General features: G+C 44.4%; 1 long non-coding RNA gene across 1 annotated transcript; it reads left to right on the top strand.

Moving 5' to 3' along the window:
* Positions 1 to 19,696: 19,696 nt before the first annotated feature.
* LOC141052624 (uncharacterized) lies at positions 19,697 to 66,417 on the top strand. Its single transcript, XR_012220863.1, has 2 exons — positions 19,697 to 19,904; positions 60,310 to 66,417. It is a non-coding gene; the product is annotated as an uncharacterized lncRNA (long non-coding RNA).
* The last annotated feature ends 5,672 nt before the right edge of the window (positions 66,418 to 72,089 follow it).

Below are 72,089 nucleotides of genomic sequence, written 5' to 3'. Positions count from 1 at the left end.
AATGGCATTTTTCTTCCTGTCATCAGTTCAAAAGGAGTAAACTGAGTTGTGGCAGAGGTTGTTCCTCTTACACTCAACAGTACAAAAGGTACTGCATCAACCCAAGTATTACCTTTGTCCAATAACATCTTGGCAATTCTGGATTTTATTGTTCTATTCATCCTTTCCACAATACCAGCAGACTGTGGATGGTAGGGTACATGAAACTGTTGTCGTACCCCTAGAATAGCACAAACGGCTTGCATGATTTTTCCTGTAAAGTGACTTCCTCGATCAGAGGTGATCATTCTTGGGATCCCCCAAGTACAAAAGACATGATTAACTAATGCTCTAGCTGTAGACAAAGCATCATCTTTCCTGACAGGTAAAATTTCAACCCACTTAGAAAAAACATCTACCACAACCAATGCATACCTGAGACCATTTTTACCTGATGGTAACGGTCCAATGTAGTCGATTTGTAACGTAGACCATGGACCATCTGCAGGTGCGATTCGGAGTAGTGGCGGTTTCTGTCCTTTTGGTCTTGGATTAATTTGGGCACAAATGAGACATGATTGAACAACACTTTGCACTGTCTCTTCCATCTTTTCCCAGTAAAATTTCTCTCTGAGAATACCTAACAATTTTTGTTGGCCCAAATGACACAAACTTTCATGATTGTATTTTGTGAACTCAACCTGTAGATGTCTTGGGACAACAGGACGCAACTCCCCGTTTAAGTCATGACACAAAACCCCGTTTTCACAAACAAAGGGAGGTTTTGGATCAACCCGGGAAGCAACAAGAGATGAGTCTTTTCCTTGTTCTTCCGCAAAAGAAGGGATATGCGTGTCTGTTCTTTGAACTGCTGAAACCTCGAGAGGTTCAGGTTCAAACACCTCTTCTCCTGTCAGGGCTGCCTCTTTGGCTAGCATATCTGCGGTTGCATTTCCAACAGATAATTCATCATCAGATTTTTTATGGGCCGGAACCTTGACAATAGCAAAACCATTAGGGTTTTTTGATGCTATCCTGAAAATTGTCTTCAGTGTGTCACTGTGAACAAGAGTCTTATTAGATGAATCTAGATAGCCTCTTTTTTCCCAAACTGACAAGTAATCTGTCAGTGATCTTACAACATAAGAGCTATCGCTGTAGATCACAATGGGACACTGATCATCTGCTTCATTCAGCTGTAGTACCATTTTTACTGCTTCTAGCTCTGCTCTTTGAGCTGAAAAATGACTTGGTAATTTGTGCTTCACAACCTGTCCTCTTTTGGGATAAAAAATGGCATATCCTGAATAATAGTGCCCATCTGAATAGAATCTGGAACCATCTACAAAAATTGGTTCGTCTGTTACCTCTGCTTTCCGTCTGAAAAGTGATGGACTTGGATCCTGAAAAGACTGTAAACAATCATGAGTTTGTCCTTCATATTGCATCAGCTGAGGAAGAACATATTTGGCCTTGTAATCTACCTCAATTTGGTTGGGAGACAATGACAATAACCAATGAGCAAATCTCTGATGTGACACACCTGGGATATTATTCTCAAAGAGAAGTTTTAGTATAGAATGAGGAGTTTGCAAAATGATTTTGTTGAACCCGACAATATGTTCGGTTGCTTTGACTGCAAAGTACACACCTACCAAGTGTCTTGCACAGGTCTCAAAACCTTTTTCAACAGGTGAGAGAAGTTTTGAAAAATAGCCCAAAATTCTCCACTCTTCCCCATGTAATTGCAGTAATACAGCAGAAACAGAAATCTCTGATGTATGCACTTGCAAAGCAAATGGAGCCGAAGGATCTACTGTGGACAAAGCAGGTGCATTTTGTAAATTCATTTTCAATTGTTCAAATGAGGTTTGCTGTTCATCACCCCAAGGACCAAAGTAATCACTGTTTTCACCTTTCAAAAGATCATATAAAGGTCTGGCCTTATCTGCAAAATTCTCAATGAAATCCCTTGAATAATTCATAAGACCTAAAAAATGTCTCAATGCCTTGTGTGATGTCGGAATTGGTAGGGAAGCAATTGCCTCAATTCTTTCCTGCAGTGGCTGCCTTTTTCCTGGACTCAACAGCACCCCTAAAAATCTGACCTCAGTCTGCATTAATTTGACCTTTTTGGTGTTCAATTTCAACCCTGCATCATGCAGCAACTCAAACAATTCTGTCAGAAGAGAAACATGTGTCTCTTTATCCTCTGTAGACAATAAAATATCATCCACATATTGCAGAATGCAATCAGGCCTCGAAAATCTGGATAATACCTTTGCCAATGCCTGATGAAAAACACTAGGTGACAAATGTGCTCCTTGAGGTAACCTGCAAAACAGATATTGCTCGTCCAAGAAAGTAAATGCAAACTTATACAGACAACTCTTTTCAAGAGGTATACTGAAAAAACCATTGCTAATGTCCAGTACAGAGAAGTATTTGGCCTTTGCATTTAACCTTGCCATCATGTCATGAGTATCTGCCACAATTGGTGCGACATTGGGTGTATGCTTATTGAACATCCGTAAATCCAATATCATTCGATAAGAACCATCAGATTTCAAAACACACCACAAAGGATTGTTACTTACAGAATTAGCCTTTCGGATAACACCTTGATCTAACAATTCCTGTATGATCTTTGACATAGAGTCAATTGATTCTGGAGGCAATTTATACTGACGCTGTGGCGGGGGATCACGTCACTCCACATTCACAATAACATCCTTCATTGTACCAACCTCATTCCTGAACTGAGCCCAAAGAGAAGGAAAAAGCTGTACAATTTCTGTCAATACCTCGTCATCATTAGTGTCAGCCACAAATGGTCAGATGACACCACATCATTCAAGCAAATACTTCCAACATGGCTATAATCATTAGGGTCAATGACTACCGGTTTACAACCATTGGAATCTTTCCAGATCACTTGATTTCCTAGGTCAACTACCCATCCGAATTTCTGCATAAAATCTGTGCCAAGTATATTTTCAGAATCACGACAATACCAGATGTCAATTTCTGTTTTGAAAGAACTAGGTATTTCCAAAATCACATTGGGAACTAAGGTTGCTTTAGTTCCACCTTTTCCACTGAAACCGACAATTGTACAAACTGGTGAATCTGGGTTTAGCTTCAAATCAAGGTTTGTAACACTTAACTGAGCTCCTGTGTCAATAAGAAATACAACATTCTGGCCTGCTAAACTTACTTTGATAAATGGTCTTCCACAGTCATCCAATGTAACTCGAGTCACAAATTCCAATGGATGTGGTACAGGAATAGTCTGTGATTGTCAGAAAGATGAAGGAGATGGGAGAAGACCTGTGTCCTTTTTAAAAGACCTTGGAATTCTATCCCTTGACTCTGTTTCCTTCACTATCATTTCTCTGATCTGTCTGATTAATGGTGCATATGGTGACTGTGTTTGTCTGTTGGCAGTATGAGCAGGTGCAGATGATTGTAATGCAGGTGCGGAAGGTGTGGTGTATGATTTTGGCATGAGTCCGTTTTCCCTTCCAAGCTTACCTGTTCCTTGTGTACCCATCTCTGATTCTGCTCTCAAAAATTTCCTGCACTGCCACTTCAAGTGTCCAGGTATACCACAAAAATAACAATGGATATTGTTCCTTTGTGTAGTATTTTTACCTCTATGCTCAATGTAATCCCTGCTCTTGGAGAATACTGTGGCTCTAGGTTTCAGCTGACTGTCTTCCTTCTCATGAACTACCGCTATTTTAGCCTTGACCTGATTTTGTTTCATGGATCTCCTTATTCTGTCAATAAAAACTGTTGCTTCTTGCAATGATGGCTGAGTGTTAGCCAATTGCACTGAGGCAGGATCTAAGTACTTGAACTTCTTTACAAAAAATTTGATCATGGATGCTGGCTCTTCGTGAGGCCCGAGATCCATTACCATCCTATAGGCCTGTTCAAACTTTACCAAAAAAGAGAATGGGTCTTCAGAAATATTTGTTTGTAAACTCCCTAAAATATCAACTGTAGGCATGTCTTCTCCAGTTGTAAACAATACTAATTGTCTAAGTCTGTCTTCTTTTGTACTATGTGTCATTTCATTCTCATCATTTAATCTGGGTGTGGTCTGTAATCTTTTTCCCATATGTGAAGGTAACCAAACTTTGAATATTTTATTCTTTTGCTCATCATTCAGATTGTATTTGTCTGTGTTTGATTCAAAAATGTCCGCATTATAAAAGGCATCCATCTTATCATTGTAATTTGGAATGTCTTTTACAATTTTCATTAACTGATCGTGTATTTTCAGATTAATGCGTGCTGCTCTGTCATGTAATTTCTTCCGTTGTAATTCTACTGCCTCTAATTCCTCTACTGAAGCATCTGGATCCTGCATATTTGGTACAAATGATGATGCAGCAGCACTCTCCTCCTGTTTACCTGTTGATCTTGTGTTAGCAGAAACCCTTTTTATATATTGTCGTAATTTAGACAATAACTCTGTCCTGGTATCTATTTGATCTTCCAATTGTTCAATATGCTCTGACAAAATCAAACAATTTGGACAATCAAAGTAATCCCCGTCAGACTCTTGTGTGTCACCTGGTGTGTCAGTGTGATTAATGTCTTGTGTGACAATGCATGTTTTATAGGTGTTAGGTTCAGTTTTCTCAAAGACTAGGCTATTATACATATGAACTAGCTGCATAACATTCTGAAGTTTCCTTTGTAATTTTCTTACTGAGAAAAACCTTTTGTCAATTTTAACATTTTCTGCCTCACATTGATTATACAAACTAGACCATAATTGGGCATCCGTATGATTATGAATAGAGTTGAGCGATACCGTCCGATACTTCAAAGTATCGTATCGGATGGTATCGGCCGATCTTTAAAAAAAGTATCGGTATCGCCGATTCCGATACCGGAAGTCCCATTCAAGTCTATGGGACTTCCGGTATCGGAATAAGAAAAACCCTTTCCTGCCCTTGTACAGCCTCTCTGGGGTCTGTACGGGCCTTTCGGGGGGCTGTGCCGGCCTGCCAGGGGGTCTGTGCAGGCTCCGGTGGTCTGTGCCGGCCTGCCGGTGGTCTGTGCAGGCTCCGGGGGGCTGTGCCGGCCTGCCGGGGGGCTGTGCCGGCCTGCCGGGGGGCTGTGCAGGCTCCGGGGGGCTGTGCCGGCCTGCCGGGGGGCTGTGCCGGCCTGCCGGTGGTCTGTGCAGGCTCCGGGGGTCTGTGCAGGCATCGTCCGATGGGACTACAAGTCCCATCGGGCGATGCCTGCTACCATGACAGTGATTGACACATTAGCCAATGATGGGACAGTAGTAGTCCCATCATCCGGCTAATGTGGTAAATGTAAAAAAAAAAAAAAAAAAAAAAAAAATTACATGCTACATACATACAACATGCATACTACATACATGCTACATTCATACTACATACTACATACATGCTACATTCATACTACATAAATACTACATGCAACATACACTCACTGGCCACTTTATTAGGTACACCTGTCCAACTGTGTGTTAAGACTTAATTTCTAATCAGCCAATCACATGGCGGCAACTCAGTGCATTTAGGCATGTAGACATGGTCAAGACAATCTCCTGCAGTTCAAACCGAGCATCAGTATGGGGAAGAAAGGTGATTTGAGTGCCTTTGAACGTGGCATGATTGTTGGTGCCAGAAGGGCTGGTCTGAGTATTTCAGAAACTGCTGATCTACTGGGATTTTCACGCACAACCATCTCTAGGGTTTACAGAGAATGGTCCGAAAAAGAAAAAAAATCCAGTGAGCGGCAGTTCTGTAGCCGGAAATGCCTTGTTGATGCCAGAGGTCAGAGGAGAATGGGCATACTGGTTCGAGCTGATAGAAAGGCAACAGTGACTCAAATTGCCACCCGTTACAACCAAGGTAGGCAGAAGAGCATCTCTGAACGCACAGTGCGTCGAACTTTGAGGCAGATGGGCTACAGCAGCAGAAGACCACACTGGGTACCACTCCTCTCAGCTAAGAACAGGCATCTGATGGCTACTTTCAGCAGGATAATGCGCCATGTCATAAAGCTCGAATCATCTCAGATTGGTTTCTTGAACATGACAATGAGTTCACTGTACTCAAATGGCCTCCTCAGTCACCAGATCTCAATCCAATAGAGCATCTTTGGGATGTGGTGGAACGGGAGATTCGCATCAGGGATGTGCAGCCGACAAATCTGCGCCAACTGTGTGATGCCATCATGTCAATATGGTCCAAAATCTCTGAGGAATGCTTCCAGCACCTTGTTGAATCTCTGCCACGAAGAATTGAGGCAGTTCTGAAGGCAAAAGGGGGTCCAACCCGTTACTAGCATGGTGTACCTAATAAAGTGGCCAGTGAGTGTACATACTACATATATACTACATGCATGCTACATACATACTGCATGCTACATACATACCACATATATACTACATATATACTACATGCATGCTACATGCATGCTACATGCTACATACATAACACATATATACTACATGCATGCTACATACATACTACATGCTACATACTACATATATACTACATGCATGCTACATACTACATGCTACATACATACTACATATATACTACATGCATGCTACATACATACTACATGCTACATACATACTACATATATACTACATGCATGCTACATACTACATGCTACATACATACTACATACATACTACATGCTACATACATACCACATATATACTACATACATACAATACATTCATACAATACATACATAGACATACAGTACATATAACATAGAGTAACATACTTACCAATACTTGTCACATTGTTCCCCGAAGCCATTGTCTTTTCCGGGATAAATATTAACATAACAAACCACAAAAATACTCACCCACGATCCGAAGCAGTCCACGAGTGTGTCCCACGACGATCTTGGGTAGAGAACTGCAGCATCAGCTGTTGCTGCCGTTCTCTACGGGCTGCAGGAATCCAATGACAGAAGGTAGGTATCCTTCCGCACTGTATTCCTCCGCCACTTAAAAAAAAAAAAGTCCCTAGTCTCACTTTATGCCATTGCTGTGTGGGAAATTCCCACGCAGCAATGGCATAAAGTGAGACTAGGGACTTTTTTTTTTTTAAGTGGCGGAGGAATACAGTGCGGAAGGATACCTACCTTCCGTCATTGGATTCCTGCAGCCCGTAGAGAACGGCAGCATCATCTGATGCTGCAGTTCTCTACCCAAGATCGTCGTGGGACACACTCGTGGACTGCTTCGGATCGTGGGTGAGTATTTTTGTGGTTTGTTATGTTAATATTTATCCCGGAAAAGACAATGGCTTCGGGGAACAATGTGACAAGTATTGGTAAGTATGTTACTCTATGTTATATGTACTGTATGTCTATGTATGTATTGTATGAATGTATTGTATGTATGTAGTATATATGTGGTATGTATGTAGCATGTAGTATGTATGTAGTATGTATGTAGCATGCATGTAGCATGTAGTATGTATGTAGCATGCATGTAGTATATATGTAGTATGTATGTAGCATGCATGTAGTATATATGTAGCATGCATTTAGTATGTATGTAGCATGTATGTAGTATGTATGTAGCATGCAGTATGTATGTAGCATGTATGTAGTATGTATGTAGTATATATGTAGTATGTATGTAGCATGTAGTATGTATGTAGCATGCATGTAGTATATATGTAGTATGTATGTAGCATGCATGTAGTATGTATGTAGCATGCATGTAGTATGTATGTAGTATGTATGTAGTATGTATGTAGCATGCAGTATGTATGTAGCATGTATGTAGCATGTAGTATGTATGTAGTATGTATGTAGTATGTATGTAGCATGCAGTATGTATGTAGTATGTATGTAGTATGTATGTAGTATGTATGTAGCATGCAGTATGTATGTAGCATGCATGTAGTATATATGTAGTATGTATGTAGCATGCATGTAGTATGTATGTAGCATGCATGTAGTATGTATGTAGCATGCATGTAGTATGTATGTAGTATGTATGTAGTATGTATGTAGCATGCAGTATGTATGTAGCATGTATGTAGTATGTATGTAGTATATATGTAGTATGTATGTAGCATGTAGTATGTATGTAGCATGCATGTAGTATATATGTAGTATGTATGTAGCATGCATGTAGTATGTATGTAGTATGTATGTAGTATGTATGTAGTATGTATGTAGCATGCAGTATGTATGTAGCATGTATGTAGTATGTATGTAGCATGTAGTATGTATGTAGCATGCATGTAGCATGTATGTAGTATGTATGTAGTATGTATGTAGCATGTAGTATGTATGTAGCATGCATGTAGTATATATGTAGTATGTATGTAGTATGTATGTAGCATGTAGTATGTATGTAGCATGCATGTAGTATGTATGTAGTATTTTTTTTTTTTTTTTAACATTTAACACATTAGCCGGATGATGGGACTACTACTGTCCCATCATTGGCTAATGTGTCAATCACTGTCATGGTAGCAGGCATCGCCCGATGGGACTTGTAGTCCCATCGGACGATGCTTGCACAGACCCCCGGACATCAGCACAGCCCCCCGGCAGGCCGGCACAGCCCCCCGGCAGGCCGGTACAGACCCCCACAGGGTGCACAGACCACCGGCAGGCCGGCACAGCCCCCCGGCAGGCCGGTACAGACCCCGGGCAGTCCACACAGCCCCCCGGCAGGCCGGCACAGCCCCCCGGCAGGCCGGCAGAGACCCCCGGAAGGCCCGAAATGACGGCGCATCATGATGCGCACACACCGCGCATCATGATGACGTCAGGCCGTCAATCAACTGAACTTCCAATTCCGATGCCGAATTCCGATATTGAAAAAATATCGGAAGTCGGTATCGGAATTCCGATACAGCAAGTATCGGCCGATACCCGATACTTGCGGTATCGGAATGCTCAACACTAATTATGAACAAACTTGAAATCTATGTTACTTTTCTTAGCATAATCATGTATAAAATCCATTATATTTTTTTCTCACCTATTGAGAGTCTTTCCCGTCAATGGATGGTCCTCTGTGTCCTTATGCAATCCTCAGATCTCCGTCTGGATGAGACGCATGCAGCTCTTTACGATCCTCACCCGTCGTCTCCAGGTTCAGTCTGATCCTTGTGCCGTGAAATAGTGGAATTCCTGAGGAGGCTTGTACAACAGGTGGTTTTTAGCAGATTTTCTCGTGCCCCCCTTGTACAATCGAGGAAGGAATGCCAGCCAAAATTAGCACAAAAGAGCAGTCTGGCTAAGGCTCGCCAAAATGAAGGAAAAATATATATCTTCTTGCACGGTTGAGAATCAAAAGTAAAGGCAATGTTGAATTGAGGATAAAATAAATCTTGTTTTTAATTGTTCATTTCAAAAAGTGATTACAAAAATGAAGAAAAGTAAGTTCATGACATGCAATAATTATTTGAAGAGAAAACGAGCATTGTTCTTACATATAGTCTTGAGCAGCTGTGTTGTCCGGGTGTTCGAGAGTCTCAAGGGATATGAGATCTACTGAACAAGAGTTAGGCTGGCTTTATATACTATTCTGACCTATAAACTACAACCACATATGGTGGCTTGCCACTATGTTCATAACTTCTTCCATATTAAGTGAACCCTAGTTATTTTAACAATATGCATACAGTTATTTATGCATTACCTTAGTCTGAGATATTTAAGCCTAAAGTCTGAGATCTTTAGAACCATTCATTATCTCTAAATAGTCACATTTTGACAGCTTTGACAAGTGACCTATAGACATTTGACAAGAGAGACAGCTGTATGAACCAAGGAATCCAGAATAGCTCAGTCACACTCTAACCAGAGCCTCTGCTAGCTGGACTAGACTCTGTATGTGAGAATTAATCTATATATTTTTTTATTATAGAAATACTGATATTTTACATATCTTATCTGTGTTTTGGTCACGTGTGTGCATCCATTGAATTGACTTGGTTTCAATTCTTATGCTTGCTCAATAAGCCCTGCCCCCTTTTTTAACACACTTATTCATTTATCTCTGGAGCCTGCGCACTAACTATTATAGTTGGGATTTCATGGTCATGCGCTCCTGATACATGTTATTCTTCTTTAGCGCAGTTTCAGCTGGCAAATCATTGACTTCCGGTGTTTTCATTCCAACTACTGGAAGTTGGGTAATCCCTGGTCACATGTTCCTGCTTGAGGCCTTGTCTATGTTGACCAGCAGTAAGACATCACAGCCTACAGGTGTTGTGAACACTTTTGACCTGGCTTCTGAGTTTTGGCTCCCTCTGGTGGTTGCTGCTGGTAATGGAGCTGGTCTGGCTGACAGAAGTTAATCATCTGAGGAGGATGATTGGAGGTTAGGTGTTACAGGCTGGAGATTTAAGTGAGCGACCTTCCCTCAGTTGTTGCCGGTGATTTGTTTTTTTCCTGAGCATTTTTGAAATCTGCTTCCCTCCTGCTTTGTCCAGCATCTTTCAGATAAGTTATTTGTCTGCTTTAATCTTTTTGCATTTGATTGATTTTTTACTTTTCTTTGACTTCTGCTTTGCTGGTGTGAGTTCAGCCTTGTTCCCTGCTTGGACCTGTGCTGGGCTCTGTTCCATAAGCTCATGTCAGTCTTTCTAATCCTGTTATATCAGTATCTTTTGTTTTGCGTCCAGTTCATACCAGAGTTCTGATTTAACCTAATGTTACTGATCAAGCTGAGAAAACTTTATTGGCATTGAACCAGGGTCAGGAAGCGGCAGAGTTATATGGTCAGAAATTCCAAAAAGTGGGCGGTCCTTACTAAATGGAACGATGATGCCCTAGCGGCTCTATTTCGGAAAAGTCTGGCAGAGACTAAAAGATGTTATGGTGGGATTTCCTGTCCCCTCTGGTCTCAACGACTCTATGTCATTAGCCATTCAAATTGACAGACGTTTACGCGAACGTAAAACTATGCTAGAGGCGATGTTGCCTTTCGAACAAACTTCTGAGCCCATGCAGTGTGATAGGGTTTTTTCTAGGGCTCAACGTCAAGAATTTAGAAGGCATAATAAGCTGTGCTTCTTTTGTGGGGACACCTCTCATATTATTTCCGTCTGCCCTAAGCGGGAAAAATGTTTTGCTCACTCATTTGTTTTGTGCAATGTACAGCCTAAATTTCTTTTGTTGGTTTCCTTGATCTGCTCCTTTTCTTCATTTTCTGCTAAGGCTTTTGCTGATTCAGGAGCAGCCCTGAACCTGATGGATTTTGACTTTGCCAAGCGTTGTGGTTTTCCCATGGTACCCCTGCGAACTCCTATTCCTTTCATGGGTATTGATGCTACCCCTTTGGCGGAGAATAAACCCCAGTTTTGGACCCAGGTGATAATGCAGGTAGCCTCGGACCACCAAGAAAATTGTAAATTTTTGGTGTTGCATAATTTACATGACATTATTGTACTGGGTTTTCCTTGGTTGCAGACCCATAATCCTTTTCTGGATTGCAAAATCTGTGTCTGTGGTTAGTTGGGGTTGTCAATGTGTTCTCAGTGACACTCCTGTTTTCTCTACCTCTCCCCAGTCTCATGATGTTCCTGACTACTTGGCTGATTTCTCTGATGTATTTAGTGAGAGTAAGTCTGCGTCTTTGCCTCCTCATAGGAGTTAGGATTGCGCGATCGAGTTAGTGCCTGGTTGTAAATTTCTCAAGGGTCGGCTCTTCAATTTATCTGTACCTGAAAATGATGCTATGTGATCTTATATCAAAGAGTCATTGGAGAAGGGTCATATCAGACCATCCTCTACACTTTTAGGTGCTGGCTTTTTCTTTGTGGCCAAGAAAGATGGCTCATTGAGGCCATGTATTAACTATCATCTCCTTAATAAAATGACTGCTAAATATCAGTATCTGTTACCCCTGATTTCCGATTTATTCTCCAGAGCAAAAGGTGCTAGTTGGTTTACCAAGCTTGACCTTAGGGGGTGTATAATCTTTTCGCATCAAGCAGGGTGATGAATGGAAGACGGCGTGTAATACTCCTGAGGGGCATTTTGACTACCTAGTGATGCCTTTTGGGCTCACTAATGCCCCTTCCATCTTCCAATCTTTCATGAACAATATTTTCCGGTATTTTGTGGACAAGTTTTTCATCATTTATTTGGACAATATTTTGATTTTTTTCCAATGATTGGGATTCTCATGTGGAACATGTTCGGATTGTATTCCGGATTTTGAGAGAAAATGCTCTGTATGTTAGGGATCGAAATGTCTCTTTGGCGTACAAAAAATGTTGTTTTTGGGATTTATTTTGTCCCCGTCCGCTATTGAAATGGACCCGGTAAAGGTCCAGGCAATTTATGATTGGGTTCAGCCCACTTCCTTGAAGGCTCTCCAGAAATGTTTGGGTTTTGCTAATTTCTACCGTAAATTCATAAGTGATTTTTCTGGTATTGTTAAACCACTGACGGATTTGACCAAAAAGGGCACTGATGTGGTGAATTGGTCTCCGGAGGCAGTCTCGGCGTTTCAGGAACTTAAGCGGAGATTCACTTCTGCTCCTGTTCTACGGCAACCTGATGTTTCACTCCCATTTCAAGTGGAGATTGATGCTTCTGAGATTGGTGCAGGAGCCACTTTGTCTCAAAGAGATCCGGTAACCTCTAAGATGAATCCTTGTGCTTTCTTTTCTCGAAAATTTTCCCCATGTGAACGTAATTATGATGTGGGGAATCGGGAATTGTTGGCTATGAAGTGGGCGTTTGAAAAGTGGAGACACTGGTTGGAGGAGGCCAGGCATCAAGTTGTGGTCCTCACCGACCACAAGAACTTGATCTATCTCGAAGTGGGCCTTGTTTTTCATGCATTTTAATTTTGTGGTCTTCTTTCTTCCGGGCACTAAGAATATTAAGGTGGATGCCCTCTCCAGGAGTTTCTTTGCGGATTCTCTTGATGTGACTGAGCCTACTACCATTCTAAATGAGGGTGTGGTTCTTTCTGCTATTTCACCTAATTTGAGACTTGCCCTGGAGGAATTTCAGGAGGGCAAACCTGAACGATGCCCTATGGGGAATTTGTATGTCCCTGACCAGTGGAGGAGAAGATTAATGTCTGAAATTCATTGCTCTGCGTTGGCTGGTCATGCAGGTATTTTTGGTACCAGAGACTTGGTGAGTCGGTCTTTTTGGTGGCCTGCTTTATCTCATGATGTCAGGAATTTTGTGCAGTCCTGTGGGACTTGTTCTCGGACCAAACCCTGTACTCGTTCTAGTGGATTTTTAGTGGCACTGCCGGTGCACAGGAGGCCATGGACCCATATCTCAATGGATTTTATTTCAGACCTCCCTATCTCTCAGAGAATGACTGTTATCTGGTTGATCTGTGATAGATTTTCCAAGATGATCCATGTTGTATCACTGCCGAAGTTGCCATCCTCTTCTGAGTTGGTGCCTTGTTTTTACAGCATGTGGTTCGTTTCCACGGTATTCCGGATAACATTGTTTCTGACAGAGGAGTCCAGTATGTTTCCAGATTTTGATGCACAATACAAAATAATATTTGTGGTGCCGTGTTAGCCAGAAAAATAGATGTAAATATTTATGTCCCCCCAAAAATTGAGAAAAGTATTAAAGGAGTGATACCTTTATTGGCTAACCAGAGAAATTATATTTGCAAGCAAGCTTTCAGGGCTTGGCTAGATTACAAGTGAATTACTGAGAAGAGACTGCAACATTTAAAAAGGAATTACAACAGGACATGAGGTGATACAGGCCAAGGAAATCAAATTAAGGTTTTTGTTACACATGCAAATGAGGTCCAAGTGTTTTATTAGAGATTTGAAAACCTTCTTGTGGAGGTGTGAACTGTGTCCATTGTAATGAGTCATGAATCCAGGTCAAATTCAGTCCCATTGTTAGAGATTAAAACATATTTATAACATTGAACTCCCAAATTTTTCCAGGTCTAGAGAAGTGTATTCCTACAGATGTGTCCAGCTCATTTTTTATCGTATGTCTATGAGATTCATCTTTGTTTGAGGTTTTTGTTTAGTTTCTCCTATGTTTGTCCCTGCATTGCACCTTGTACATTGTATCATGTACCCGACATTGGAGGATGTACATGAAAAATAGTCAATGATCTTATAGTCTTGATTTGTGTTGGGTATGGGGACTTTATCTGTTGGTGATATGTGGGTGCAGGTCTTGCATTTCTTACTTTTACAGGGGACTGTGCCTGTCTCTGATGGTGATGCGAGGGCACTTCTGACAAGGATATTCCTTAGGTTGGGAGGCTGTTTGTAGGAGAGCAGTGGCAGTTCTGGGAATATTGCTTTCAGTCTGTGGTCTCTGTGGAATATGGGTTGGAGGTCAGCGCCAATTTTCCTTAAAATGTTCATGTGAGGGTTTTACATGACCACAAGCGGCATCCTGTTGTTATCCTCCTTGTGTTTGTAATCCAGGAGGCGGCTTCTTGGGATCCTTGGAGCTCTGTGGATCTGTTCATTAATAACAAGTGAATGATATCCTTGGTGTAGAAATGTTTTCCTAAGTTACAGTAGTTGTAGTTGTCTATCCTCGGTCCTGCAGCTGCACAGCGGGAATCCAGAGCCTTGCAGACTGTGGAGACCTGTGTGTCGTAACCAGTGCCCTCCCCCTCCCTCCAATCCCGTAATGAAACACAGACAATCCTAAGTGGGTTGAACAGGTCGGTCACAGTTTATTAATTACATAATCAGAGAAGGGCAATTACACTTTGTAACGGGCGGCTCGCGCCGAGATCCTGTCCGCATTCGACAGGCAAGTTGGCCCAATGAGCGGTTACGAACCTTTGCCCTCCTCTGATTTTCCCGCCACGGAGGATCCTGTGTATACCCTACATGGAACTCCGACCCCCACCCATCAGCGTTAGGGCCTGTTCAACCCCCTCCTGTAAACCAGTCAGAAAAATATCGAGGCCAATATCCGTCTGGTGAACTCCGTCCGGTCTTAATAGTCTTGTGTTATCCCCTTGCAGCTGGTAGTGACGAATTACGATACTGCCTTTACCTCTCACAAATTTTCCCATCCGGGCGTTGAATTTCCTCCTTGTGCGCTCTATGGCTTTTTTATCTCTTGCACCTCACCAGACAGCCCTTGGTATCATCTCTGACCACAGCAGTATCATATTTGTGAATAAACAGGGGAGCCGTTCTATATCCGTTGTCATCCATTTATACAGATCCGCCACCTTTTGCTTGCCAAGATCATTGCCACCCGCGTGTACCACCATTATCACCGGGCGCTTTGCCCTACTTGATAGGTCAACCATCTCTTTGAACATCTGTTTCCACTGGAGGCCTCTGATACCCCTCCAGTTAACCTCTAGGCCCAGGAGGTAAAGATTCCTTCCTCCCGGACGCAGTTTGGCCCTTTTTTCCGCCCAATAGACATAGGAATGTCCCACAACCCAAACTTCAGCTCCTGCAAGAGATAACATATGTTAATTCAGCAAATCAGGTCTTATGTATCTGCCGAAGCATGCGGATTTCCAACGCCCCATTCTCTGCACCTCGGCCTCTGACACTCCTGCCCTAGCTGCTTCTGTGGCTGCCCCGATACGGAACGAATGTGTCCCGTACTCTTTTGGATTTGCGCCGGTTTTTTCCAAGCATAGCTTAAAAATTGCTTGGAATTGGTACTTTGTCTGTATGATTGAGGAAAAATTTACTTGCGTGCTTTATTGTGGCGTATCTTTCGACGATCTTTAGCGGGCAAACAGGGCCATTTGATGCTTTAACCAGAACCCATGAGCCCCTACCAGTGGGATCGCACTTGGATTTCATAACCCGAATGCGCATAACGTCGCTGCATATAACTATGTCCTCATTAATTAGGCCACCTTCTGATGCGTTTTTTGACCGTGGTAGTAATTAGCTGATGTGCAGCGCTCCGAAAAAAGCAATTGCAAAGGCTGCAGATGTGAGGACCGCCTCGTATTGTGATGTGCAGACTGATGGGGATATGGAAATAATGTCATGCAATAGTCTCAGTGATATGGGGCGGCGGCATTCTTGGCTTGGTTGAAGCCTTTTCCATCCTTTGATGGCTTGCTTAATGAAAAAATACTTTGTTACATCTGCCCATCCCATTAATTGAAAGAAAAAGGCTAACCCCGATAATTTCCGTTGCGCCGATGTCCCCGACGACCCACTTTCCTTCAGCTGTACTAGAAACTCCGCCGTCACTGAGCCTCGTGTACGGTCGCATCTATCGACTGGCCAACCCTGAATTAATGAGCACCACTCCTGCCAAGCCTTACCATAGACCTGCCAGGTATCCGGCGACACGGAGGCATGGATTAGGGGCATCAGTGATTGGCCACTATGTCCCACAGGGATAGTGGACACTGAATACCCCGTGTTTGCGCGTTGGGATGCTGGATTCTAAAAGCCTGCCAATTGGAAAATAACAATGCATTAATCATATTGTCGTCTACTTACGCCACAACGGTGGCTCTACACCAAATATTGTTTTGTAGGTATAGCAGCGCTAACCGACGTAGTAGAGCAAGTATGGGTAGAGATGAAGATGACATGTGGTTTAGACACCTTGCTGTTTTCGTATTTTTTGTTTGGAAATGAATGTTGCTATTTTTCAACTGATTAGCCCATATCTCAATGGCCGCCACTATTGCAAATATTTCCCATAGGGCTGGATCACGACCCCAGCTTGATGTGGTCCATAGCTCCGGCCAGTCGTTTTTGCACCATTGGTTTTTGTAGATTGCCGCAAAACCCTCTTTTTTGCTCCAACCTATTGCCAACCCCAGGTCCTTGCTTGCAGTCTCTCTCGCAATGACACATATGTGACCGTTGTACGATTGCAGGAACGTCTGCCATACTAGTAAATCTGCTTTTAGCGCACGATTGAGCCTAATTTTATGGCCGGGTTGAGAAGCGCCCTTAGTTGCCAATGATAATCTGCGTGAGAAAACCCTGCCGACCGGCATTACGCGGCAGGCGAACGTCAGTAGACCCAATAATGCCTGCATTTGCTGAAGTGTTACCTTATTAATTTTGCAGAAGCCTTCAAGCATCTGCTGCGTTTTTTGTATTTTATCCACCGGTAAGCGGAAAACCATCAGATCGGTATCTATCTCGATGCCTAAAAAGGGCAATATATTGCATGGTCCTTCTGTTTTTTCGGGCGACAATGGTACCCAAATTGCCGTGAGATAGTTTTTCTCTAGTAGGTAGGAGCAGAGTTTAGAATTTCTGGGGCCGACGAACAAAAAATCGTCGAGGTAATGAATTAGGGATTTGCTGCCTGTTTCATACCGAACCGCCCAATCCAAAAGGGTACTAAATAACTCGAAATAGTGACAAGAGATGGAACATCCCATTGGTAAGCACATATCAAAATAATAGTGCTGGTCCACTTTGCATCCCAGTAGGTGGTAACATTCGGGGTGCACCGGTAGTAACCGGAATACCGATTCTATGTCGGATTTAGCCAGCAGGGCGCCGGGTCCGGCTGCCCGGACAAGGTCTACTGCCTTATCGAAGGACGCGTATGTGACAGACGCTTCTTCTGGGGAGATGGCGTCGTTAACAGATTCACCCTTTGGATGAGACAAATGATGGATCAGGCGGTATTTACCGGGTTCCTTTTTTGGGATAATACCTAATGGCGATATTCTGATATTTTTGAAGGGCAGTGACTGAAAGGGGCCTGCTATTCTACCTAATTCCACCTCTTTTTGTATTTTTTGTCTTAGGATTTCAGGGAATTCACGAGCAGATTTTAAGTTCTCGGATACGGTTGGCGTTCTTGTAAACTTGAAAGGGATAAAAAAGCCGTCCATAAAATCTGATAGTAGTTGCTGTGCCGCTTTTTTATTGGGGTAGCGATCTAGCCAGGGGGCCATCGCGTTTACGCTCACTGGGGTTCTGCCTTGCAGGCGCTTTGTATGGCTGTCGAGTGCACCTTGATGCTGGATGTCCCCCCCCGCAAGCTGAGCAATCATGTCTGAATTTGCATAGCGCGTGGAAACGGCAGTTTCCCTCGTTAAACAGCCAGCAGGCCCTGGGTTTTCGTACGACCACTGAGTTTTGACCTGTGGCTGCGGAGTAATTAGTGGCCGTAGCTGAAAAGGGGGGCTGCTTCTGCGACAGCATGAGACGCAGCCACACGTCTGTCGCTTTAACTCCCCAGCCTAGATCGGGCTGTAGGGCCAGCCGCCTGCGGAACTCCTCGTCATACCGACGACAGGCTGAACCACCATGCGATTTGTATGAACTATATATCGTGTCTTGATATATAAATAATTCGGAGCAGCGTTCCGTATGCTTCTGGCCCATAATACAGCCCAATACTGCGAAGGCCTGAAGCCAATTGTTCAAAGTAAATGCTATTTTTGGTCTATTCCTATCATATCCCCGTTCGTTAGTTTTATCCACCGTTTGTTGGTCAGCTGATAACAGCGACCATATGTCAACATAATCATTGTTCCAGATTTTTTGCCTAGTCTCCTGATCTATGTGAGCGCCTAGCGGGCTGATCCCGCAGAAGAAGGCGTCTTTGTGTAAACTCGCTGATTGTGTAGTTGTAGTGTTCGCCACTGAGTCGCTTGGATGCGATAGGTGTAGAATTAGGTCCTTTATCGCTGAGGTTAGCTCCTTCTCTTTTACGTTACCCCCATGGTGTAACAGTTCACCGCCAGTTTTTGAACACTCACCGCTGTGTGATTCTGGAGGAGTGAACACCGATCCTGGAGGAACCCCGGCTCCCGCTGATGTTGACAGGGTGATGTCACAGGATGGGGAAACTCTGGCACCCGCTATGACGGTGGACTGGCCGATGTGTTGTCTGGAAACCAGGGAAGCTTGAGAAGCGCATTCCTGGCTGTTAGCCAATGGTGGAGCGCATGACGGACTGTCGTGCGCTTGAGCCAGATTACAACCATGTGATGGTGGAATTACGTCTCTTTCTCGTGCGACTGCATGGCAGCTGGTGTAGCTGGAAGCCGAGGGGGATGGTTCTCCCCGGCTGATATCCCTGGAGGGTGCGTGCGACTTAGTGCGTTTGCCGCGTACCCGATGTCGGCCCTCTGGACTCTGGGACTGGGATGCGTCGGACACCTCAGATGTGGCTGATGAAAGCCATCCTAAGGCCCGCTATCTGCGGCTGCTCCTATGGGAGCTGCGTCTGCGATGGTAACGGGAAGGGCGTTTAGAGGGGTAGCGGGAATGGTGACAGGTGCTGCTGGAGGTGGATTGGGAGGACGTGTGGCGTCTACGCCTGTGTCCGCCGTTACTATGTAGTGACTCAGAGAGGGCTATATCATTTGCAGGCGGGGGAATAGTGGCCGTAGAGGGTCCCGTCCTGCTGCTTAGTAAGGAGGTGGTGAAGTGGTTAATGGATTCAGTACTGGGATATGGTGGGGCATGGGTTAATGGGACATCTTTATTAGGTACTTGGGCTGTGGGGGGAGGTGTAAATGTCAGTATGCTTGGTGCCACTAGTGAAATATTACATTCCTCTATACTTTGCTGTTGCGGAGCGCTGTGATCGGACCGAACAGGGCACTCCCCAGCTGCTGCATTATGTGTCCTGCAGGTCTCTCGGTACCCCTGAGCAGGCATAGAGGGTGCTCCTGCCAGGGGAAGCATGGAGACCTGGCCAGGACTTCTCTGATGCAGAGGGGATGGAGTGGGCAGGGCCTGGAACTGTGACATCAGGCAGTGGGCGGGGCCAACCGGAGCTCGGGACCGACGCTTCCCGGCCTGCTTCCAGGGGGCGTGCGGTGTGGTGGAGGCCGGGCCCCCAACTTGCAGGCGCTCCATATGCCGGGGGTGCCGCTCGGTCCTGCGGCTTCCTGGCGCCGGGGCAGAACCACCCGGCACCACGGCCTGCGCCGGGGGGCTCGGCCCTAACAACCTGGAAGAGGAGGCCCGGACCGGAAGACCATGGTGAGCGCCCAGCACGGGGGTGGGGGCGCGAGTAACAGGGACCCCATCAGGGGAGAATGGCACCGGCGCTGGGCTGGGGCTGCTAAACGCCGCGCTGGGACGACATGCGGCACCGCAGGTGAGCTGCTGAGCAGGGAGGAGCACTGGGGAGGCAGGCAGTGTTGCTGTGGCAGGGGCAGGTGCAGGGAAAGGGACAGCAGAGAGCCCTGGGAGGTGAGCGCTAGTGCTGCTAATAAAAGCTTGGGTCCATTGCTCACCTTCCTGTGCTGCTCTCTGCCACAGGGCCTCAAACCAATCTTCGGACATGCTAGCACAATAGCAGGATAGCTTCCAGGTGTCCAAGGGGAGGGAAAGAGGGATTTAATAGCACAGACACCTGGCTTTAACCCCTGTAGGTGTGGCTGTAGGACCCTTCCCCTTTAAGAACCATTGGCCCGGCAGGGTCATCCCAATTAGTGCATCACCAATGGGCTTGGTGTGAGGGGGGGACTGCGCACTGGCAGTATTTTATTGTTGTTTGTTATATGGGCTCCACAGTCAGAGGGGCAATCCTTATACAGTTCTGCACCTGCCATTCAGCAGTCTCCCATTCTCCACCGACCGCTCAGGAGCCTGCACAGCAATCCCGGTGTCTCAGGTGCTCTGCTCAGACCTGCTCTGTGGGTCTCGCTGTTGTTGCCACCTCTGGGCCAGCAATGGCAGCACAGGCTGCTCAGCAACGAGCCACTCCAGAGGCTAAGTCCTCCAGTTGCTCTACTGGGCATGCTCACGACACGATCTCCATTGGAGATCGGGAGTCACATGCCCAGGTCCTTCTCGTGATCTGATTGGTCCATCTCAGGGATCTGGAAGCTTCCAGAAGGTCCCAGCTATAAAAGGTTTGCATGGCCGCTTGGCCATGCGCTAGTATAGTCTCTAGTTATATGATACCATGAGAGAAAAGAGAAAATGGTGTCTTAGAAAAAGTAACAAATTTTATTTTTTTATAAATAATTCATAGTATTTAAATATTCAGATGATACATGAATACCAAAATGAACAAGAACAGTCAGTGCTAAGTAAAGGGGAGATCACAGTGAGAGTAGCGCTGAGCGCACTGAGCGTTTAATAGCATCAAGTGAGTCAAGCGCTCAGTAGACCATAAGGCAAAATGTCAGGCTTACCAGAGAGGGACAGCGGACACCAAGAGGAGGGTGTGGATCTCCCCTTTACTTAACACTGACTGTTCTGGTTCATTTTGGCTTACCTTGCTGGTAGCAACCATGCGCCAGGCTTTCAATTTTTTTGAGAGTTACTGTGGCACCTTGGGGTAGTCTCCTTCTCTGCATTTTAACTGGTATTCGTGTATCATCTGTATATTTAAATACTATGAATTATTTATAAAAAAATAAAATGTGTTACTTTTTCTAAGACACCATTGGCTCTTTTCTCTCATGGCATCATTTGCTTCTGAGCTGGTGCTTTTTCTCTCTTGGATTTCTGCCGAGTTCTGGCTGTCCGAGTCATGTATTGGGAATTTTGTGTTATATTATAGTCTCTAGTTGCCTACTGTGTGAATGATGTTGGATGCATGAACCTGCGAATGACTCATTAAGATCCCCTCCCTCTGATATTGCGAGTGTGTACAGGGACTTAGGCTTAGAGTCAGCGCAAACCAGTGGCAAGCCACAAGCCACAGCAGCAGCATCAACAGTGCTAGCGTCCGACAGTGCACCTGCTACCGGGCATTGTCGATTAGCGGCAGTGTCTGTTGCCGTGCTGCAGTCTGCAGCTCCCCTTAGCGTCCGCAGTAGCGACGCCGCACACATGGTAGGTCTAGACAGACACTGACCCTCTGCCTAGGGTTCAGCGCCTGTGGCCAGATACCGTGCGTGCACTTCTCTGAGACCTGTGGCATTAACAGGCTCAGCCTTTTGTGTTTAACACAAAGGCATCTCTGTGAATTAACAGAGATCGCTCAGCGCACCAGGGTGACGTTCAACCCGCGTGCATCATACCGCCATATTGTATGCCCGCCATTATCTAGCAGCAGTGTTTACACCTTCTGCATGGTGGACCCCGGGCGGCGAGCGCACTTTACGTTGTCTTATATTTAGTGCATTCCGCTGTCCCTAACAGTTGTCTGAACAGATCCGAAACAAGGATCCTAAGAAGCAGCCGTCTGGATAACAAACAGAAGGAGGATAACAACAGGGTGCCGCTTGTGGTCACGTACAACCCTCACATGAACATTTTAAGGAAAATTGGCGCTGACCTCCAACTCATATTCCACGGAGACCACAGCTTTAATCTTTTTGCATTTGATCCATTTTTTGCTTTTCTCTGATTTCTGCTTTTCTGGTGTGAGTTCAGCCTTGTTCCCTGCTGGGACCTGTGCTGGACTCTGCTCCATATGCCACAGCAAATGTCAGTCTTTTCAATATTTCTAATCCCCTGTTATATCAGTATCTTTTGTTTTGCATCCAGTTCATACCAGAATTCTGATTTAGTTGGGGAGAGGTCATGTGGCCCCAGTATTTTTGCATATCAGACGTGTTGGATTTTTTCTTAGGGTTTTTTGCTTGATTGCAGACAGTATCCTTTCTTGCCCTGTTCTATCTAGACAGTTTGGGCCCCATCATTTGCTTACTCTATTTTCCGCCTGTGTATTGTGCCTTATCTTGTCTCACCGGCAATATACAGTCATGGCAAAAAGTATTGACACCCCTGCAATTCTGTCAGATAATATTCAGTTTCTTCCTGAAAATGATTGCAAACACAAATTCTTTGGTATTATTATCTTCATTTAATTTGTCTTAAATTTAAAAACACAAAAGAGAATGAAGCAAAAAGCAAAACATTGATCATTTCACACAAAACTCCAAAAATGGGCCGGACAAAAGTATTGGCACCCTCAGCCTAATACTTGGTTGCACAACCTTTAGCCAAAATAACTGCGACCAACTGCTTCCGGTAACCATCAATGAGTTTCTTACAATGCTCTGCTGGAATTTTAGACCATTCCTCTTTGGCAAACTACTCCAGGTCCCTGATATTTGAAGGGTGCCTTCTCCAAACTGCCATTTTTAGATCTCTCCACAGGTGTTCTATGGGATTCAGGTCTGGACTCATTGCTGGCCACCTTAGAAGTCTCCAGTGCTTTCTCTCAAACCATTTTCTAGTGTTTTTTGAAGTGTGTTTTGGGTTATTGTCCTGCCGGAAGACCCATGACCTCTGAGGTAGACCCAGCTTTCTCACACTGGGCCCTATATTATGCTGCAAAATTTGTTGGTAGTCTTCTGACTTCATAATGCCAAGCACACGGTCAAGCAGTCCAGTGCTAGAGGCAGCAAAGCAACCCCAAAACATCAGGGAACCTCCACCATGTTTGACTGTAGGGACCGTGTACTTTTCTTTGAATGCCTCTTTTTTCTCCTGTAAACTCTATCTTCATGCCTTTGCCCTAAAAGCTCTACTTTTGTCTCATCTGACCAGAGAACTTTCTTCCAAAATGTTTTAGGCTTTTTCAGGTAAGTTTTGGCAAACTCCAGCCTGGCTTTTTTATGTCTCGGGGTAAGAAGTGGAGTCTTCCTGGGTCTCCTACCATACAGTCCCTTTTCATTCAGATGCCGACGGATAGTATGGGTTGACACCGTTGTACCCTCGGACTGCAGGGCAGCTTGAACTTGTTTGGATGTTAGTGGAGGTTCTTTATCCAACATCCGCACAATCTTGCATTGAAATCTCTTGTCAATTTTTCTTTTCCGTCCACATCTAGGGAGGTTAGCCACAGTGCCATGGGCTTTAAACTTCTTGATGACACTGCGCACGGTAGACACAGGAACATTCAGGTCTTTGGAGATGGACTTGTAGCCTTGATATTGCTCATGCTTCCTCACAATTTGGTTTCTCAAGTCCTCAGACAGTTCTTTGGTCTTCTTTCTTTTCTCCATGCTCAATGTGGTACACACAAGGACACAGGACAGAGGTTGAGTCAACTTTAATCCATGTCAACTGGCTGCAAGTGTGATTTAGTTATTGCCAACACCTGTTAGGTGCCACAGGTAAGTTACAGGTGCTGTTAATTACACAAATTAGAGAAGCATCACATGATTTTTCGAACAGTGCCAATACTTTTGTCCACCCTCTTTGTTATGTTTGGTGTGGAATTATATCCAATTTGGCTTTAGGACAATTCTTTTTGTGTTTTTTCATTTAAGACAAATTAAATGAAGATAATAATACCAAAGAATTTGTGTTTGCAATCATTTTCAGGAAGAAACTGAGTATTATCTGACAGAATTGCAGGGGTGTCAATACTTTTGGCCATGACTGTATGTTCGGGGGTTATCTATTCCTTTGGGGTTCTTTTTCGGGGCAGTTTAGCTTGCCCCTTTCTCTCTTTAGTCTTAGTTAATTCTTTGGCTGTGCCAAGGCGTCTAGGACATCGTAGGTACGTCCCATGGCTAATTCTAGTTGTGTTGTCAGTTTAGGGGTCTGCAATCCGCTAAGTTACCAACCTCTCTGTTTTTGTGGTTGCCTAGCCTATTCCCCTGCTATCCTCCTCGGCTACCTAATCATAACATACTGGTCTGACATGCACCGTCAGAGCCGGAAATACCCTAGTGAATTAAGCGCCGCTTTTAGTATAATGGATTTCATTAGTGCGTTTCAACGATCCGGAAATCTCGCAGCTTACATTCCATTGACTGGAAACGCCATTAAATTAGCTTGTAAGTGCACTTAATCACATGGAGGACTGACATACTTATTACGTTACCTTGTCAGATGGCATTACAGGAAGTGGTAAGTGTTCTTTCTAATCCACCTCCTATATAAAGACAGCCATTACAATTTCCACTCTGTAGAGGACAGCATAGATTGCAGAGTGTTGAGAATTCACTTTCTGGTCTGCCTCCGATTGCTGGTGAGGGTGGTGGAGCTGGTTGTATTGACAGAGGAGTCGTGAGTTCTCTTTCTGGGCTCCCTCTGGTGGTTGCAGGAGGTAATGAAGCTGATCTAATTAACAGAGACCTGCCACCTGATAATGAGGACAACGATTGGACATCTGGAGTCTCTGACTGGATTTAAGACAGCCGACTCCCTCTATCCCTGCTGGTGATTTTTCCTGCCTCCTGAGGTCTTATTTTCCAGTTCAGTCCCTGCATCTCAAGCTAAGTGTTCTTTGCTATTGTTCACATTTGATTTGGTTTTGTCTATTCCCTTTTGTGTGGTCAACCAGCCCTGGCTGGGGCTGTGCTGAATTTCCATTCTTATGTTACTGTTTGTGCCAGTTTGCTTTTTGTCCCTTATTAGATTGGCCTCTTTTTGCTCTGTCTTCAGAATATGCCAGAGTGCTGATATAGTGGGTGAAGTCTAGTGACTTCAGAGTTTTTTTTGCTATCAGAAGAGTTGGACATTTTTGCAGGGTTTTTTGGCGTGATTGCAGACAGTATCTTTCCTTTCTTGTCCTTTCTAGTTAGTGTGGGCCCCATCGTTTGCTCAGCCTATTTTCCTACCTGTGTTTGTGTTTTCATCTTGTCTCACCGACAATATATGTTACATACTGCTGGTACATTCACCCACAGCACTACATTGCCCTCGCAGTCTACCGAGCCCGAATCAGACCCTGATGAAACTCAGGTGCCCCTTCCCGCATACTATACCACCTTACACGGTGACACAGAGGAAGGTACAGAGGAAGGTGCAGATGATATTGAAGATGAGGTCATGGATGACCGAGTTGTTGACCCGGATTGGCATCCATTGGGGGAAGAGGGTGCTGGTGACAATATTTCAGAACAGGAGAAGGATCCGCAGCAGGCATCGTTATCGCAGCAGTGGTTATCCGGCAGGCCCGTAGCTGTCAAAAAACTTGGTAAGAAAACTAAGAGTTGCAGGACAGCTTGGCCATATGGTAAAATTAGCACAGCGTGCAAGCCCTGAAAATTTGTACCATAGTAGGAAGAGTGCAGTGTGGCACTTTTTTGAACAAAATCCTACTGATGACGCAAAGGTTATCTGTAAGAAGTGCCAATGGACCTTTAGCAGAGGGAAAAATCTAAGAAATTTGAATACCAGTTGCATGCTTAGACATTTAACCAACATGCACTTGCATGCGTGGACGGACTACAAAAGCTCAGGTAGCACATGTGCACCTGCTCTGACTTAAGTTAGCCAGCAACGCTCCATCGCTTCCCCCACTGTAAGGCAACTGCTAAGCACACCACCATCAAGAAATATCGAGGTGTCATCGCTAGGCCAAACCAGTCACACAAACACAATATTTTCGCAAGGAAACACTGAATCTAGGACATCAACACCCTCACCATCACCAATCCCTTCTCAGTCCATCATGTCCAATGCTAGTTTCCCCATATACAGCTCTCAAGTCCAGCTGACTCTACCAGATACTCTGAGTAGGACAAGAAAGTACTCATCCTCTCATCCGCGCACACTGGCCTTGAATGCCTACATTGCCAAACTGATCTCATTAGAGATGATGCCCTTCCGTTTGGTAGAAAGATAAACTTTCCAAGAGCTCATGGCCTACGCTGTCCCACGCTATGACCTACTCAGTCGGCACTTCTTTTCTCGAAAAGCCATCCCTGCCCTCCACCGGCATGTGAAAGACCGCATTGTCCATGCACTAAAACAATCAGTGAGAGGAAAGGTGCACCTCACAACAGATGCATGGACCAGTAGGCATGGCCAGGGCCGTTACGTGTCCATCACTGCGCACTGAGTTAATGTGGTGGATGCAGGCTCCACAAGGGACAGCGGCAGTGGAACAGTGCTGCCTAGCCCATGGAATAGGAAACAGTTGACTGTAGGTGTTCGACCCTCCTCCTCCTCCTCCAGAAGCGAAAGCTCGTCCACAGAGCGCAGTTGCACAAGCACTCCATCCTCATCTGTCAGTGTTGCACACGAGGTGTCCCACTATAGAACAGCTAGTGCTACGTGGCAGCAGGCTGTTTTAAAAATGATGTCTTTGGGCGACAGTAGACACACCGAGGAGGTACTGGCCGTGTACTTGCATCGACAAACTGAGTCATGGCTGGGCAGTCTACATCTTGAGCCAGGCAAGGTAGTCAGTGATAATGGGCGGAATTTTTTGGCAGCCATAGCCCTTTCAAAACTCACACAAATACCTTGGCTGGCTCACACCTTGAACCTGGTGGTGCAGTGCTTCCTAAATAATTATCCGGAGTTAACAGCCCTGCTCCATAAGGTGCGACAACTATGCTTGCACATCCGTCGCTCAAACGTCCACTCCAGTCGTATGCAGAAGCTGCAGCGATCACTCAACCTCCCCAAGCTCCCACTAATCATTGTCGTTGCTACAAGATGGAACTCCACCATGCACATGGTTGAGAGGCTATGCGAACAGAGGCAGGCTGCAATGCATTTGTGGGAGGATACATGGGCATGAAGTTAGAGGGCAGACATGGAATTGTTGGGTGTGCAGGGGTCAAAGCTGAAAGACCACTGTAAAGTCCTTGTGTTTTGAGGAATGCACACGGCTGGTAAGCGCAGACGACGCCATCATAAGCATGAGCATACCACTTATGCATCTGCTCATGCAAACTTTGATGCACATTAAGGATCAGGCGTCTGCAGCTGAGGAGCAACAGGAGGAGGAGGAGGAGGGAAGCCTTGATGACAGTCAGCCATTGTCTGGTCAGGGAACTGGCGTGGACGAGGTGGAGGAAGAAGAGGAAGATGAGGAGGAGGATGAGGGGGATGATTATTTTGGGGAGGAGGATGCTTCTCAGGGGGTAAGAGAACATGTGGGCATGCCAAGGTCAGGTACAGGGTTTGTGCATGACTGGAGGGATGTGGATTTGCCAGAAAGTGCTCCTCCACCCATCACTGGCAGTGCAGCATTGACACCTGGAACATTGGCCTACATGTGTGACTATGCCTTTCGGATCCTAAAAAGGGACCCCCGCATTGCCAAAATGATGAGGGATGACAACTAATGGTTGGCCAGCATCCTCGATCTACGCTATAAAGGCAAATTACACAACTTCATGCCATAAGAGAACCTAGAGCTAATATTGGCTAACAAACAAGCAACTCTTGTAAACAGGTTGTTTGAGGCATTCCCAGCACACAGCAGCTGAGCTGGTTATCCCACGAGCCGTAGTGGGCAAAATGGAAGAGGTGTTTGTGGTGCACACAACCGAACTGGCGTTGGAGACAGGGGTTTCCTGACCATGTTGTGGTCTGATTTCTCAAGTCCCGCGCACACGACAGCTAATACAGAATCGATTGCAAGTGACAGGAGACAGCAGTTATCAACTATGGTTACAAACTACTTTTCCTCCCATATCAAGGTTCTCCCTCACAGGTTATTCCCCTTTGATTATTGGGCCTCAAGCCTGGACACATGGCCTGAATTGGCACAATATGCCTTAAAGGAGCTCGCTTGCCCAGCTGGTAGTGTGCTATCTGAAAGAGTCTTTAGTGCTGCTGGATCAATCCTGACAGAAAAAAGGACCCATCTGTCGACCCAAAATGTTGATGATCTAACCTTCATTAAAATGAACCATGCATGGGTTTCAAAAAAATTTTTCCCACCCTCCCCTGATAACACATATGTTGCCAGAAAATAGGCTCGCTTTTGTCCTCCTCTTCCTCTGACTTCTCCAATTCCTCCATTTGCAGCAGCTGAAAGTCCAGCCAACACATCAACATATGCCATTTTTTAAACCACCCGAAATGGGCTGCCCCCCACCCCAGTCCTTGGGTCAACTCCTGCCGCACCCAGGCAAGTGCTGTTGCCCTGAACAGGTGTGTAGCCCAACCCTTGGGCAACGGCACTGGCACAGGGCCTATCATAGTGCAATAAGGTGTCTCTGACGGTGGGGTGGCCCTCTCACCATCAGACACACTGGCATACTATGAGGGGCCCTGTGCCAGTACCGGCGCCCACGAGTGGGTCTCCCCTGCTTGCTCAGGGACACAACACTTGCAATACTTACCTCTCCCTGCTCCACCGCTGTGTAGTCTGGCCAGTTAAATCCGTCACAGGGACGGCCACTACAAATTTGGTGTACTGAATGATGATGGTTAAGATGTAGCTATGTCCTGTCCTGCTGGCCTCTACCTTCAGATTACCAATGGCTACCATTTGTAATGGAGTCAACTCCTAATCGGATGCAATGGTGCTTTATGATCACCTTTCACATTTTTCATAGTCACAGACGTGTGACATTCCTGCCACCATTTTTCAATGTTTCCTTTCATGGCAATCCAATAGAATCCCCTACGGCCTGTGGCTTGTGTGTTTTGCACTCCAAAGTGACTAGACAGATCATGATAGGCAGTGAGGACCATCTCTACTGCTCTCCCTGTGATCACAATTTGATGGAGACGAGTTACGATGATTGGATCGACGCAACTGCGATACAGCAACCCTTTCTTCACTAATTTGTGTTTTAGCTGTATCCACATTTAAAGTTATTGAGGGTCAGCATCGCCTCTGCGAATTCTCCCGGGAGGTTTTCCCGTGATTACAAATTCAAAAACATCTGAAATCACTCGACTTTACATCTGTACTTTTATCCATCTACCTTCCTCTAGCGGAGAGTCTGGACTGGCAGACTGACACTGAAATATAAACGAAGATTTCAAAGTACTCCAACACTGTACACTGGTGTACGTTTCAAATACATTTCCCTTTTTCTCAATTTTATATTTGGGTGTAATCCATACTGAGCCTGAGAGAGTTTGTGTCTTACTCTGGTAAAATCTAAGAAAATTTAAAATGACACCAACACTGTGTTCAAAATATAAAAACATTACCCTTTTTCAAGTTTTTATATTCTTGTGTAATCCATACTGAGTCTGTGAACGTTTGTCTGTAACTCCAGAAATATATTTGTAGACTTAAGATTAACCCAACACTGTATACAGCTGTACGCTTGTGATACCTTACCCATTTACTGCTTTTTATATAGTGGTCTAATCCATACTGGGCCAGTGAGAGTCTGTTTCTGACTCTGGAAATATCTACTGAGATTTACAATTACCCCAACACTGTATGCAGCTGTACGCTTCTGATCCATTACCCTTTTACTGCTTTTTATATTGTGTAATCCATACTGACCCTGAGAGCGTCTGTGTCTGCCTCCTGAAAAAAATAAGGAGATTTATAATGTTTAAACACTACTATATGTACCTTGTATCTGGTGATACTGTAACCTTTTCATACTTTTTATATTCTTGGCTAATGCATACTGGGACTGAGAGCGTCTGTGTCTGCCTCATGAAATGTCTACGGAGATTTAGAATGTTTAAACTATACTATATATACCTTGTATCTGGTCATACTGTACCCTTTTTCAACTTGTTACATTATTGTCAAATCCATACTGAGCGTGTGAGCATATGTGTCTGCCTCCTGAAATACATACGGAAATTTTTTTGTATTTTAAGTAGACTATATATACCTTGTATCTGTTGAGCCAGTACCCTTCGTGCCCAAAATTCATCCTCCACCCACCACTAAAAGTGCATCATTGACACCTGGAACTTTGGCACACATGTGTGATTATTTCTTGCGGATGTTCTTTTTATATTATGGTGTGATCCATACTGAGCCTGTGAGAGGCTGTGTGTTACTCTTGAAATATATATTTAGATTGCCAAATGACGCCAACACTGTATACAGCAGTACACTTGGGATCCATTCCCCTTTTACTGCTTTTTTATATTGTTGTGTAATCCATACTGGGCCTCAGAGCATCTGTGTCTGCCTCCTGAAATAAATACGGAGATTTTGAATGTTGAAACTATACTATATATACCTTGGATCTGGTGATACTGTACCATTTTTCTACTTTTTAGTTTGTTGTCGAATCCATAATGGCCATGACAGCGTCTGTGTCTGCCTCCTCAAATATATAAGTAGATTTATAATGTTGAAACTATACAATATATCCCTGTTATCTGGTGTTAAAATGAAATGCCATGCAGGGCCGGGGGTTACTCAGTACCAGGTCTTTCAGGCTCTTTTAAGGAGGAAGTACATCACGGTGGGGATAGGGACCCGGTCCGTGGCCCTGGGTGTCCAATAAAGAATATGTCAGTTCAGATGAGGGGGAAGATGGTATGATAAATAATTTGGAAAATGGGATCATGACGCCACCCGTGATACTCAGCTAGGGTAGCCGACGCTGCAATGCAGATCCTCTGTGCCGATGTTAAAGCAGACAAGATGATGAAGCTTTCCACGGGCAGAGCTGTATCCTAGGGCAGTAGAGATGGTGTTTGTGAGCCATTGACGTTGATGGTGAGTGTAGCGTGTGTAGCAGGCGAGTTGTAAAAGCCACCAAGGATGCAGTTGGGTGCAGTTTCTGTGTTTTTCCTCAAAAGTTTTGTGCACAAGATGACCCGATTGGTACTGTGTCATCCGAGGGAGGGGTCCAGCAAACTCAAAGTTAGATCAGGAACACCTGTTCAAGACTCCTCCTTGTGTATCCTTTCTAGGCCGTTTCTCTACGCTGATCTCTCCCTTCCTTTCTACTGTGGGCGTTCGCAAACAGTGTCCCAAGCCGGCAGCCACGGATCACACCGGGCGACGTGGGTCAGGCTCCAGGGTCCTTTATTCCAACTGCTGCCTTTTTGAGTATTGAATGTGGCTGCGACTGAGGCACTTAAAGTTATCTCAGCCTCCGTCTTTCTAGCTGAGCCCTGTATTTCTCCACTACCTTCAGGAGCCACCTTCCCCAACGAGGCCTGGTCCTTCCTTCTCCCGAAATGGGCTTCACAGGTGGCTTATTGCACTTCCAGTGCCCCAAGGACCTCTTCCTTCAAGTCTAGGAGCTTGGACAAGATTTTTCTCTCTTTTCTGACCCTCAGCCCTCTCACAGCAATCCTGCTCTTACTCTGTCTTGTCACCGACTGACAACTCTCTAGAAAGATCCATTTACCTCAGACTAGCTCAACCCATCACCCATCAACTGTCAGCTTGCTCTCTCTGATTGGATGCCCACAATCACTCCACTACCTAAGCTCCTCCCACTGTACCTACCTTCCACACTAACCCCCAACACCCTTTCTTAGTCAGTCTGGGATGAGGCCATTCTCCCGCCGGGTACACCCAGAAAGCACTGACTAAGATGTGTGTGTGTTGAGTGCAGGGTTAGGAGTCCTGAGTGGTAATCCCTCCTTACCTGAGGGTGGGATACCACACCTTCGGATGAGGTGCAGTACCTCTGTGGCGACCGTACCTTCAGGGGTGCCATAGTACTCTTTCTCAACTTTCTATATTGTTGTTTGATCCATACTGGGCCTGAGAGTGTCTGTGTTTGCCTCCTGAAATGTATACGGAGACTCAGTATGTTTAAACTATACTATACATACCTTGTATCTAGTGATAATGAACCCTTTTGAAAATTTTTATATTATTGTCTAATCCATACTGAGCCTGTGACCATCTGTGTCTGACTCATGAAATATATACGGAGATTTACAATTATCCCTAGACTGTATAGAGCTGTACACTTCTGAAACAGTACCATATATCTGCTGGTATTTTTAATCCATTTTCACAAAAATTATTACGTATGGTGGAAGAGGCCATGGACGTGGGTGTGGGGGGGCCAGCTGGTACTGCTGGTGGTGGTGGTGCATCTGCTGGTATTGCCAAAAGCACAATAGCAGCTAAGGCAGGAGGTGTTGGGCCTGTGTCATCAGCTGGCACAAGAAGGTCTTTAAGGCTCCCTTTTCTGGGAGTAGGTAAACTGCTTTTAAAGGCGGAGCATCAGGAACTGGTTTTGCCTTACATTGCCAAAAAAGCCTCCAGCTCTATCGCCTCCTCTTCTGAAGTTTAAAAAATGAAAGCACTGAGTCGTCAGTGCAGGCTTCTTGTCAGGAACCACCCCTTTCCTTGTCTCTTTCACCCCCACTAAAAGTGAAGGATGCGGTAGCCCATGGAGCTCTTTTCACAGGCTATGCCTGTGTAATCAAGTTAAATTCTGAATTCCCCAGTCCAACATGAATTGGAGATGGAGTGCACTGATGCACAGCCACTGCTAGATGATTCTGCTGGTACATTGACCCACAGCACTACATTCCCCTCACACTTTACAGAGCCAGAATGTGACATTGATGAAACTCAGGTGCCCCTTCCCGCATACTATACCACCTTACACGGTGACACAGAGGAAGGTGCAGATGAAAGTGCAGGTTCCCTGAGCAGGTGGGGGGTCCTACTCGTGGGCGACGGCAGTGGCACAGGGCCCCTCATAGTATGCAAAAGTGTCTCTGCAGGTGGGAGGGCCCACTTGCCGTCAGACATGCTGTCGTACTATGAGGGGCCCTGTGCCAGAGCCGTCACCCACGAGTGGGCCCCCATGCTTGCTCAGGGCCACAGCACTTGCAATACTTTCCTCTCCCTGCTCCACCACCGTGACGTCTTCCGCCTTTCCTGACAGTGACATTCAGGTTACAGAGCGCGATGACATCATGTCTGTATGCCCTCTACCGAAACAGAACAAGTGCAGAGAGCTTTACAATGGCAATGCTGAGGAGTCCAGAATAGAGCAGTGCCCAGTGAGGAGAGGTATTTAATTTTTTTAAATGTTGGGAGCATTTTTTGGGGTGCAATATGCACTGGAGAATGATATATAGGGCCCATCATACACTGGAGCATCATCCATTTGGCCCATCATATACTGGAGCATTCCAAATGGGTGACATAGACACTGGAGCAGCATTTACGGGGCCCATTATACACTGGAGCATTAGAAATGGGCCCATTATATATGGAGCATTATTTGGGCCCATAACACACTGGAGCATCGTCCATGGGGACCAACATATACTGGAGCATTCCAAATGAGGGACATCAAACACTGAAGCAGCATTTACGGGGCCCATTATACACTGGAGCATTAGAAATGGAGCCCATTAAATATGGAGCATTATTTGAGCCCATAACACACTAGCATCGTCCATGGGGACCAACATATACTGGAGCATTCCAAATGAGAGACATCAGACACTGAAGCAGCATTTACGGGGCCCATTATACACTGGAGCATTAGAAATGGGGCCCATTATATATGGAGCATTATTTGGGCCCGTAAGACAGTGGAGCATCATCCATGGGGATCAACATATACTGTAGCATTATGTGGAGCTCATCATATACTGTATGGAACATTATATGGGACCAATTATTCTGTATGGAGAAATATATGGGGCTCATCATTCTGTATGGCGCACTAGGTGGTGGCCATAATACGGTATGGAGTAATATACTGTCCGGTTTTTGAGCTATTGTAGAATTTAAAATAATTATAAGTCATGTCATGTAAGCAGTGAAGTATTTTTCATTGCACTATACCTATACAGTATTTCTGTGCCATATCGGAGCATTATGAATTGTGGTATGTGTTAAAAGGGCGCACTGACACTTTTTGGCCGAGGGAACACAAAAACCAGGCGCCAGCCCTACCCCCCAACAACTTTAGCCAAATAACCCCCAGTATTCAATGCGTAACTACTATTATAAAATAAATTAAGGTCGCCAAGCTTAAGTAATAAGAATTGATGTCGTCGGCATTGAAATGGGCCCTGTAGGTGTGTTTACTGTCCTCCACTCCCTGCCGACTTTGCTTCCCCATTGACTTGCATTGGGTTTCGTGTTTCAGTCGGACCCCGACTTTTCCCTATAGTCGGCCGATTTCGTTCGACCCGACCTTTTAGAAAGTCGGGTTTCATGAAACCCGACTCGACCCGAAAAAAGAAAAAGTTGCTCATCTCTAGCCACTGCAGCAAAAATCTATTTTTTTTCCTAAGGTGGTTGTTGTTTCTAGTTTGATATAACACTTGACTTTTTCAGACATAAATACAATCGCCTTTATTGTGTAAAACTAGGGTAGCGCTGTATTGTGTTGTTTTAATAACTACATTAAAAGTTAAATTTTAATTCTCACTTATACTTTATATTATATCTTTTTGGTGAGATTTAAATGATTTATTATCTGGCTGAGAGGCTCCATTTTTTGCTTTTTTCAAAAAATGATTGTCCCATATTGGGACAAAGTAAAAAAGTTAGAAAAAAGTAAAAAAAAAAAAATAATTGTAAAAATGTAAAAAAAAATAATAATAAAAAAATCAAAAGATATTTTATCTCAAACTAAATATTTGAAAGAAAAAAATATAAATATAAGTACACATATTTGATATTGCCGCATCTGCAATGACCAGGTCTATTAAACTGTCCCACTAGTTAACATCTTAAGTAAACACCTTAAAAAAAGGCAAAAAACAATGCTTTATCATCACACCACCGAACAAAAAGTGGAAGTAATAAGGGGGAGGGATGTCTCGTCAAAAAGAAATCTGAAAGGTGCCCTGCCCACTATCAAAGTGATATCAAAGTGATATCAAATTGCATCAAATTGATATTAAAGTGAATGAAATAGATATCGTGTGTCTATCATAGTGTATTAATGGGAATGAAATAGATATCCTACGAATATTGTAGTGAATCACAGTGTATTAAATTGTTTCCCACAAATTGATAACAAAGTGATATTAAAGTGAATTAAATAGATATCATACGACTATCGTAGTGTATGAAAGTGTATTAAATTGGTTACTAACGCGAATCCCAGTAACATAGTAACATAGTAACATAGTTATTAAGGTTGAAGGAAGACTTTAAGTCCATCTAGTTCAACCCATATCCTATCCTAACTTGCCCTAACATGTTGATCCAGAGGAAGGCAAAAAAAACCCATGTGGCAAACAGTAAGCTTCATATTGGGGAAAAAAATTCCTTCCCGACTCCACATACGGCAATCAGACTAGCTCCCTGGATCAACGCAATATTAAGGAAACTAGTGTATATACCCTGTAATATTATACTTATCAAGAAAGGCATCCAGTCCCTTCTTAAATTTTAGTAGGGAATCACTCATTACAACATCATATAGCAGAGAGTTCCATAGTCTCACTGCTCTTACAGTAAAGAATCCGCGTCTGTGAGTATGCTTAAATCTTCTTTCCTCCAGACGTAGAGGATGCCCCCTTGTCCCCATCACAGGTCTAAGATTAAAAAGGTCATTAGAAAGGTCTTTGTATTGTCCCCGCATATATTTATACATTGTAATAAGATCACCCCTAAGCCTTCGATTTTCCAAACTAAATAACCCCAAATGTAATAACCTGTCTTGGTATTGAAGACCCCCTAGTTCCCTATTAACATTGGTCGCTCTTCTCTGTACCCGCTCCAGTTCAGCTATGTCTTTCTTATACACAGGAGACCATAACTGTGCACAGTATTGTAAGTGTGGTCGCACTAGTGACTAATATAGAGCTAAAATTATGTTCTCCTCATGAGCATCTATGCCTCTTTTAATGCATCCCATTATTTTATTTGCCTTTGCAGCAGCTGCCTGACACTGGCCACTAAATGTGAATTTGTCATCCACCCATACACCCAGGTCTTTTTCAGTGACAGTTTTGCCCAGTGTTTTACAATTAAGCACATAATTATACATCTTGATCATTCTACCCAAGTGCATGACCTTATATTTATCCCCATTACAGCTCATTTGCCATTTATCAGCCCAAGCTTCTAGTTTACATAATCCTCCTGTAATATAAAATTGTCCTTCTCTGTATCGATTACCCTGCAGAGTTTAGTGTCATCTGCAAATATTGAAATTCTACTCTCTATGCCCCCTACAAGGTCATTAATAAATATGTTAAAAAGAGGCGGGCCCAAAACTGACCCCTGTGGTACCCCACTACTAACCGTGACCCAGTCCGAGTGTGTTCCATTAATAACCACCCTTTGTTTCCTATCCCTGAGCCAGCTCTGAACCCACTTACACATATTTTCCCCTATCCCCATTGTTCTCATTTTAAGTATCAACCTTTTGTGTGGCACCATATCAAAGGTTTTGAAAAGTCCTTCTACACCACGTCCACTGCATTCCCTTGGTCCAGTCCGGAACTTACCTCTTCATAAAAGCTTATCAGATTAGTCTGACAGGAACAGTCCCTTGTAAACCCATGTTGATATTGGGTCATGAGGTTATTCTTCTCCAGACACTCCAGTATAGTATCTCTTAGAAAACCCTCCAGGATTTTACCCACAGTTGAGGTTAAACTTACTGGCCTATATTTTCCAGGTTCACTTTTAGAACTCTTTTTTAATATTGGTACCACATTTGTTATGCACCAGTCCTGTGGAACATACCCCGTCGCTATATAGTCCCGAAATATAAGAAATAATGGTTTGTCTATTACATTACTTAGTTATCTTAGTACTTGTGGGTGTATGCCATTCGGACCAGGAGATTTATCTATTTTAATCTTATTTAGCCGACTGTGCACCTCTTCTTAGGTTAGATTTGTGACCCATAATATAGGGTTCTATTTATCTCTTGGCATTTCACCTAGCATTTTATTTTCCACCGTGAATACTAGGGAGAAGGTGTTTAATATATTAGCTTTTTCCTCATAATCTACAACCGTTCTTTCCTCACAATTTTTTAAGGGGCCTACACTTTCACTTTTGATTCTTTTACTATTGATATAGTCGAAGAACAGTTTGGGATTAGTTTTACTCTCCTTAGCAATGTGCTTCTTGGTTTCCTTTTTGGCAGCTTTAATTAGTTTTTTTAAATAAAGTATTTTTCTCCCTATAGTTTTTTAGAGCTTCAAAGGTGTCATCCTGCTTTAGTAGTTTAAATGCTTTCTTTTTACTGATAATTGCCCCTCTTACTTCTATGCTTGTACACATTGGGTTTTTCCTATTTCTTGTCCTTTTATTCTCACAAGGTATAAACCGCTTACAGTGCCTATTTAGGATGTTCTTAAACATTTCCCATTTATTATCTTTATTCTTATTTCTGAGGACATTGTCCCAGTCAACGAGATTAAGGGCATCTCTAAACTGGTCAAACTTTGCCTTCCTAAAGTTCAGTGTTTTTGTGACTCCCTGAAAAGTCCCTGTAGAGAAAGACAAGTGAAACTGTACAATAATGTGGTCGCTATTTCCTAGATGCCCGAAGACCTGCAGATTTGTTATTCTGTCAGGTCTATTAGATAGTATTAGGTCATAGGCCTGTTTCACACATCAGTTTTTCACCATCAGTCAAAATCCGCCAAAATTTGAAAATGGCGGATCCGCTTTTCTTGTGGCGGATCCACCATTTTTTCCCATTGAGATACATTAGTGGCAGATTTTGGCAGATGGTCGTCCGTTACGTCCGCTATTCGGCGGATCCGCCAGATTTGCAATGTTTTTTGGTGCCGTCAAAATGGCGTGAGACGGCGGTGATGTACAGATACAAATACACAACACTTGGTAACATTTCAAAGTACACCGGTGGTGTAAAGGTAAAAAACACAACACTTGGTAAAATTTCAAAGCACACCGGTGGCGTAAAGGTAAAAAAACACAACACTTGGTAACATTTCAAAGTACACCAGTGGTATAAAGGTAAAAAAACACAACACTTGGTAACATTTCAAAGTACACCTGTGGTGTAAAGGTATAAAAAAAACACAAACACTGTTATTACCCACTATGAAAGAAAAAATGAAAAATTAATAAAGTTTTTCTTATCCAAAAAAGGAACCTTGGTAAAAAAAAAAAAAATTATACCTTGTCATCTTGCCAGTCAACTCTTCCTTCTGGTGACAGAAAATAATCCGCAAATGCGTCCCTCATTCTTGACATGACACAGTACTCCGAACACTTGTCTGCTGATAATCCCACAAGGTGGTTTCACAAACATTTTATTCCATGGAAACAGGTTCCTTTGAAAGAACAAAATTGTGCAGGATTGCACATGCTTTCACCACCTCATCCACAGTTTCAGTTTTCATTTTTATGGCCGTTAACAGCACTCTCCATTTTGCAGTTAAAATCCCAAAAGCGTACTCCACCACTCTTCGCGCTCTTGTCAATCGATAGTTAAATATTTTTTTGCTGTGTGTCAATCCATGACTACCATATGGCTTGAGAAGATGTTTGGAGAGTTGAAATGCTTTGTCACCAACACACACAAATGGCATTGGTGGGCCTGTTTTCCAGGGAGTGGTCTTGGAGGTGGAAAATCAAAATTTTCTCCATACAAATGACAGCCCATTGTGGACATCTTGAATACCTGAGAATCATTTGATCAACCATATGCACCAATGTCCACCACAATAAATTTTCATTTTGAGTCTGCAATGGCTATCAGTACAATGGAGAAGAATTTCTTGTAGTTGAAAAATTCTGATCCAGATCCAATGGGTTTCACAATCCTTATATGCTTCCCATCAACTGCACCAACACAATTTGGAAACTGGCAGATTTCTTGAAAGTTGTCTGCAATCTCCAACCACCTTTCCTGTGTTGGCTGTGGGATGTACTCCTTGTATAGACAATCCCACAATGTCCGGCAGGTCTGTTGGACAATTCCAGATATTGTTGATATCCCAAGCCGGAACTGGTAATGGAGGGAGGTGAAGGATTCTCCAGTTGCCAGGAATCTGGTAAAAAAAGGGAAATAGTAAAATTAGTACAAACTACAAGCCATAACATGATAATAAAAGTCTGACGAATCTTAAAACTTTTAAAAAATTGATAACTTACCGAAGGGTCACCATCAAACGCTCTGCCGGTGAAATAGAAAAGTGCATGTAGGTGTCCCTTCTTCGGATTTGCGCTCCAACACGCTCCACCAATATCTCAAACAGGTCCTGTCTCATCCGTACATTATTGAAGAACTTGTCCGGATTATCCCTCAATTCCAGATACAGTGTAGAAAACATGCCAAGGGTAAATCTCTGTGCATTTATCGGATGAATCCACTGCCGTCGTCTCTTCCTTCTCCAACGCAGGAGTCGCAGTCTTCTTTTCTCCCTCTGGAGAGGAATAATTGCCAAACGATTGCAGTGCAAATCAAATTCCACACAAAGCTGTTAATATTTGCTATGACTCCTTCCATCTCTGCCACTAGCTCTGCAACCTTTCAAAGATATTGTTTTACAACACCATAGATATAGTTTCCCCTAGTTTCCAGGATCCAATCACATTTGGGAGCATTTTCCAAGAGCCAATCATATCTGGGAACATCCCATTTGGAGGGTGTGTAAAAACGGATCCATCAGAAAACGGACCCGACGGATAGCAAAAACGGATGCCAGCGGATGGAACGGATCCTGTTTTTGACGGATCCGTACAAAAATCCGTTTAGCGGATCCATCAAAAAGCGTATCGTACCATCCGCTTGCATCCGTTTTTGCACATTTTTAGCGGATCTGCCATTTTCACATTTTGGCGGATTTTGACTGATGGTGAAAAACTGATGAGTGAAACAGGCCTTAGGCTATGTGCCCACGTAGCGATTCTGAAGCAGAATAAACCTGAGCAGAATCGCACACTCTGCTCTCAGGAAAACGCATGCGTATCTTTACGCGCTTTTGTAAGCGTTTGTCAAGCGTTTTTGCATGCGTTTTCCTAAGCGTTTTTGCCCATATAATTGATGGTATGTGGAATCGCATGCGATTCCGCAAAATTAATGAACATGCTGCGTTTTTAATCGCTAAGCGTTTCCGCAGCGGTTAAAATGCATCATTAGCACAACATGTGCGTTTTTCATTAAAAATCAATTGAATGCTTTTCTTAAGCGTTTCTGCAGCAGAATCGCTTGTCAAAAAGCACTGCAGAAATGCTTAAAAAACTGTAAATGGGCACACAGCCTAAAAGTGCTGCTCCTCTGGTTGGATTTTGCACCAATTGTGATATTTTTCTTGGTTATTAGCAGAAACCTGTTGCCTTTATGGGTTTTACAGGGCTCTGACCCCGAGTCATTATCCGGGTAGTTAAAATCCCTCATAACAAGGACCTCATTATGGGTTGCAGCTTCATCTATCTGCCTTAATAGACTTTTCATGACTTCTGTTATATTTTGGGGTTTGTAACAAACCCTAATCAGAATTCTGTTACTATTTTTCCTTCCATATATTTCGACCCATATGGACTTCCCATCCTCATTCCCTTCCCTAATATCTTCCCTTAAAGTGGACTTTAGACAAGACTTTGCATAAAGACAAACCCTTCCTCTTCTCCGATTTTTGCAATCCTTTCAAAATAGACTGTAACCCTATAAGTTAACTGCCCAGTCATAGCTTTCATCTACCCATATCTTGGTTATTCCCACTATATTCTAGTTACCTGTAGATATTTCTGCTTCTAGTTCTTTCATCTTGTTTGTCAGGCTTCTGGCGTTTGCGAGCATGCAGTTTAGAGGATTTTGTTTTCTTCCAATCTCCTCCCGGTGGATTATTTTAGAAATTTTCTTACCTCCCTTCCGAGTATGTTGTCTTGGGTCTTTTTGCCGCACATCATATCCCTCATCAGTATATTTTCTGGCTTCATGTTCTTGTCTAACATTTCTCTTCCCGTCCCCTCTTCTTCTAGTTTAACGCCCTCCTGATGAGTGTAAAAAGTCTTCTGGTGAATGTGTGTTTCCCAGGTTTGTTGAGGTGTAGTCAGTCTCTGGCGAGGAGTCTGTTGTACAGGTAATTCACACCATGGTCCAGGAATCAAAATCCTTGTTGTCTGCACCATCATCTTAGCCAGTTGTTCGCATCAAGGATCCTGTTCCATCTCTTGGTGCCATGCTCGTCTGCTAGAAGGATAGAAGAAAAAACTACCTGTGCATCCAGTTCCTTTACTTTCTTCCCCAACTCTTCAAAGTCCTTGCAGATTGTCGGTAGGTCCTTCCTTGCCTTGTCATTGGTGTCAATATGTATCATAAGAAATGAGTGGATGTCCTTGGAACTGATGAGCTTTGGTATCCTATCGGTCACATCCTTGATCTTTGCATCTGGGAGGCAGCATATTCTGTTTATTAGATGCGCTAATTCTGATGCTTTGCCTGGCTCTTTCCACTTGCCCTGTAGATGTGGTAAGTTGATTCATATTTGTGGGGTTGATGTCACCTCTGTATTGTCAGGTGACATCAAGTCTACGGCTTAGTTATGGAGAGGCGTCTATGAGACAACTATCCATTACTAATCCTATACTTGTATGGGAAATAAAGACACAGCCAGAATAAAGTATTTTATTAGAGATAAAACAAAACACAGTTTTCTATTTTTATTTAAAAGTAATAAACACAGTTATACTCACCTAACGCCTATTCCACCGAAGCTCTTGTTCTTCTGTAATAAACCAAAAATAAAAAACAATATTCTTCACCTTTCGGTCGGTCTGTCCCATGCCGTAATACATGTCTGGGGAGAAATAGTTTTCAACCTGGACAGTGCCAAGATGCGACCATACAGGCTGAGAGTTATTACCACATAAAGGGACAGTGGTCAGAATTGTAAAAATTGGCCTGGTCATTAACATGCAAACCACCCTTGGGGGTAAAGGGGTTAATATAGGCCTTACTTGTAATATCCTTAACCCTTTGACTAAGATGTATATAAGACATCACAGTTTTGAAACCTTGATGGGATAAGAATATCAGGGCTTAGATCTTTGTTTCATGTTAAAGTTTTTAAACCATATAAGGCATGGTATTTCTGATGCAATATTTGGGACATAGCACTCGAGGAACAACATGGAAAGTTTCATTTTATGTTTCTGCTTGTCTTCAAGTCAAGAAGAAGGTAAAATGTCAGTGATATTAAGTGACAATAGGAAGGAAGATTTGTTAGGCTCAGATCTAGTGATGGGCGAGCACTAAAATGCTTGGATGCTCGTTGCTCGGGTAGAGCAAATTGGAATACTCAGGTACTCGGACAGAGCAAAGAGCCCAATGTAAGTCTATGGGAGACCTGAGCATTTTTACCACGATCCCCCTGGAGGGCCTTTTAAGGTCTAAAAACATCTGAAAATGATGGAAACTTTGCTCAAATGACACAGGGACATTATGGGGATCACCCCTGGAAGCATTCCTGATTCCTAGTTCACAGCTTTAAACAATGTTTTCAGAGTTTCATGCCATTTTTCCCGGTGCACCAAAAAACATACCAAAATGAAACCAAAACGGATTTTGCTGGGAAATATGTTAAGGTACATGCTTTCCAGATTAATTACTTGTGTATGATGCAAAACAAATAACCCCAGCCAAAATGTTCCTCCCCCACTTGCACTATGTTTAGACTCAGCGTTTTTGAAGCGTTTTTCAACTTTAACATTGCTTTCAACCAAAACAAATGCATTCACTGGGAAATGTCATTAACATTTACCAACCCTAGCTGGCTATGTGGTGTGTGACACATAAGCAGGCATATCTTGTTTCATTTATGAAGGAGGGACTCAAAGTCACAGAGCCTATTTTTACAGGGGCATCAGGCAGCATTAATCTGCTTAAAGGGCCATTATTAAACAGTGGGTCTCCTAAACTGTTATAGCCTATGCAGTGAGTGGATGGGCTGTCAAGAATTACGACGCACCCCAATACCCCTTCCATAAGATGTCCAGGAGGGCTTCCCTAAAAAATGTTGCATTTAATGCAAGGCCTGCCCTGCTACCAAGTCATATGTGCCCCAATAAGCCTTTAAACCCACATACTGGATGGGCCCAGGAAAATTCACTTCACATGATTCATTTTGTACTCCCATTCTGTTTTCTTATGGATTGACTGCAAGGCCTGACCTGCTACCAAGTCATATGCACCCCAATAAGCCTTTGAACCCACATACTGGATGGGCCCAGGAAAATCCACTTCACGTGATTCATTTTGTACTCCCATTCTGTTTTCTTATGGATTGACTGCAAGGCCTGCCCTGCTACTAAGTCATATGCACCCCAATTACTCCAATCCCCTCTTGGAAGAAAGATGTAGGAACGTCTCTTAACAAAAAATGTCCAATTAAAAAGGAGCGGGTCTCCTAGATTTGTAATGCCCATACACTGAGTGTGTTGGCTGCAAACATGTTCCCCTGTGGGGTACACCTTATCCTTTTCCATAACAAGTATTTTACGCCCAGCAGAACCACCCACCCTTGTTCGTGTGACGACTCCTGGAGTGGACCCTCTGGGCCATGATACCAACCCAACAAGGGGGAGCTGACCTAGTGAGGACCACTCCCTATACAGGGAGCATCAGGGGCATGCCCAGGGGAATAAAGTACCATGACTGCTTGAACCAGGTGGCCGGCTCAAAGGAGGCACGAGAGACCGTATTTAGCAGGGTGAAGATGGGGGCAGGCAGGGTACAGGAATATAATAATAAGACCCAGGAGGGCACCACTCAATAGAGAGAGGGATACTCCTTCAATCATTATAAACATAAACTGAATTTAATGTTGGTAGAAAAGCTACTGACCTAAAAAGCAGAGATCATCACAATAAAATAAATTTTATTAGGTACACATAGACAACACCATATAAAAACAATTAAAAGTCATAAAAAATGACAGATACAAAAACACACAAAGGGCTCATGATAAAGCCAAAAAGACATACCCCATGAGAGCAGATTAAGTGTCTAAAAAATGGAACATTTGAGTGACACTATGCAATGCATATGCAGTCAAATAAGACACTGTACAAAGATGGATAAATCCAATACAAATTGATATTATGTACAAAGAGCAACCATCTGGGATATATAATTAACTGTCACTGCCCATAGAAGTAAACGGGCCACAGTAGTTCAGGTGAAAAAAAACACATGTTCTGAATTTTCAGGAACATTCAAAAAAATACAGTGTATATAAAACACATAAGTGAATTACTTTGAATGTCCATAGACATCACCAGAGGGTTAATTTAAGTGACCAAAATGTGAGCAACAATGCCCATATGAATAGATGAATCTATTGCAATCATAAAATAAAGCCACATACAATTCTAGGAAAACAGTGCAGAAAATACTGCAGGCAGGCTAGAAAACAAACTGATTAAGTAAGAGCATGACAAAAGGTAGCCTAGAAATAGAATGAACAATCCTGTGGAGATTGCCAAAAATATCTATAAATCCTGCCCGCACTGTCCCAGTATGATACCGCTCACATGGGACAGTGCGGGCAGGATGGAAGCCGTGGAGCTTACCTACGATGCCCTAGACGCCTCGGCACAGCCGAAGCGCAAACTAGCGTAAAGCACGAAAGGTGAAATGTAAACTGCCCCAGAGCAGACCCCAAAGGAATAGATAGTCCCAAATATATATTGTCGGTGAGACAAGATGAAAACACAAATGCAGGCAGAAAAATAGACTGAGCAAATGATGGGGCCCAAACTGACTAGACAGGACAGGAAAGGAAAGACACTGTCTGCAATCACGCAAAAACCCCTGAAAAATCAACACGTCTGATGCACAAAAAAACACTGAAGTCACATGACTTCGCCCCCAATATATCAGCACTCTGGTATATACTGAAAGCAAAGCAAAAAGAGACCAATATAACAGGGGACAGAACAAACTGACACAAGCAGTAACATATGGGCGATGATCCAGCACAGCCCCAGCAGGAGCAAGCTGACCCACACAAAGCAGAGATAGACAAAACCAGACCACAACATGATATCTAGCTCCCCCAACCAATATGTCCATTCTTCAAATGCCCATTTCATGGCCAACAATTCCCGATTCCCCACATCATAGTTAAGTTCAGATGGGGAAAATTTTAGAGAAAAGAAGGCACAGAGATTCATCTTAGAAGTCCCCGGATCTCTTTGGGACAAAACGGCTCCTGCACCAATCTTAGAAGCATCTACCTCCACCTGAAATGGGAGTGAGACATCAGGTTGCCATAGAACCGGAGCAGAAGTGAATCTCCGTTTAAGCTCCTGAAATGCCGAGACAGCCTCTGGAGACCAATTCACCACATCAGCGCCCTTTTTGGTCAAATCAGTCAGTGGTTTAACAATAACAGAAAAATTACTTATAAATTTATGGCAGAAATTAGCAAAACCCAAAAACTTCTGGAGAGCCTTCAAAGAAGTGGGCTGAACCCAATCAAAAATGGCCTGTACCTTGGCCGGGTCCATTTCAATAGCAGACAGGGAGAAAATGAATCCCAAAATTGAAATCCTCTGGACACCAAAGAGACACTTCGATCCCATACAGAGAATTTTCCCTCAAAATCCGGAACACAGTCCGGACATGTTCCACATGAGAATCCCAATCACTGGAAAAGATCAAAATATCATCCAGATAAATTATCAAAAACTTATCCACAAAGTCCCGGAAAATATCGTTCATAAAAGTTTGGAAGACAGAAGGGCATTAGTGAGCCCAAAAGGCATGACCAGGTACTCAAAATGTCCCTCCGGGGTATTAAACGCCGTCTTCCATTCATCCCCGTGCTTGATGCGAATAAGATTATACGCCCCCTGAGATCAAGTTTGGTGAACCAACAGGCACTTTTAACTCTGGAAAATAAACCAGCAATCAGGGGTAATGGGTACTGATATTTAACAGTGATTTTGTTAAGGGAATGATAGTCAATACATGGCCTTAATGAGCCATCTTTCTTGGCCACAAAAAAAATCCCAGCACCTAAAGGTGAAGAGGATGGTCTAATATGACCCTTCTCCAATGACTCCTTGATATAAGATCGCATAACATCATGTTCAGGTACCGATAAGTTGAAAAGCCGACCCTTGGGAAATTTACACCAGGGCATTAACTCAATTGCACAGTCATAACTCCCATGAGGAGGCAAAGATGCAGACTTACTCTCACTAAATACATCAGAAAAATCAGCCTAATAGTCAGGAATATCATGAGACTGGAGAGAGGTGGAGAACACAGGAGTGTCACTAACAACACATTGACAATCCCAACTCACCACAGACACAGATTTCCAGTCCAAAACAGGATTATGAGTTTGCAACCATGGAAAACCCAGAACAATAGTATCATGCAAATTGTGCAACACCAAAAATTTACAATTCTCTTGGTGGTCCGGGGCGACCCGCATTACCACCTGGGTCCAAAACTGGGGTTTATTCTCCACCAAAGGAGAAGCATCAATACCCCTCGAAGGGATAGGAGTCCGCAAGGGTATCATGGGAAAACCACTTTTGGCAAAGTCAAAATCCAACAGATTCAAAGCTGCTCCAGAATCAACAAAAGCCTTAGCGGAAAATGTAGACAAGGAGCAGATCAAGGTAATCGCCAAAAGGAACTTAGGCTGTACACTGCCCACTGCAAATGTGTGACCAAAACGCTTTTCTCGTTTAGGGCAGACAGAAATAGTATGAGAGGCATCCCCACAGAAAAAACACAACTTATTACGCCTTCTAAACTCCTGACGTTGCGCCCTAGACAAAAGCCTATCACATTGCATGGGTTCAGAAGTTCATTTAAAAAAGGCAGCAATGCCTCTCATGCAGTTTTACGTTCATGTAAACGAAGATCAATTTGAATGGCCAATGACATAGAGTCGTCAAGACCAGTGGGGACACGAAATCCCACCATAACATATTTTACGGTTTCTGCCAAACCCTTCCGAAAAAGAGATAATAGGGCATCGTCATTCCATTTAGTAAGGACTGCCCACTTTCGGAATTTTTGACAATATAAGGCTGGTTTCACATTAGCGCTTTTTAAGCGCATGCACGGCCGGGGGTAGCTCCGCCCCCGAGCTGGCTCTCTGCCTGGCGTGCCCGCCCTTGCTTGTAGCGCCGCCTCCTAGCGCACAGCGGCGCCTGCGATCGGCGCACCCTATCTTTAGCATAGGGTGCGCAGATCGTGCGCAGGCCGTGCGCTAGTTGCGCTTTGACCTGCGCTGCGCACTTTTGACGGTACGCCGTGCGCGCCAAAATCCGAAAAGTTTGATTTTGGCGCGCACGGCGCACCGTCAAAAGTGCGCAGCGCAGGTCAAAGCGCAACTAGCGCACGGCCTGCGCACGATCTGCGCACCCTATGCTAAAGATAGGGTGCGCCGATCGCAGGCGCCGCTGTGCGCTAGGAGGCGGCGCTACAAGCAAGGGGCGGGCACGCCGGGCAGAGAGCCGGCTCGGGGGCGGAGCTACCCCCGGCCGTGCGTGCGCTTAAAAAGCGCTAATGTGAAACCAGCCTTACTCTGCAGAATCCTGACCCTGGTTCAATGCCAATAAGGTTTTCTCAGCTTGATCAATAGTATTAGGTTCATCATAAAAAAAACCCAGGTCTTGAAAAAACGTGTCTACATTAGCCAGAATAGGATCTCCGGGTGTCAAAGTAAAGGCCCAATCCTGGGGATTGCCGAACAGCAGGGAGATTTCAATTTTAACCTGCTGCACATAGCTCCCCGATGAGTTAGGTTTCAAAGCAAAAAATAGTTTACAATTATTCTTAAATTTCAAAAATTTAGACCGATCCCAAGAAAACACATCAGAAGTAGGATTATTGGTTCAACAGCAGATGATTAAGCACAATAGGCAGAAATTCCCTGCACTTCAGCAGCGAGCTGCTCAACACGATCAGACAATTGCTTAGTCTCCATTTAGACAAAAAAAAATCCTCCTATGGCCCCAGAAAAAAAAGAGGAAAAAATACACACTAAAAAATTCTGACACTTTTTTTTTTTAAATTCTTTCCTTCTTTAGAGTACCCTAGAGTCTACAGTAAGGCTGGTGATTCTGTTATGAATGGGTCACTGAGGAATATAGCAGGACCAGGCTAAGCCACCAGAAACCCAGAGAGGTTGGTAACTAAGCGGATTGCAGACCCCTGATGCTATCCACACAACTAGCAGTAGCCGTGGAGCGTACCTACGATGCCCTAGATGCTTCAGCACAGCCGGAGCACTAACTAGCCTAAAGCAAGAAAGGTGAAATCTAAACTGCCCCGGAGCAGACCCCAAAGGAATAGATAGCCCCAAACATATATTGTCGGTGAGACAAGATGAAAACACAAACGCAGGCAGAAAAATAGACTGAGCAAATGATAGGGCCCAAACTGAAAACCTCTCTGCTCACAAATAAAGATGATGTATTGCAGGCAGAGCACGAGGACATGGAGCAAGGAAACATAATTGCCCTCTTCTGCTCACAAATCGTTTCCAACACATGCAGTGTAGAGTTCTAACATGTGGGGACATCACACATCATCACACACCGCCAGGCAAGGGCTACTGAAGCTGTAGCTGACTTTCTAAAATGGGCAGACAGATGGCGTACTTTCACTAGCAGATCTGGCAGCTCCGGGCCGCTTTTTGAGAAAATGTTGAACTACAAGGTTAAGCACATGGGCCAGGCAAGGAACCTGTGTGAGCTCACCTTGCCTCAGAGCCGTCACCAGGTTCCAGCCATTGTCACACATGACCATGCCTGGCTGTAGGTTCAGCGGTGTCAGCCAAATATCTGACTGCTCTTTCAGCACTGTCCACAACTCTTCTGCATTGTGCAGTTTGTCACCTATGCAGATTAGCTTCAGCACAGCCTGTTGCCGCTTGGCTCAGGCAGTGCTGCAGTGTTTCCAGCTTCTGACAGATGTGTTCATTTCAGAGACGGAGGCTGAAGAGTAGGAGGAGGTGCAGATGCTGTACAGTGCTGTGCAAATTAATTGGGAAAAAGCATTTTTTTAAGCAAAGTCATAACTTTGCTACCAGTTAGTGATTCAAACCAGGTTTAACTGCTTTGAACAGGTGTGAGTGCCTGTTCAAAGCAGTTAAAACTGGTTTGAATCACTGACTGGTAACCAACTTACAATTTTACTTAAAAAAATGCTTTGTCCCAATTAATTTGCACAGCACTGTAGACTGTCGGGGCAACCCTGATTGACGTAGGGCCCGCAATCCTCTACGAGGGGAGGATGTATTCCATCTCAAGGTCTGACAGGGTCCCAGCTTCCACTATATTAACCCAGTGTGCCATCAGTGAGATGTACCGTCCCTGCCCACAGGCACTTCTCCACGTGTCCATGGTTAGGTGGACTTTCCCAGTAACAGCATTGTTGAGGGCACGATTAATGCTGTGGGACACATGCTGGTGTAATGCAGGTACGGTACAATGGGAGAAATAGTGGTGACTGGGGACCAAGTACCTTGGGACAGCCGCCGCCATCAGTTTGCAGAAAACTTTCCTCTCAACGAGCCTAAAAGGCAATATTTTGAGCGCAAGCAGACGAGAAATGTGCGAATTAAGTACTGTGGCCTGTGGGGTATTGGCTGCGTATTTCCGCTTGTGTTTCAATGACTGGGGTATAAACAACTGAAGGCTGGGCAGGAACAAGGACGTGGACGAGCTTCATGATGGTGCTGGTTGACTGTGAGTAATAACAGGTGCAGGGCCCGAGGCATCTTCACAGGCACGGTGAACTGGGGATTGGCTTGTACGCAAAACAGTGGAAGAAGCCGTGTTGTCACCTGCAGACAGTATTCCTGGAGTCTGGGGTTCGGCCCACAAAGTTGGGTGTTTTGCTGCCATGTGCCTAATCATGCAGATGGTGGTCTTTAAAAAATAACCAGACTCGGAAAGATCTAACCGCTGGAATGGCAACTTCAGTCCTGCTGGTGTTAGGGGGTATTGATGCACGCTTTCTGTCTGCAGCCCCCACACTGCTTCTTCCTGCATGTTTGGGTGATATGCCTCCTTCTGCATGGGTGCTGCTGTCCTCGCTCTGCATGTCCTCCTGCCAGGTTGGGTCAGTCACTGTTAGGGCTAGCGGAACGTACCAAGTAATAAGAGATGGTATCAAGGTGCGTTCGCAGCCCGGGGTCCATCGTGCAGAGATGTTACCTGCTGCTCGATAATGTTGGAGGCTATATAGCAATATACTAACTGAACACTGGTGGGTTAGCTTCACCCGATGTGTACAGAGGCAGACTCTGTTACTGCACAGAACTGCGGGAAATAAATGCATGAGCCTGTTAACGCTCACAGAGCTCGGCAATGTGAGCACTTGTGTATAGTCACAGGACTGTTCCCCAAGGACACAGAGTTAGAGTCCCTCTAGACCACTAGTGCTCGGCACCGCAACTGCGGAGCCAACAAGAGGTCAACTGAAATATAGTGCACCGAGTGTGCACTGCACCACTCTGACAGATGCCACTAACCACCCGGACTAGGAAGGAAAGCACTAGACTTGCGCACAGCGCCGCACTGGTGGATGCAGCCGCTTAATGTGGTACGGAGGTGCCTAGAGCTGAACGGCATGGTAGGGCGCTGAGTGAGGTGCTTTGACTTGGAAGCACAGTGGCACAAGACAAAACCACTAGTAGGCGCTGACTCTAAACCCTACAAGCAAGCACAACCAGAGGGAGGGAATATTAATGAGTAAGTAACCAATTTCAAGCATCCATCATTATGCACAAAACTAGCAATAAGAGTATATACTAGCGCATGGCCGAGCGACTCTTTTACAGTGGTCCAATCAGAGCAGCAACTGGACCTGCGCATGTGACCTCTGACCTCCAATGAGAGGTCGTCCCACGGGCATGCTCAGTAGGAGAAAGACAGGATTTAGTCTCAGGAGCGTCTGCTCGCTGCTGACTCAAGCATGGTGTTATAGCTGAACCAAGAGGAGCAACCAGATGCCTAGCATTAGCTTGGGCAAGATGCTGGGACTGCTGTGTCTGCTGAGCAGGAATCTCTGTGGCCGCAGAAGAATGGGAGACCACAGAGGACATAGCTTGAGATTCCCCCTGTGCAGTGGGGGAAACCCAACATCTAACAAGGCCCTCCCCCTCCTTGGGCCTCGCTCTGCTCAAAGGCCGTAATGAGTACTGGAGCATGAATGTTATCCACAGGCTCCCAGGTCCGGCCCTCTGGGCCATGACCCTTCCAATCCACCAGATAATATTTTTTGTCACGCACCACCTGGCACCCCACAATGGCCTCTACCTCATACTTGTGCGAGAAGGAGTCTGATGTCCTGGCAGATGACTCGGGAAACTGGAACAGGTGAATGGGTTTAAGGAGGAAAACGTGGAAAGTGTCGGTGATACCCAGGTGTGGAGGAAGGGCCAGCCGGTAGAGCACAGGGTTGACCTGTTCAAGGACCTTGAAGGGGTCTATGTAGCGAGGTGCAAACTTAGTGGACTTAACCCGCAGCCTGAAGTTACTGGCAGAGAGCCACACTAAGTCGCCAGGAGTGAAGGTCAGAGCCGGGCGCTGGTATGTGTCTGCAGAGACCCTCATTCTCTTCTTGGAGGCCCGGATGGCATCCTGGGTGCAATCCCAAATATCACATGCCTCCACTGCCCAGTCTGCCGCCCTAGAGTCGGTGGATGACACGGGCATGGGCACAGGGATGCGCAGATGCTGGCCGTAATTTAGGTGGAACAGGGTCTGATCGGTGGAGTAGGCAACATCATTGTTCAAGGCGAACTCCGCCCACGGCAGCAGGGATGCCCAGTCATCCTGCCTGGCCGAGTCACAATGTCATAGGTATGTAACCAGGGTCTGGTTGGCCCTCTATACCAACCCGTTCATCTCAGAGTGATAGGCCGAGGAGAGATTCAGCTCAATGCTGAGCAAGCGACAGAGCTCTCTCCAAAACCGAGATGCAAACTGGGAGCCCTGGACACAGACAATCGTGTCCGGCATGCCGTGTAGGCGGAAGACATGCTTGTTGAATAACGCTGCCAGGCCCTGTGCAGATGGTAGCCGAGAGAGAGGCACCAGGTGCATCATTTTAGAGAAATGGTCGGTGACAACCCAAATAAATGTGCTGACGCTGGACTTGGGCAGGCCCACCACAAAGTCCACATCAACCATCTCCCAGGGCCTGTCCGCCACCGGCAGGGAGCAAAGTAACCAAGCAGGCTATTGCTGAGGAGACCTATTCTTGGCGCAGGAGAAACACGCCCAAATGTAGTCTCCGACGTCACGGGCCATATGCGGCCACCAGTACATCCTTGCCAGGAGCTCAGATGTCCGCTTTGTCCCAAAGTGTCGACCCACCCTGGACGCATGTGCCCAAGAGAGAACCTCCGGTCGCAGATGGGCAGGGACAAATGTATTGCCCGGGGGCACCGACTATAGGGCGACCGGCGCCATGGTCCTCAGGCTCTCGGATGGGATGATCAGCTGAGGCTCTGTCTCCTCCTCTTCTGATGATACCATGGAGCCAGAGAGGGCAACGGTACGGACGTTTTTCTCCCCGGAGAGAATGTGGAGAGTAAAGTGGAAATGGGAGAAGAACAGGGACCATCTGGCTTGGTGAGAGTTTAGCCATTGGGCTGTCTGCAGGTACACCAAGTTCTTGTGGTTGGTAAATACTTGGAAGGGGAACTGGGCCCCCTCCAGGAGGTGTCTCCACTCTGAGAAGGCCAACTTCATAGCTAGCAACTCCCTGTCCCAGATGTAATAATTCCTCTCCGCTGGTGAAAAGGTCTTGGAGAAGAAGAAGCAAGGCAGCTTACGACATTGAGCATCCTTCTAGAAGAGGACCGCTCCAGCACTGACGGAAGAAGCATCCATCTCCAAGATGAATGGCTTATCTACATCAGGGTGATGTAGAATGGGAGCGCTAGCAAAGTGGGTCTTGATGGAGCAGAAGACCTTGGAGACCTGTTCTGACCACAACTTGGGGTTTGCTCCTTCTTGGTGAGGGCCACCAAGGAAGCTACCAAGGAGGAGAAGTGGGGAATGAACTGGGGATAGTAATTAACAAACCTGAAAAAGCGCTGCACTGCTTTGAGAGAGTGGGTTTCCTGCCAGTTCATTACTGCCTGCAGCTTAGCAGGATCCATAGCCAAACCCTGGGCAGAGATGATATAGCCCAGGAAAGGCAAGGACTCCTGCTCAAATAGGCACTTCTCCAACTTGGCATAGACATAGAGGGAGTCAGCTCGAAAGCGGTCGAGACTTTGCAAACTTCTCTCCGGTGGGAGTCCATATCTGGAAAGAAGATGAGAATATCATCCAGATAGACAACCACCAAGGTGAATAGCATATCCCGAAAGATATCATTTACAAAGTCCTGGAAGATGACCGGACCATTACAGAGCTCAAAGGGCATGACCAGGTACTCATAATGGCCATCCCTGGTGTTAAATGCCATCGTCCATTCGTCCCCCTCACGGATGCGAATCAGGTTATAGGCCCCCCACAGATCTAATTTGGTGAAAACTCTCGCTCCCCGTAATCTATTAAACAGTTCCAATATCAGGGGCAGAGGATACTTATTCTTAACGGTAATAGCGTTAAGACCCCTGCAATCGATGCAGGGACGTAGCTCTCTATTCTTCTTTTGGATGAAGAAGAATCCCGCCCTGGCTGGTGACACCGACTTCCTAATGAATCCTCTTGCCAGATTCTCCCTGATATATTGAGACATAGCCTCAGTCTCCGGGAGAGATAGGGGATAGACTCAACCCCGTGGAGGCTCAGCACCAGGCAAGAGGTCAAGAGGACAATCATAGGGGCGATGAAGTGGAAGCGTCTCCGCCGCCTTCTTGAAGAACTGAGAATTCTCTCCGAGGACCACTCTATATGGGGACAATGATACCGCAACCTGGGGACCCTTAAAAGGACTTGATCGATACCTTCGGGCATGACGAGGAGGGATATCGTCTCCTGATGAGATGGAGACACCAAGATTATCAACGGGGCAGTCTGGTGGGTAATCTGTGAGGATAGAGTCGCGCCGTTCACCACTCTGACAGTGACTGGCTTAGATATCATATCCAGGGGTATTGCGTGCCGTTGAGCAAAAGCAGATGACATAAAATTGTCGTCCTCTCCGGAGTCCACACAAACCTCCACAGCAAGAGTGGATGAACTAAACTCAAGCATCCCCTTAAATGACAGCTTGGAGGAAAACGCCGCTGATTCTAGTGAGCCTCCTCCTACGACCACTTGACACGAGCGTTTTCCCGACAGCTGTTGGCATCGGTTGGCAAGATGACCAGACTGCCGGCAGACATGACAGACCACAGGTGCTCGAGCGGACCGGGACCTGGATCCCGCGTGGGAAGCCCCCTGAGACTCGGAAGCCCGATCGCAAGATTTCAGTGGTTTAGCAAAACTAGGTGCCAACCTAAACCTTTGCCTACACTGTGACCGCTCCTACCTTCGCTTGGTGAAGCGAAGGTCTATACGGGTGGAGACGGTGATAAGCTGATCCAGTGTGGTGAGAACCTCCTTGTGGCCAGGGCGTCCTTAACATGGTCAGCCAGACCTCTCCAGAATGCCAGAACAAGAACCTTATCTGGCCACTCCAACTCTGAGGCCAGAGTCCGAACTGGATGGCGAAATAGCTGACCAAGGACGAGCCCTGTGACAATGCCAGCAGCTTCAGTGTGGTGTCATGGGTGGCTCACGGTTCCAAGAAGACGTGTTTCAGAGTGGCCAAGAACTGAGAGGCACTCTGCATCACATGATCACCACGCTCCCACAGCGGTGTGGCCCACTCCAAAGCCCTGCCTGACAAGAGGGAAATGACAAATCCCACCTTAGCCTGCTGAGAGGGGAATTGTGCAGCCAGCAGCCCTAGCTGTATAGCACACTGGCTCACGAAACCCTTACATGAAGCACTATTGTCCGAGAACTACTCGGGAAGCGGGAGGCGGGACAAAGTCGGGGCAGGGATGGCAGTTGTCACACAGGAGACAGCCTCCATGGCTGCCTGAACAGCGGCTACGGTAACATCCGCAACTGAGGCTCGAGAGCCGCCAACCTGCCCTCCAGCTGCCTGATGTACCACAGCAGTCGCTGTTCGTCCACCATGACTAGCCAGACCCTGGCGCTAGTATACTGCTAGGGCTAGCAGAACGCACTAAGTAATAAGAGATGGTATCAAGGTGCGTTCGCACCCCAGGGTCCATCGTGCAGAGATGTTATCTGCTGCTCGGTAATCGTGGAGGCTATATAGCAATAAACTAACTGAAAATAGGCGGGTTAGCTTCACCCGATGTGTACAGAGGCGGACTCTGTTACTGCACAGAGCCGCGGAAAATAAACGCCTGAGCCTGTTAACGCTCACAGAGCTCGGCAAAGTGAGCGTTTTTTGTATAGTCACAGGACTCTTCCCCAAGGACACAGGGTTAGAGCCCCTCTAGACCACTAGCGCTCAGCGCTGCAACTGCGGAGCCAACAAGAGGTTAACTGAAATATAGTGCACCGAGTGTGTAGTGCACCGCTCTGACGGATGCCACTAATCACCCAGACTAGGGAGGAAAGTGCTAGACTTGTGCACGGTGCCGCACTGGCGGATGCAGCCGCTTAATGCGGTACGGAGGTGCCTAGAGCTGAACAGCATGGTATGGCGCTGATTGAGGTGCTGTGACTTGGTAGCACAGTGGCGCAAGACAAAGCCACTAGTAGGCGCTGACTCTAAACCCTAAACCCTACAAACAAGCACAACCAGAGGGAGGGAGTCTTAATAAATCAGACACCAATTTCAAGTATCCATCATCACACAAAACTAGCAATAAGATTCTTTACTAGCGAATGACCGAGCGGCCATGCGACTCTTTTATAGTGGCATCCTTCCGGGACCTTCCCAGTGGTCCAATCGGAGCAGCAACAGGACCTGCGCATGTGACCTCCGACCTCCATTGAGAGGTCGTCCAACGGGCATGCTTAGTATGAGAAAGACAGGACTTAGTCCCAGGAGCGTCTGCTCGCTGCTGACTCAAGCATGGTGTTACAGCTGAACCTGGAGGAGCAACCAGATGCATAGCACTAGCCTGGGCGAAATGCTGGGACCAACATCTCTGCTGAGCAGGAATCTCTGTGGCCGCAGAAGAATCTGAGACCACAGAGGACATAGCTTGAGATCCCCCCTGTGCAGTGGGGGAACTCAATGCTTAACAGTCACTATGTCATCCACCACCTCGTCTTCCACATATGCACCCTGCTCTTTCTCCTGACTTTCCAGCAATTGAGTCTCATCATCGTCCACCTCTTGTGACTGTGGCTGCTCAAAGATTTGTGCATTGCTACATGGAATATCATCTTGCCCCGCTTCAAGTGGAGCAGGCGAGAGGCATAAATCTCAAAATGGGAAACTGAACAGCTCTTCAGAGTGTCCGAGTGTGGGATAAGTTGTCTCAGGATACTCGGCATGGTGGGAGGAAGGAGGATCAGGGTGAGTAATATCCAATCCACACTCATGGCCACTCAGACATGACCATGTGGAAGACATGATGGTGGTGTTGGCTAAGTGACTGGCAGCAATATCCTCTATCCAACCAACAACCGTTTCACACTGCTCTGGCTTCAATAGTGGTGTGGTGTGGTCCCCTAGAAACTGGGACAGGAAGATTGAGCACGAAGGTGTGGGTCTTTGCTGTGGCCCACTTTCAGCTTGGCCATGGCCTCGTCCTCTGCATACATCATCAGCATCACGTCCACTTCCCCATCCCTTGCCCCTTGCCTTGCCCATTTTAAAAGGACTACTGAAATATTTGAAAAGCTCAATACAAATGGATTTACTTGGAGAAAAATTAGATGTGATAAGTATGCATGCAAAGCGAAGATTTTTCCACCACAGATTCACCAGGCCTCAGCCTGACATAACAGACTATACTAACTTTTTGGGGGTTTTGGAGTTATTTTTGGAAAACACACAATAATGAGTAGAACAAGGCTTGCAGACAGAACTATGCAACATATGCCTGCGAAGCAAAGATTTTTACACCACTGAAAAGCCAGGTCTCAGCCTGAGATAACAGACTGTATTAATTTTATTTTTATTTTTGTATACAAAAGACTGCTGGATATAATAACAGTGACAGCCGGCCAAAAAAGAAAGCTGCCGTAAACTGGAAAAACTTTGAGCACACACAGATATGAGCTGCCACGGAGAAACCACTACAACAAATGTGTGGCCTGTATTTTTTTTTGGGCTAAATACTGCTGTATTTAACCAAAACTGACAGCCAGGACAAAATGAGAAAAAAAAACTGTAAATTGGCCAAATTTTGAGCACACACAGATATGAGCTGACATGGAGATACCACACCAAAAGATGTACAGCCTGTATGGGTTTTTTTTGCCTAAATACTGCTGTATTTAACCAAAACTGACAGCCAGGCAAAAAAAGAGAAAAAAGTTGTAAACTGGCCAAACTTTGAGCACGCACAGATATGAGCTGGCATGGAGATACCACACCAAAAATGTGTGGCCTGTTTGTTTTTTTCACCTAAATATTGCTGTATTTAACCAAAACTGACAGCCAGGCAAAAAAAGAGAAAAAAGTCGAAAACTGGCCAAACTTTGAGCATGCACAGATATGAGCTGGCAAAGAGATATCACATCTAAAATGATGTGGTCTGTTATTTTTTTTTTTTTTTTTTGCTATATTTAACCAAAACTGACAGCCAGGCCAAAAAGAGAAAAAAACAGTAAACTGGCCAAACTTTTTGCAACACAGATATGAACTGCAACGGTGATATCACACCAAAAAATGTGTGTCCTGTATTCCAGTTACACCTGGGTCTAGCTATATACAGCTAATATATCCCACAGGTAGCAGCAGCAGCACCAGAACACAGGAAGGGAATGGACCCTCGTGATGTATGCAATGATCTATATACACACATACAGTGCCGGCAGGCCTTGCACTGATGTGTATACAGCGACGTACACTACCCTGCCTGCCTAACACTGGAACCTACAGTATATATATATGGATTTAGTCTTTAGAAGGACTGTTTGCTCAGCTGGATGTGAGTATTTAGGATGGTAGACCCCACACTAACTATTAAATCCCCAATTCTGACCCTATCAAGGCAGCCGTTCTCCCTACACTCTCTCAATCCAGAGCTGAATGCGCCAAGCAGGGCGGTGTCTGGTCCCTTATACCCCTAATGATGTTGTGCAGCCAGCCAATCACTGCACAACCACAACAAAGATGGCTGCGGTGTTTCGTAGCCTGGCAGACAATCCCTGCTGTGTGATTGGGTCTCTAAAGTCCGCCAAAAATGCTAGGTGGAGACCTGAGTTCCCGCCTAGTAATCCCGGAAAATGCTCGGTGCTCGCTGAGTACACCGAGTACAGTGATACTCGGCCGAGTAACGAGTAGTGGCGAGCATGTTCGCTCATCACTACTAAGATCACATCTGTGTGAGGAATTTGTTTTTTCTGTTAAGTTACAGGAACAGATAAGCAGAATTTAAATTTGGAAAAAAGTGATCAATTTGTTTTAATCTATTTAATTTTTCTATGTGTACATTTTATTTTTGTCATAAATACTTATTTAAATTAAAGTAAACTATTTTGTTGTTATGCGGTTAGACTTTGTTTCAAGTTCTATTATACCAATAATTCATAACGTTCATAATTATACTAATTTTAAGAGCAATAAGCATTTTAAGCCCTTTTTTGTCCACTAAGTTTCATTGCAATCTTTGACAGCTGAAATCAGCCTCAGTGATTCATCAGACCACTGTTTATCTACCCTCATAGTACAAATAGAGTATAGGTAGGAGAGTTCCATTTCAATAAAATCTAACCTTTATTGACCAATATTAAAATACCTCCAAATCAACAATGACACATAAACCAACAAATAAAGTGCTCGAGCTTCAGTGCTCAGTTAAAAAATGGTTTAATCTCACCAATCAACTTTTTCCGTAGCAGATTTATTCTAGACAGGAGCCGGATATGTAGTCAAAATAAATTTACTTGGGGAGCTGGAAGGAATATTTCTATTTTTCCCTGTCGTGTCCCTGTATTGCTCCTGTCCTTACAAGGACAGTCCCCTAGTGAATGCTGCTATGGGGTTCCCACTATCACTCTACTGATATGTTTTCCCTATATGTTTCTTCCCCAATAATGGGGATTCATCAGGGGAATTCAATAATCATGTATTCAGCAGGATATAGATTAACTCCCTTCTATATATAGGGAGTTAAACCCTGCAGTGGCAGGTGTATTATAGTCTAGATGTGGTCATCTGTGTCATAGACCCTATAAGAGTGAATGGTATGAATGGGCCCTCCCTTCAGGCGCTTCTTAAATAGGAGTACCGTTTATACCCCCCACCCCCAGCGTCTGACCTCGTATCCTGGTCTCCGATACTATGCCTCCTCATTAGTGTCACAAGACCTTCTGGTGGCATTGAACAGTCCCGTCTCATCTGTACATCTAGGATTTGTATTTCCCTGCGTGTCACTGCATGGAACGCACCGAGGGCGGAAATTGTTCTGCCATATTGGTTACATCACATACTGGTGCGTTCACCACATGCTGCGCGACATGGAACGCATCCGGCCCGGAAGTATCCATGCCATTTATTTTCTCTTATATCCGGATGTCATTGCTAAACTCCCCATTGTCTCCATGGGAATGCAAATGCTCGGACATCACATCCAGGTACATTCACTGCATGCACGACGTGGAACGCATATGGCCTGGAAGTATCAAACCCCATTTTCTTTCTCTTATATCCGTATGTCATTGGATGCATGGGATACATATATGGGAAGAATGATAACAGCAGCATTAAACTATGGATTGAGAGCGTCCCGCTGCCGAATTTAGCTGTGACTTATGTGTCTTTACCTGCCCTGAGGAGCAACCTGTTAAACAGTTTTTTATTTTCTATCGAGACAGGTATGACTTGAAGAAGTGGAAAATGAGGATGAATGAACTCATGGAGATCAACATCCAACAGTGCGGAGACACCATCACAGGTTTCTTTACGCAGTGACTCTAGAGCAGCACCCCCATCCCTTATGAGAAACATGCAAAAACATGCAAAACACAAGCCGCGGAGACACCATCACATGTTTCTCAACACAAGCAATGACTAGCCAGGTCTTTCCCCGGAAAGGAACAACCACGGGAAGGGCAGTCTCCAATGAAGGAAACCACCTATGCCAAAACATGGTATCCATCCACAGACAGCTGTTTCGGGGTATTGCCCCTCATCAGTGTGGAGTAGGAAACTGGCTAGTAGGAGCAATGCCTAGTAAAAGACTGAAAAATGAGGATGAATGAACTCATGGAGATCAACATCCAACACTGCAGAGACACCATCACATGTTTCTCATTGCAATGACTCTAGAGCAACGCCCCCACACCTTATGGGAAACATGCAAAACACAAGCCGCGGAGACACCATCAGATGTTTCTCAACACAAGCAATGACTAGCCAGGTCTTTCCCCGGGAAGGAAAAACCACGGGAAGGGCAGTCTCCAATGAAGGAAACCACCTATGTCAAAACATGGTATCCATCCACAGACAGCTCTTTCGGGGTATTGCCCCTCATCAGTGTGGAGATGACACGCAGGGAAATATAAATCCCAGATGTACAGATGAGATGGGGCTGTTCAATGCCACAAGATCTCATGACACTAATGAAGAGGCATAATACCAGAGACCAGGATATGAGATCAGACGCCGGGGACGGGGGGTATAAACTGCACTCCTATTTAAGAAACGCCTGAATGGAGGGCCCATTCATACTATTCATTCAGATAGGGTCTATGACACAGGTGACCATATCTACACAATAATACACGTGCCACTGCAGGGTTTCACTCCCTATATATCAGAAGGGAGTTAATCTATATCCCACTGAATACATGATTATTGAATTTCCCTGATGAATCCCCATTATTGGGGAAGAAACTTATAGGGAAAGCATATCAGTAGAAAAATTTATATAAAGTGCTCTCAGTGAAAGAAACAAAACAGGAATCCTGTGGGTGTGATACCTTTTAATGGCTAACAAAATATAGTGAATGATGTTACAAGGCAAGCTTTCGAGACAGCTTACATCTCTTCATCAGGCTGATATAACAGAATATTTGAAGAAATCTAGTTATATACAGTAAAAAGCACAGGCATGGTATGATACATGGACATTTCAATTAACAAACACTGAGCTTACAGAGAGCATCCTTAATTACGTAAGATTAGATAAGTGGTGTTAAAGTTTTATTGACCCCATATGCATGTGAGATCAAAGCGCTGGTGGTTCCTTCATTGTTTTTGGAGGAAATAGTTCAGATTTGGTAGTGGGCCATAAATCCTCCTGACAAACTGAGTCCTGTGTGAATAGAATCATAGATTGTATTGAATTTGAATTTGGCCACAGGTAAATGTGGTGTATGTTTTTTTTTTTCTGTAATTGTATGACAATGACACCTAATCCTTGTTCTCAGTCTCTGTCCTGTTTCTCCAACATAGAGGCCACCCACAGGACATACTGTATATTGCATAGAATTAAATACACCACATTGGAAGAAGAACATGTGAATGTCCCGGCGATCTTATAGTCCTGCTGTGTGTTGGGATTTGAATCTTGTCAGTGGTCTCTATATAAATGCATATTTTGCATCTTCTCCCACTGCAAGAATATGTCCCTCTTGGTGAATCTGTCGGCATTGAACTTCAGATAATGATGTTTATTAAATTAGGAGGTTGTCTGTAACATAGCAAAGGGGGGGTCTTTGAATAATATTTTTAACCGGTCATCCTTGTGTTGGATATGGTGAAGTTTCTTAGCCGTTTTTCTCAATATTTCAAGCTGTGGGTTGTAGATCACTACCAGGGGTACACAATGACTTTCCTCTTTTTTTCTGTATTGAAGTACTTAACTTCTAGGGATCCTTGTGGCCCTAATGATCTGATCATCAATGGAGGTGGGATGGTAACCTTGATTTAAAAATGACATTTTAAGCTGGGTTAGGTGTTCATCCCTGTCCTTAGGACTGGAACAGATACGGTTATATCTGAGGGCCTGGCTGTAGACAATGGACTTTTTAATGTGTTTAGGATGGAAGCTGTCCCATCGGAGGTATGTGGGACAGTCAATTGGTTTTTGATACACTGATGTATGGATTGAACCATTTTGGACTTTATGGTGGTGTCTAGGAAGTTGACTTTTGTTTTTGAGTGGTCCAATGTCAAGTTTATGGTTGGATGAAATTTGTTGAATTTGTCATGGAAATTTAGAAGTTCTTGTCCAGGCTCTGTCCAGATTATTAAGATGTCATCAATGTAACAGAAATAGGCAAAGGGTTTGATGGAGCAAGATGTTAAAAAGTCATTTTCCAGTTTAGCCATGAAGAGGTTGGCGTACTGGGGTGCCATTTTCCCATAGCGGTGCCGGTGCATTGTAGGTATAGCTCCTCACCGAAAGAGAAAAAAGTTATGTGTGAGGATGAATCTGGTAAGTGTTATTACAGACTCGGAGGGGATCCCATTGGCCTCAAGAATTATTCGGCAGGTGCTTAGTCCATCTTCGTGTGGGTTATTGGAATATAAGGATTCGATATCCACGGTGGCTAAGATGGTGCTGTAGGGGAGGGGACCTATCGTGGATAGCTTATTCAGCAGGTCTGTAGTGTCCCGTATATAGCTGGCTGTCTTCCTTATCAGAGGCTTAAGGATGGTTTCTACCCACCCTGAGATTTTTTCAGTGAGTGTTCCCACCCATGAGATGATTGGCCTCCCTGGGTTGCCTGGCTTATGAATCTTGGGAAGCATATAGAAAGTTCCCATCCTTAGATTCTCGGGTATTAAGTCCAGAAGGTTTAAGGAGTCTGTACGTAGACATTTGATGACTCTTTTCAACTCCCTCAGATATTTTGGAGTTGGGTCATCATCGAGTTTGGTGTAGTACTGTATATCCATCAATTGTCTGTGTGACTCTTTGATGTAGTTGGTTGTATTAAGGAAAACTATGGCACCGCTTTTATCCGCAGGCTTAATAGTAATCTCCCTATTATTCTTAAAGCCGTGAATTGCCTTTTTCTCCTGCAAACTGATATTAGATGTTTCCTTTGCTTTTTTATCCAATATCGTGGACTGCACCGAATGTCTAAATGAGTCAATATATTGGTACAAAATAGTGTTGCGGCAAGAAGGAGGTATCCAGTCAGAGTTTTTCTTATTCTCTAGTCTGACTTGAGTTTGGCTGTCCAGATGCCCCAAGTCCTCTTTGACAGAGAAGAACTCCTTCAGTCTAAATGCCCTTTTACATTTAGCGATGCACCAGCGATCCGACCAGCGATACGACCCGGTCAGGATCGCTGGTGCATCGCTAAATGATCGCTAGTGAGCTTCCACACAGGAAGATCTCACAGCAATGCAGTAGAGATGCAGTGGACGATACTTACCTTTCACACACAGCGATCCAGACGTCCTCCCGCCCGCATCCAGCGTCGCTCATCTCACACAGCAGGAAGCCCAGCAGGCAGTAGACAACGAGAAATGGAGCCGCCCGATCTCGCGCGATGAGCGACAGACAGCGGGGGAGCCGGTTGGAGGTAAGCATCACACATAGCGATATTGCTAGCAATATCGCTATAACGTCACAAAACCAGTGACGTTTTAGCGATATTGCTAGCGATATCGCAATGTGTAAAACCCCCTTAAGTCTCCTGAAGTATTGTTCCATGTCACTACAAAGTTCTGTTTTGTCTAGAGATTTTGTAGGACAGAATGTGAGACCTCTGGAAAATACATTGAGTTCTAGATTAGTGGGTTTGTGAGATGACAGATTAATAACACAGCTGACTGTACCTGTGTCCTTCTGGCGGTTTTGCCCCATGCTGTAGTGAATAGGAGGGTCTTGACTGGTGCTGGAATGTAATCCTGCTTTCAGTCCAAGTCTGTGGAGTTTCTTTTTCTTGTTGTATATTAGGTACAACTGCAGGGTAGTAGAGTGTGGCGCCCCTGAGGCTTCAGTCGCCACAGAGGTACTGCACCTTCTACTAAGGTGTAGTGCCCCACCATCCAGGTAAGGTGGGAACTCCTGACCACGCTCCACACCTGCATTCCACACACAGGATAGTTCAGTGGGGCCACCTAACAGATTTAGGCTGGGGGTTAGCAGAGCACCCCTCGTGGAACCCTGCTTCGTAACACGAGATGTGCTGGGAGGCGGGTGGAGTGTGATGACACAAAAGAGAGGGAAAGTGTAGGATTTCAAGTCAGTCAGTCTGGGGGGAGACCCAGAAGAGGTCGGTCTGACGGGAGGTCAGCAGATGAGGGTCTGAGAGAGAGCAGGCTGACAGCAGGTCAGCCTGAGAGGAGCTCAAGGCGGAGGAAGGCAGTCAGTCAGGAGAGGCTGAGGACTGGTCTTAGTGGAACGAGCTCCTCAGGAAAGGAAGAGAAGGAGAAAGAGACGTAGACTGAAGACTACAGATTCCATAAGAGAGATAGAACAGATCGGAACGAAGGAGAATAGAAGGACGGTGGGAAGAAGGTTGAGAAAGAGAGAGAACCCTTCCAGTCCAGAAAGCGAAAAGGCCGGGGCCCAGTCCCCGAGGATGATTGGATCTTTATATCCGGCAACAGACACCGGAGGAGTAGTGAGCCGCTAACGCCTTGCTCCCACCATAGACTTGGGACACAACAGCGAAACGGATAGAGAGCCGGGACTCTGGAGCTAGAGTTCCCCGAAGCAGGCTACAGCTGTCTGTCATACAAGTAGAGACTAGGAACACCTAGAGAGAGGCATTCCAGGGTAACTAAGTACTGGAGTGCTTCGCCCCTAAAGGTGCACTGGAGGAGTCGTTCAGTGAAGGTACATATTGGCAGAGTGTGGAAGGGAGAATCCTATCCTGCCTGGAGGTTGACTGGAGCCCTGACCTGGAGAACACAGTACGGAGGCAGGCAGTTGTGTGAATTGCAAACAGTGAGTAAATCTTTGGAACCGCATACTCTGGTGTCCTCCAGTTATTCCAGCACCGCTACACCTGGGTAACAACATCCATACCATCCTGCGCCTCTCCTTATCCATTGCACCTACACTGCCCTGGGACTACAGCTCCACCTGTGGGGAGCTATACCATCTCTGCTGCACCACACCATCAGTCCCAGCGGATCTGAATGCAGCGTTGGCCTAACACCATACTTGCCAAATTCCACGGGTGGCGTCACAAACTATTCTAATAAACTCTAACACCTTTAACATCACCGCCATTGATATTGGGGCCCAGGGCCACGGACCGGGTCACCGCTGCTGAGACACACCATCCCCTGTGCACCGGCCCGGTACCGAGTACCCCACTGCCCTGGGCGAGCCGTGGGGTGACCCAATTGTAAAGCTGCATTTTCTGCTGTATGTCACCAGCAATTGTATTCCTTAAAGTTTGTATTTCCATTTGGAACTTTTTCTTGGTGCTGTAGAAAACATGAATAAGGCGGTTACGTAGTCTCTCCCAAGTCCTGTAGCAGAGGTGTTGTGAGTAATGAGTATTATAGGTATTCCGAATAGGATTCTTTAAGCTTAGTCCTTTGGGTATTAAGTGCTCCTTCTTGCATCTTGTTAAAAATATGTCACTATCCAGTTGTGCCAGTTTCTTCAGTCGATCTTTCAGTTCCATACATGTACGGTACATTCTGGTATCCTCCATTTAGTTAAACGAAAAAAAGTGGTTTGATACCGTGTTAGCCAGTAGAAAAAAATATATAAAGTGATCTCAGTGAGAGTGATGGTGGAAACCCTATAGCAGCATACACTAGGGGACTGTTCTTGTAAAAACAGGAGCAATACAGGGGCAAAACAGCGAAGTAAATTTATTTGGACTGCATATCCGGCTCCTATCTAGACCAAATCTGCTTTGGAAAAAGTAATTTGGCAAGATCAAACCATTTTTTAACTGAGCACTGTTAAGCACGAACACTTTATTTGTTGGTTTATGTGTCATTCTTGGTTTGGAGGTATTTTAATATTGGTCAATAAAGGTTAGATTTTAGTGAAATGGAACTCTCCTACCTATACTCCAATCCTTGACAGCCACACTTTTTATATCCTTTGCTTCAATCATGTCATTTTTTTCCCAGAGCTCACAGAGTTAAGTTAAATTGTATTACGCATGATAGTGAAATGAAACAAACTGGCAGCTTCAGATTTAGATTGCTGAATATTTATAATGCTATTTTCAAGCCCTTCTGGGCTCCACATTATCTAACTAAGGATGAATCTTAGCCACCTACTCATAACGGGCATATGGTATCACTGCTAAACAAAATAAGAAAAAGAATATGGCATTTGCATTCTAAAGTCCTGATATTTAAAGCAGTTTGAACGTAAAATACATTAATCTGTATGTTTTATTCTGGCTCTCCATTGCTACATGAAAGTGGAAAGTATCGTGTGTGAAATGTAAATTCTTTATGCTGCATGATCTCTCATGTGGCATATGATTACAATTTAGAAAGATATTAACAAATATTACCAGGGTATTATATGTTTCAAAGTGATAGGAAAAAGGGCTCATCAGTGATTCATTTTCAATTACATATTTTTAGTAATATCAAGTAAGATCAAAGCAAAGTTCTCTTCATAATTCTTTCTTTCTTCTAACCTTCTTTGGCTTTAATATCAAACCAGTCTTGTTTCACAGATCAATCAGTACATTAATATGAAAAGCATGAAATAAGGTCAGTATTTATTGCACACAGAAAAAGTATCATTATTTCTGGTGTCAAAAAATTAACTTAACCCCTTAATGTCCAATGGCAGACACAGTCCGCCATTAGACATCTCCCCTGCTTTGATGAGGGCTCCAGCGTTGAGCCCGCATCAAAGCCTGGACATGTCAGCTGTTATGAACAGCTGACATGTGCCCGCAATAGGCGCGAGTGGAATCGCCGCCGCCCGCGCCTATTAACTAGTTAAATCCCGCTGTCAAAGATGACAGCGGGCATTTAAATAGCATTTCCGGCCGCTGGGCCGGAAATGACCTCATCGCCGACCCCTGTCATGTGATCGGGGGTCGGCGTCATGTTGCCTGAAAAAACAGAGGTCTCTATGAGACCTCAATGGTTGTTCCAGGCATATGGCTTTCAGCGCCACCCGGTGGTCGGCGCTGAAAGCAGGGGAGTAAATTTGCTACATATTGGCGATCTGCTCATCGCCAATATGTAGCAGAGCCGATCGGGTTGCGCATGCTTCTAGCCTCCTATGGAGGCTATTGAAGCATGCCAAAAGTTAAAAAAAAATGTTTAAAAATAAAAAAAATAAAAAAAAATAAAAGTTCAAATCACCCCCCTTTCGCCCCAATCAAAATAAAGCAGTAAAAAAAAAATCCCACATACAAATATTAGGTATCGCCGCGTTCAGAATTGCCCGATCTATCAATAAAAAAAGCATTAACCCGATCGCTAAACGGCGTAGCGAGAAAAAAGTCAAAACACCAGAATTACGTTTTTTGGTTGCCAAGACATTGCATTAAAATGTAATAACAGGCGATCAAAAGAACGTATCTGCACAAATGTGGCATCATTAAAAATGTCTGCCCGGCACGGAAAAATAAGCCCTCACTCGACCCCAGAAAACGAAAAATGGAGACACTACTGGTCTCGGAAAATTGCGCAATTTTTTTTAGCAAATTTTGGAATTTTTTTTCACCACTTAGATAAAAGAGGACATAGACATGTTTGGTGTCTATGAACTCGTAATGACCTGGAGAATCATAATGTCAGGTCAGATTTAGCATCTAGTGAACCTAGCAAAAAAGCCAAGCAAAAAACAAGTGTGGGATTGCTCTTTTTTTGCAATTTCACCGCACTTGGAATTTTGTTCCTGTTTTCGAGTACACAACATGGTAAAACCAATGATGTCATTTAAAAGTACAAATCGTCCCACAAAAAATAAGCCCTCACATGGCCATATAGATGGAAAAATAAAAAAGTTATGGCTCTGGAAAGAAGGTGAGCGAAAAACAAATACGAAAAATCGAAAAAAGCTCCAGTCATTAAGGGGTTAAAGGCATTTTCTACCATAGTGCCTTCTTGTGAGACATGTTAATTGACCATAACATGATCACAAAGTGTCTCCCTGCTAGAAACCTCTCTAAGGCTGGAGACACACTAGCCATTTTAAAATCAGTTTGATTTTGATGCAGGTGAGTCAGACGAGTGTATTGTAAGTGTCATGCATGAGTGATGCACTTTTTATATGAGTACAATGCGATTTTTCACACCTAGCATCCGATTTACATCAGAATGCAGTGCGATTGCTATCTAATTGCAATGTGAATTTAATATGAGCTTTTACATACAGCAATTCTCTGTCATTTACACATCATTTTCAAATTAAATATTCTTCAAAACACATATATTAGCTATGTAGATAGATAGATAGATAGATAGATAGATTAATGATCTGCCGCGTACAGTATAATCACTGATCACAGGTTAGAATAGAATAGATAGAATAGATAGAATAGATATATACACATAGAATAGATGTGTGTGTGTGTGTGTGTATATATATATATATATATATATATATATATATATATATATATATATATATATCAGAACTCCCAGCTGCATATTAATCACATGCCAGGGTGGCGACATAAATCATGGTCCACCTTAAAGAAATGAACACCAACTCCGAAAATCATGAGATCAAATAGGTGGAATTGGAGTAACTGGTGAAGTAAGATAAAAAATGAGCTTTATTAGGCACTATATAAAATAGAATATACAGGTAACACGAGAGCACAACACCAAGACAATATAAAAAGACCAAGGTCACCCTACAAGGGTAAAAATGGCAGATATAAATAAATACATTAATATAAATAAATTGAAAGCGGCGCTCAGTACCCATGAAATGCACATCGGGGCTCTGTCATCTGGCTCTGTCATCTGGTTTATGGTCACCCTCCAATCCTGCTGGTAAGCTCTACTTTCCAATACTATTTCATGTTTTATTATTGGCTGTTGCATGCCCTTTGTGGAAGGTCCTTGTTTTTTGGCGAACCTGGTGGCTTATGGTTCTTCTACTTTGAGTAGTTGCTGTACTTATTTATATCTGACATTTCTTCCCTAGTAGGGTGACCTTGGTCTTTTTGTATTGTCTTGGTATTGTGCTCTCGTGTTACCTGTATTTTCTATTTTATATAGTGCCTAATAAATCTCAGATTCTATCTTACTTCACCGGTTACTCCTATTCCTCCTATATGATTATATATATATATATATATATATATATATATATATATATATATATTTACAGTTGTGGCCAAAAGTATTGACACCCCTTCAATTCTGTCAGATAATACTCAGTTTCTTCCTGAAAATGATTGCAAACACAAATTCTTTGTTATTATTATCTTCATTTAATTTGTCTTAAATGAAAAAACACAAAAAGAATTGTCCTAAAGCCAAATTGGATATAATTCCACACCAAACATAAAAAAGAGGGTGGACAAAAGTATTGGCACTGTTCGAAAAATCATGTGATGCTTCTCTAATTTGTGTAATTAACAGCACCTGTAACTTACCTGTGGCACCTAACAGGTGTTGGCAATAACTAAATCACACTTGCAGCCAGTTGACATGGATTAAAGTTGACTCAACCTCTGTCCTGTGTCCTTATGTGTACCACATTGAGCATGGAGAAAAGAAAGAAGACCAAAGAACTGTCTGAGGACTTGAGAAATCAGATTGTGAGGAAGCATGAGAAATCTCAAGGCTACAAGTCCATCTCCAAAGACCTGAATGTTCCTGTGTCTACCGTGCGCAGTGTCATCAAGAAGTTTAAAGCCCATGGCACTGTGGCTAACCTCCCTAGATGTGGACGGAAAAGAAAAATTGACAAGAGATTTCAAAGCAAGATTGTGCGGATGTTGGATAAAGAACCTCGACTAACATCCAAACAAGTTCAAGCTGCCCTGCAGTACGAGGGTACAACAGTGTCAACCCGTACTATCCGTTGGCGTCTGAATGAAAAGTGACTGTATGGTAGGAGACCCAGGAAGACCCCACTTCTTACCCAGAGACATAAAAAAGCCAGGCTGGAGTTTGCCAAAACTTACCTGTAAAAGCCTAAAACGTTTTGGAAGAATGTTCTCTGGTCAGATTAGACAAAAGTAGAGCTTTTTGGGCAAAGGCATCAACATAGAGTTTACAGGAGAAAAAAAGAGGCATTCAAAGAAAAAAAACACGTTCCCTACAGTCAAACTTGGCGGAGGTTCCCTGATGTTTTGGGGTTGCTTTGCTGCCTCTGGCACTGGACTGCTTGACCGTGTGCATGGCATTATGAAGTCTGAAGACTACCAACAAATTTTGCAGCATAATGTAGGGCCCAGTGTGAGAAAGCTGGGTCTCCCTCAGAGGTCATGGGTCTTCCAGCAGGACAATGACCCAAAACACACTTCAAAAAGCACTAGAGACTTCTAAGGTGACCAGCAATGAGTCCAGACCTGAATCCCATAGAACACCAGTGGAGAGATCTAAAAATGTCAGTTTGGAGAAGGCACCCTTCTAATATCAGGGACCAGGAGCAGTTTGCCAAAGAAGAATGGTCTAAAATTCCAGCAGAGCATTGTAAGAAACTCATTGATGGTTACCGGAAGCGGTTGGTCGCAGTTATTTTGGCTAAAGGTTGTGCAACCAAGTATTAGGCTGAGGGTGCAAATACTTTTGTCTGGCCCATTTTTGGAGTTTTGTGTTAAATGATCAATGTTTTGCTTTTTCATTCATTCTCTTTTGTGTTTTGTCATTTAAGACAAATTAAATGAAGATAATAATACCAAAGAATTTTTGATTGCAATCATTTTCAGGAAGAAACTGAGTAATATCTGACAAAATTGCAGGGGTGTCAATACTTTTGGCCACAACTGTATATAATGCATATATATACAGTATATATATCTATATATGTCAGTGACACATACATATATATGTATTTATATTGCATAGAGAGATAGATCCAAGAAATGCCGGCAATTCATCTGCTGGGTTATGTAAAATCACTGCAGGAGCTGACAGGATAGAAGAGATAGATTACATACAGTAAATATAAATAGAATAGGTAGATATATAGATGTCAGTGACAAATACAATTAGTACAATGTGTGTGCAAATTACTGTACATTTATTAATAAAAGATTATTTTTTGGAAAAAATGATGTGGGGTCCCCTATAATTAATAACCAGTAAAGGCTATGCAGACAGCTGCGGGCTGATATTAATAGCCTAGGAAGAGACCATGCATACTTGCCCCCCTGGCTACAAACATCAGCTCTCAGCTGCCCCAGAAAAGGTGAATCTCTAAGATGTGCCAATTCTGGCACTTAGCCTCGCTCTTCCCACTTGCCCTGTAGCGGTGGCAAGTGGGTTAATAGTTGGGGTTGGGTTGATGGCACCTTGTATTGTCTGGTGACATCAAGCCCCAAGGGTTAGGAATGGACAAGCGTCAATAAAACGCCCCCATTACTATCGCCATAGACTCATAGTGATCTGCTGTGAAGACCCTGTGCTTAAACTGCAGTGACCTCATCACTGGCATTTTCCCATGGTCCAGAGGTCACTGCAGTTCAGGCCAGCTGTGAGCGCAGCCTCAGTGACATCACCGTGATGTCAGCGACATCACTGAAACTCCTGGTTTTCAGCCTCTTCCTAGGCTATTATT

This window comes from Dendrobates tinctorius, unplaced genomic scaffold (assembly GCF_039654945.1).
Source record: "Dendrobates tinctorius isolate UK_male_01 unplaced genomic scaffold, ASM3965494v1 ptg000162l, whole genome shotgun sequence".
NCBI lineage: Eukaryota > Metazoa > Chordata > Amphibia > Anura > Dendrobatidae > Dendrobates > Dendrobates tinctorius.
Note: the sequence above shows the minus strand (reverse complement) of the source record. Positions and strands in the feature narration are given on the sequence as shown.